At 43.7% G+C, this 72089-nt stretch overlaps 2 protein-coding genes and 1 non-coding gene across 4 annotated transcripts in view; 1 reads left to right on the forward strand and 2 right to left on the reverse strand.

The window, feature by feature from the left end:
* Nucleotides 1–14817: 14817 nt before the first annotated feature.
* Nucleotides 14818–50254, reverse strand: Bloc1s5 (biogenesis of lysosomal organelles complex 1 subunit 5). Its single transcript, XM_055595117.1, has 5 exons — nucleotides 50116–50254; nucleotides 46283–46365; nucleotides 30191–30320; nucleotides 24415–24473; nucleotides 14818–16186 (listed from the first exon to the last, which is right to left on the reverse strand). Exons 1-5 carry the CDS (start codon nucleotides 50225–50227, stop codon nucleotides 16007–16009), a joined length of 564 nt encoding a protein of 187 aa, XP_055451092.1. The 5' UTR covers nucleotides 50228–50254; the 3' UTR covers nucleotides 14818–16006.
* Nucleotides 41396–41498, forward strand: LOC129667589 (U6 spliceosomal RNA). The gene has a single exon (XR_008718771.1). It is a non-coding gene; the product is annotated as a U6 spliceosomal RNA (small nuclear RNA).
* A 9852-nt stretch (nucleotides 50255–60106) lies between the features above and the next one.
* Nucleotides 60107–72089, reverse strand: part of Eef1e1 (eukaryotic translation elongation factor 1 epsilon 1) — a 14113-nt gene continuing 2130 nt past the window's right edge. Inside the window, exons 2-4 of one of the 2 annotated variants that reach the window (XM_055595119.1) lie at nucleotides 70880–71080; nucleotides 69844–69939; nucleotides 60107–61694 (exon numbers count right to left, since the gene is read on the reverse strand). In XM_055595119.1, the coding sequence (XP_055451094.1) occupies nucleotides 61653–61694; nucleotides 69844–69939; nucleotides 70880–71080 (339 nt within the window). In that variant the 3' untranslated portion in view covers nucleotides 60107–61652. Of the gene's footprint in view, nucleotides 61695–61722; nucleotides 62349–69843; nucleotides 69940–70879; nucleotides 71081–72089 lie in introns of those variants that run through there. The other variant, XM_055595118.1, reaches the window with a different exon arrangement.

Raw genomic sequence — 72089 nt, forward strand, 5'->3', positions numbered from 1 at the left:
AGGTTCTGTGGATGTTTCTCTTTTCATCTCTGCCCAGTTGCAGTGCACTCATTTTTTATACCCTGCTTCTTCCATGAAGGCTTCTGGGAGAAAACAAAGACCCATTTTAACCCAGAGATTTCTTCTCTTACAAAAGCCTAAAGTTCAAAGTGTAGTTTTCAATTAGTTTCTAGCTATTTAAGTTTTAGCCCCTCACAGTATTTTCAATTTAAGGATCTCACAGGGATGCAGCCATATTTTATATCCAACTTGTACTGGCTGTTATTTAGAAAAGCACATGGAAATATCTAAACAAATGCTGACTGGCTTAGAAAGAAAGGCCCCTGGATGCAACTGAAATTAGCTGTTGCTTTAGAAAAAAATCCATTCCGTTTTAACACTGTTTATAAGTAGATATGTTTAAATTTAAATAGTAAATCTATTTACTCAGAAAGAATATGAAGTAAGAGTGAGGAGAAAAGTCATTTGTCTTTCTGCCTGTGTGCAGCCTAGAATGTTCCTTGTGTTGAAGGCCAGCAAACTCTTGGTATTTACATTTAAAACTATACTATTATATCCTGGATGTCTGCATTACCAAGAAAATAACATATATACTAGAAAATATGTGTTTACTTGGATCTATGTGGTAGCTTGTTAAAAAGCTTTAATCAAGTGTGAAGGCACATGCCTTTAATCTTGGCATTTATTTTAAGGCCAGGCTGATCTTTAGAGGGAGTTCTAGCTGAGACTACATAGCAGGACTCTGCCTCAAAAATTAAATTAAAATTTTAAACCAATTAGCCAACCAACCAGCCAACAAACAAACCAATAGAACAGAAAGATGGAAGTGTTGACTGTTCATAGCTGGTCCCTTCTGGGGCAATTGATAGAGCCCAGAGAGGCAGCTATAATTTATAGAATTTATAGAATTGGCAAACCAATCCCAGGAGTGAGCTAAGATACAAAAGCCAAAACTGATTCCACTGATATAAGCTAAAAAAATGAATACATGCTTCATTCTTAAGTTTTCAAGGCCAGGCTAAATGGAGAGCTATCTTAAAGGAAAAACAAAACAAACCTTAAGACAACTGCTGTTAGCATTCCACCACTATAATAAAATACACGATATCATTACTTTATAAAGAGCAAATGTCCTTGGGCTGTTTCAAGACCAACTGCTATGGCAAAGGTGTCCGTCAAGGAGCAAAAGAGACAAAGTGGAGGTGAGCAGAATCCCACAATCCCCTTACAGGGCATACACCCAGTGTCCTAAAAGCCTCAGGCCAGTCCCTATCTCCCGAAGGCTCCATCACTTCCCGGTAGTACCAACCCTGGGGACCAAGCTTTCAGCACCTGGGGATATGGAGGACGCACATACAAACCATGAAATTACTTCCACAACTTAAACACAACGGATTGATTTCTGACACAGACAAAGAGAAGCCTTTTCAAATGACTTTACACTGTGCGTCTACATTCTCTATCAGAGGAAAATGTCGGAGCGGTTTATTCCAATGCATCAGGTCGCTGACGGAACTCCCAGGGAGGGAACTTTACGGGCACAGTACCAACAGTTGAGACGGTCTTCCTCTGAGGAAACCCTGACTCCCCGTCCCTCAGTAATGCCACGGTGTCTTGGTTGTCTACCTTCTGTTTAGGATCTTCTGTGACACATGCACACCTTATTATGCTTGAGCTCTTATGCTAGGGGGTGGAGGATGTACCAATACAAAGCCAAACCTTCAGATAAAGCTTAAACAGCTATCTCCTGGAGGTTTCCGGAGAGCTTTAGAGCTGGCCCTGCACAGAACCCGAGGACTGTCCCCAGCCTTTTCTAAAGAGATCAGGAAGGAAACTTTCTGCATGCCTGGTGAAATAGTCACTAGGCCTGCTTGCCTTCCGATGAGAACTCCAGAGGCCAATGGATTACCATTCGCTGTCTCAGTTTTGCTTTGCCGTGGCACCATAGCTGTGGTGGTTGTGCTTTGGCTGTGTATTAAGTTACTCTCTCGTTGCTGTGACAAAAGCCCGGACATAGGTGACTTGGGACAGAACGGTTGACTTTGGGTCGCAGCTGTAGGGTACAGTCATCAACAGTAGGACAGTGACGGTGACAGGAGCTTGAAGGGGCAGCGGGCACCCATGCAACCACGTCAGGGGTCAGAGAGAGAGAGATGAAGGCTGCCGCTCAGTTCGTTTTCTCTTTTATTATCCAATTTACCCCTTGGAATGGCGCCAGGTACATTGAGGGAGGCCATTTCTATCTCAGCGAACTCGGTCCAGAAGCCCTCACAGGTATGTCTGCAGATCCCGCCTCCTCACAGTGATTCTAAATCCCACCAGGTTGACAGGGCTTGGAGATTGTGAGGGGTCGCAAAGGAGGCAGCTCTCGGGCATATAATTCAATCCACGCTCAAAGTAAAGGAAGGCAAAAAGTTGAAAAACCGTCTCACACTGCTATAAAACTTGTTTACTAGAGATACCTATTCTTCATTGAAAAGCATTTTTTTTTTTTAAATAGAAAATCTGGAGTGTTTTAAACCGAAGGACTGAAAGAAAAGGAAAACAGCCATAGAATAAATACAATCCAATAAACTGTAGGTCATCTCTGGATGGTTCCCAAAGACGGACAGAAAGCAACCCCAGACCCCCATCTTAAGAATCCCAAAAGGCAGCCACCCAACCCAATCAGAGACCCTTTCCATCATGCCAAGCAGGTAGTGACCGGGGCTCTGGTTGCTGGATCCCGGTCAAGGAGACTGGAATCCATGCCTTCATTCATAACACTGTCCCGTGGAATTATTTTTTCCGGATTCCTGGGGAAGTTAAAGTATTTGAGGAGAATATCAGGAACTGTTGTTTCAGCCTGTTTTCTGAGCAGATAATTGCCTTCCAACTCCATTACTTCGGGAAGTGATGTGTGCAGCATTGTTCCTGATGGGGGAGGTGGGTGTTTCAGCCAGACGCACCAAGCACATTGAAACAAAACAAAGCCAGGAGTGAGGGGTAAGTCACCACACTGAACTCAGACTTCTGAATCTGGTTTGCAGATAAGACAGCCCCAGACAACCTGACCACATACCAACCTCATTATTTTGAAAGGGTGTAAGCAGAACTTGTTTCGGGAATGAGAAATTTCACTAAAATTATCAAATGTGCTCATGAGAACGTTTGGTAAGAGGAGTGCTATCAAAATGGCTTCAGCAGAAACTTTCTTGGAAGGCCAGACTCCTCTCTCTTTTGGGTCTGAATCAAAGGCAGCCTGGGAACTAGAAGCAAAACACATTTTGTCCTGAGAAATACCTTTGATCCTATGGAATATATTAGCTGATCTTCCTGAGATGTGACATCATTTGTGGCACCAGCTGTGTGGGTGTGCCATCTAAGGATTTAGAAAACTCGTCTCTCTTTGGCTTTAATGTGTATTTTAAGGCTGCAGAAAGCAGTGTAATCCAACTAAGTGCTCCAAAGGGAGCTGTTACAGACTTGAGCTTAAGAAGCTTAAACTTCTTATGGCTGTGACCTATCAGCCTTTCAACAGTTATTACAAAGTCGTTTCCTGATGGGCACCGGGAACCGATGATAGCGATGGTAAAGTTGTTATTGAGCAAACACTGAGTATCATGCCTACGTTGTCAGCTCCTTCTAAACTTGTCATACCTATTGTCTCACCTGATCTTCAAATGTGTGATGTGCCTATCGGTGCTTTCGACAATTCAAGTGTACAAATGAGGAAACTGAGGCACAGAGAGGCTACCTGACTTGTCCGTGGTCACCCCCACCAACACGGAACAACGCTGAGATTTGGGCTCCCACTCCCGTGATTTCCTCTGCCATGTCGCCTCTCATGGTTCTCCAACAGTTTTGTCTTAACTCAGTTATAATACGATAGTCAAATATTCTCCTAGCAAAGGCCATTAACTGTTATGTTGAGAAATGAGAAATACTGTTTTGTTTTTTTTTTGTTGTTGTTGTTCCCTAGAGGCTAACTTTTAAGAGAATCAGTTCAGTTATATTCCGACTCAACATGCAGCTGCTGTGTGGCAGTTCTGTTTTCCCTCAAGCAGTAGGCTTAGTGTTGTCTGGCAAGTGATCTATCTGCTTCACTCTTGAAAAGGTCGCTTTTAAGTGTCTATGCCTAAAACTATCACTCAACAGTTTATCTTTAAATGTTCTAATGCATTATCTTTCAAAGACTTAAAAAAAAAAAAACATTAGCAAATGTAGTCAGGCTACTGAGAAATACTTCAATTCTTTTGTATTACACTTAAGAACAACAGAGGTGAAGATGTGTAGGTAAAAGGAAAGCCGGGCTTCGGGACATTCTAGCCATCCATTTACCCCCCAATCTATTCACCTGCCTATGGATTCCACCCACCTGCAGCCAGAGTTTTGGTGTCTTCAAAAACCCAGGTAGGTTTTTTGTTTTAATCCCAGGTGTGGGATAGGAGGCTGCTTCAGATTGTCCACAGCAGCAGACTATTTGCCTCGTGCAGGCTCTGGCAGGGCTGACGAAAGCCCCAAGAGAAGAGGTGTGGCTGTTCCTCCTGCTGGTTCCTGCTCCTGCTGGTTTGTCAGGTGGTCAGGACAAAAGACACAAGAAGAAGAAATTGGAGTATCCTGGAGAGACGAACATGAGACTTGGCCACGAGGAATGCTATGTCTCTAATCAGCAGGAAGTGGCCTATGAAGGTCTATGCCCCCTTTCCCTCCAATCTTTCTCCTACCTAGTGTTGGGGGTTGGAAGGAATGTTGAGGCATAAAACAACAACAACAATAAAGTAGATTTAAAAAAAAAAAAAAGACAACTCCCGTCCATCTACCTAGCTACTCCTGTGTTCACCCATCCATCAGTCTTCCCATCCTATCTGGGGAGGTAGCATTAGTGAAGAGAGCCAAGGAAAGCGAGAGACGGACTCTTGACAGAACTTAGGGGAAAGACCTAGGAGGCAAGTGCTTCTCTAGTGCAAACAAGAATGTTGGAAGGTCAAAAAGCCAGCATGGCTAAATGAAGCTAAGTGTGCTCGGGTTGAGACAAGAATGAAACAGCCAGATGTCGTGGAGTGGGGTATGTTACTGGAATGTTTTCAGAAAGCAAACGGCGCCCATTGCAAGATCTATGCTGCTGTGTAAAACTGGGCAGAGGAAGACAAGCAAAAAGTAAGGTCAAGAGCTGATGTCCTGGAATCGGGGGTGGGGGTGGGGGAGCTGGTAAAGTGGATGCCAGTGCCAACCGATCTAACACATGGGTTGGATGTGAAGGATGAATAAACAACCAAGAGAGATTCCCAGAATGCTACTGGGAAGTGTCGCTGGGGGACTGCTTTCCACCTGGAAGCATTATGTGGCAGAGTGCAGCAAAAGCGAACTAAGGTCCAGTTTGGACACGTGTAACAGCAAACAATTGTAGCAAATGCAGCTGCCTGCTGTTAGCACTTGAGTTATGTGCACACTACTGAGGCTGTGTCTGTCTAGACTAGAAAGAGCTATTTCCAGTAATTTTCTAAAAAAGAAAAGAAAAAAAATCTGCGTAGAGGCTGCAATTTCTTCCATCAGTCAGGCATCTGAGTCCACAGAGTAAGCTTCGTGAGACAATGGCTTTAGGAGCCCCATTACACAGTATCAGGATAAACACAGATTATTGCAGTTGGAAACGATGCAAAGGGGGCTGCTTAAAGTCCACATATAAATTTAGTGATGAGGCTTGGCTGAAGGGGCTTCTGACTCTGCTGTGGGGTACTCACCAGAGAAGATGGCTCGGACATGGGTTTAAGCCAATAGAAAGACGTTATTAGCTGGCTGGCAACTACACTGGGCTTTGGGAATCCCAGTGCAGTCCTGAGACTTTCTCAGGGTGAGCTTTTAAGGACAAAAACCATATTCTGGGTTGGCATCCTTCAGTTAACAAGAACAGTTAGCTAGAAGCAGAAGTACAGAAGCTAAAAAGCAAGGTTAGTACATTTTGAGACTTTCCCTGAACTATGGACTTTGATGAATTAGGCCTTTGTTTTAATTTTTGGCAGGTGGGGCTGTCTACATGCTGAGTTTTACAGCCTAAATGGCACTTCCATCATGGAGTCAGTTGTGCTAGGGTCTAGGGGCCTAAGTCTGGGTCCGTTACAACTCTACACTGGGTACTTCTTCCCCTTCCAATCTCATCTGCCATTTTTCAACATTAAATAAGTTTATAAATTGTTTGATTTTCCCAGTAGTGTTTCCAGCCGTGTGTATGTGTGTGTGTGTGGTATATGCAGAAACCAATATTTAATCATCCCTTTCTCCCTAGGAGTAAAAGAATGCCTAGAGTAAGTCGATCCATAAACGCTTACTGGATTTCATGACCATCTTTTCATGATCCAGAGCCTCATGAATTCACTCTTTCCCTTCAGTGAAAATGATTCCCTACTCACAGTTCACAAAGGCAGTTCTACACAGAGTTCACTTATTTTAACCATATTTGACCCTGGTCATCGGAATGTTGCATGCTTTTGTTTCCTATTTGTTACTATATGGGCACAATTCAACTGCAAACTCCTTAATGACAGCATACAGTTCTTGCCTAGGTTTGGTTTAGAGCTTAATACTGACGCAGCTCAATGCTCTAGCAAAGACTGTGGATCAAAGTCGACTTTGGCTTCCATATGCGAAAGGAATAAAACAATAACAACAAGCTTCCTAACTCCTATTTTCATACTATACCAATTATATTTCTATGCCCCTAAATGATGCTTCGGGCACTGCAATTCTTCCTTAATTTGAAAGAAAGCACTGAGTTTCTTGAGTCTGCGTAAGTCATTATGTCATTAGGGATAATGTTCTCAGTTCAATTTTGGTTACACAAACTGGAGCTTTGTAATATGTGTTCTTTATTAACTTTAACATAAAGTCCAGAAAATTAACAGGTTTTTTTTATCTTTATCCCCCCCCCCAACAAAACTCTGACATCATCAAACTACATAATAAAAGATACAAAGAAAATCTGGAAAAAAATACTCCTAACTATCCAGGTTATATATTAGTTCCTACCTTTTTCTATCTTTATTCAGCTATGTGAATATAAATTTATTATTTTAATATGTTTTTTTGTCAATAGAGGAGGGAATAAAAATCCTTTCTCACAGTGACACCTGCTGGTTTTAGTGTATAAATTTTGGGTTCTAAGTGACAGACATTCTTTGGTGTCAAACTGCTTAGAGGCTGAGCTTGTACACACCCACGACTCCAGCAATCGGAAGACAGAGCAGACAGTCAAGGTTATCCTTAGCTGTGTAGCAAGTGTGAGCCAGTTTGGGATACACGAGACTTTGCCCCAAATAAAACTAAACAACACCAATAGACATACTAAGGCAAGTGGCAGTGGGGACTGACATGGCCACAGGCTTCAGTCTACACAAAAAACTACAAGCAACAAAGGAATGTTGACTTGTCCAGGGAAGAATACACCAACTGGTCATCGAATACCAGGTTGGTTTTAATTATTTAGGAATCACACATACACACACACACACACACCAATAATTAATGAAAAACACATCATAAATTTGAAAGAGAGAAGGAATACATGGCAGGAAGGAAAGGGAAAAGAGAAATGATATAACTTTCAAAAAGTAAAAAAAAAATTACTTACATTTGAAAAAAATAAACCTTTAAACAACATCTAAACATTGTCTTCTATTTTAATAATTTATCTGATGTGCATTGAATTTTTAAAACTTTAATATACCATATCTGATGGCAGGGATGATTTCTAAATTTTACAACGATCTCACTCTAACTACACGAACCGTCGTCTTTTAAAGCACACACATCTAGGTTGGAGAGATGGCTCAGTGGCACTGACTGCTCTTCCAGAAGACACAGGTTCAATTCCCAGCACCCACATGGCAGCTCACAGCTGTCTGCAGCTCCAGTTGCAGAGGATCTGGCAGCCTCACACAGACATGCAGTTCAGTGGTAGAGTACTTGCCTAGCACGCAGAAGGCTCTGGGTTAGATTTCCCAGCACCCCAACAAAAACAAAAATGAAATCAATGCTAGCAAAATGAGCAAGTCATTAAGTCAGATCCATGTGTCAGTCACGAGTCGGGCCCACGTGGCGCGAGCGGAAGCTCAGTCTAGACAGCCTCACATGCCGGCTTCCTTTAAACGAAATTTCAGTTCTACATGGTGATAACACGTTCCATGCTTGGCAACCACTCCTGCCTGATCTCACCGAACGCTTTTTGTTAAACCACGAGGGAGAGGGAGGCAAGGAAGGACGCAAAGCACAGATCCCAGTTCACTTCGCTTTAACTTGTTTACGTTTTCACGTACTTGGTGTATGTGTGTGGGTTCGCACGTGCTACCGGGCACACAGGGAGGTCAGAGGACAGCCTGGGAAAACTGGGGGCTCTCCTTCCATCACGTGGTAAGGAGCGGCGCCAAGCACCTTCACCCACTGAGCCATCTCTCTAGCCCCACTCCCTCCAATTCTAAAAGACAACAGTGTTCTTGCTGGCTGCGGAGGGGACCTGCTGGCCACGGGGAGCAGCCATTCCAATGAAGATCTCTCCGCACGCTCTCGCCTTCTTGTCAGTAAACATGGCGCCATCTGATCAAGGGACTGTCTGCACTTGATGGCTGAATCGTGCATAGGTCTTTACCAACTGTAGCACTCACTCGTCTCTTAACTGAGGCAATACTCAATGCCAATGTTTTTAATATATGCATGAATACTATAGAATGACTACACTGGGCATTAGAGATGCCATCTTTAATATTGTAGAATGTTGCAGAAAAACCAGGCCTCACACATATTTCATGAAAACTATATAATTATGAAGAAAAAACTGGGATCTACCTGTAAAAGAGATTTTTTACGATATAACTTAGATTTTTTTCATTTTAAATTTATTTTTTAAAGCATAAAATAGTCTACCTGACATGGTATTTGTTTTTCAAACAGAAGAAGGTAAGTTGCTTTTTCTTAAAAACAAACAAACAAACAAACAAAAAAACCTGACTAATGTTTCCTTGTTATGAGGCTGAAATATGAAATTATATATAAGGCATTGAAAAGTCATTGAAACTATTGTACAAATTAATTCCTGTGTCTCCTTACTGTGGGTTGTTTTTGACCATTTCATAGGCGGCCTGAGCCTTGAGTTTTAGTGAGGACAGAACATAGCGTACAGTGTACCTATGGAATTACTGCCCGACAAAAACGACACAAATGAGTGTCTGCTTTGACTTCCTCAGAACATGGAGCTGAAACCTGGAATTGTGAGCTGACGTGAATGCTTTCTCCCCTAACTTGATTTTTGTGCTTCATCACACCAGCCGAATAAAACTAGAACATAAGGGGTTAAGACTGACCGACTGAAAGGTACATATTAGCTGCTAATTTCAGGGCCTGAAGCTGGAGTTTGGGTCGTACAATCCTTGCCTAGCACCAGTGTAACCATGGGCTCCCAGTATCACGTACGTGGAGTATGGTGGCATATACCGACAACCTTGGCACTTGGAGGTGAAGGCAAAAGGAGCAGAAGTTTGAGGCCACCCTCAGCTACACTATCAGTTCCAGGCCAGCCCGGGCTGTATGAGACCTTGTCTCAAAACAAAAAACCCCAAACCAACCAATCAACCAAACCAAAACAAAAGGCTCATACATTGTGGATGAGTTAACGTACTTTTCTGGTATACTCAGGTATAGATTGACCCCTTTCCCCTCCATGTCTATGGCAGTAGCCTGGGGCATTTTCACCAACCACAACAAAGCCCTAAAAATTGAAGGAATCTAACTAAGATTAAGTATTCACGTAAATTATTCAGGTTTAAAAAGCGGTTTTAAAAGTCACATTATTTATTTAGTGTGCGTGTGTGTGTGTGTGTGTGTGTGTGTGTGTGTGTGTCAGTGTGTGCGCAGGTCAGAGGACAGCTTTCAGTTGGTTCTCTTCCACTACTGTTTGGTTCCTGGGGACTGAACTCAGCTCAATAGCCTTGGCGCCCTGCTGCTAAGCCATTTCACCCACCCATTATGGAGACTTAGAATAAGGCTATTGTATTCAGTTTGACTTTCATTAGCTTATGAATAGTTAAAAAATACAGCATAAATAGATACAATCAAATCTATTCATGGATAAGAAGCAAAATAATAGAAAATACTTGGCACAAATATCAAAAGAAATGAACATATTCTTTTTGTAGGAACTTTTAATGCGGCAAAATTACTGCATACTTCCTCAGCAGTTTCCATATATAGAGATCTCTCTGGCTATGGAATACCCCCAAAATGCTACAAGAAATGATTTAAACTGTATTCTTTATTCATAGCTGAGTTCATAGGAAATTAATGAAAACAACTGAAACTGGTTCGAGAGACACCACAATGCTACAGGGTGACTCAGCTCTGGTAACGGAGCTGCCCTAAAGTGCACCCAGCCCTTCTGGCTAGAAGAGTCTGGGTTTCAAGCAGGCTTGTTTATGAGAACGAGAGCGACAAAAATAAAAGACAGGGATGGTGTCAATGTACTCTGCTTGCCACAGGGTGGATGGCTCAACCACAGGAAACGACTCTTCTCACAGATCTGGCGGCAAGATGTCCAAGATGGAGTGGCTCAAACACATGTGACTACATCCCTCTTCCCGGCTATCAGATAGCCAGGCTCTCTTCTTTTGATACCCCCTGTAACTTTTTCCCTGCGCTCATGGGGTTAGAAAAAGCAAAAACAAGAACATATGCTCTGGTGTCTCTTCCTCTTCTTATGTAGACTTTAAGTCTTTTTCTTTTTCTTTCCTTTTGCTACAAAATGATATAACTTTCATGCCAGAGCTAATGTAAGGGCAGCTGCAGAGGCTCAACTCTCCCACCTCTATGCCTGTAATCCTCGGGCATCAATCGATCAGGCAGTGAGAGGCATCACATCTTGTTCCTTTATAGGACAGGTGAGAACTTACAGCTTGGGATACGCACAGGGGTGAGGGGGTAGTGCCATTACTTACCCTCAAGGCTCTCCCTTGCACAATCAGCAAAGCTCTGTTGGGACCTTCATGAACAGTTATGGCATGGGAGGAAGGTGATCATGGTTCTAGACTATGGAACGAGGTGTCTTGAAAAGAGGAGTTTGTGTGTAGGGGACTCAGATAATTAGGGCTGGGATATTGTTACTAATTTTATGTCAGCTTGACACAGCTAACCATTTTGAAAAAAAGAACCTCAATTGAGAAAATGCCCACATCATACCAGCCTGTAGAAAAGTCTGTAGGGCATCTTCTTGGTTGATGATTGATGTGGGAGGAATTTCAACCAGCAACATGACTCATCTGACAAGGGATTACATCCAGAGACATTCTAGGTCTATTTGATCTCGCTGGAATGCAAACACACTCTGGATTATAGTATGATCTGGCTCACCCTTAGTACATACCTTTAATCCCAAACAATGAAGGTAAAGTTAGTTTACAGAAGAAAGCACCCATGTTTCAACGTGATGTCTAATTGAGGAGCAGACAAAGTGACAAATCAGAGAAAGGTTTGGCAGAATGAGCCAAAGATAGAATACACCCAACTCTCATGAGAACGAGACAGGAAGAACAGGCCACTTAAGAGCAGCAGAAAGAGAGGGAGAGTTTTTACCGAGAGTTGATTATCGGGACAATTTTATAAAGACAGGTTGCAGAAAGAACAAACTAGACACAGGTGAAGACAGAACAAGAGAGAGAATGAGAAGGAGCCAGAAGATTAAAACATATTGCTGGAATTAGTTTTGAGGCCAAGCAGAGCAATACAGTCAGAAGCTGAGAGAAGCCAGTTTGAATCAGTCAGTTTAGAGAGGAGTTTAGGCCAGAACAGCTGAGTCAAACCAGTCAGTAAGAATTTAGAAAGAGGTACAGCGGCCTGGAAATGGGTCTCATCTAGTCCCCTCATCTGAGAAAGAAAAACAACATTTACACGGATCCATCTCCATGTGGGTGTTACCACCTCTGGGCAAGTGGTCCTGGATAGTGTAAGAAAGCAGGCTGAGCTAGTCATGAAGAACAAGCCAGTCAACAGCATTCTCCATGATCTCTACATCAGCTTCTGCCTCCAGATCCATGGCCTGTTTGACTTCCTGCTCTAACTTCCTTCAGTGCGACTGTGAGCTGAAAGTTTTAAGATGGAATAAACCTTTTCTTCCCCAGGTTGTCTTTGGTCATTTTTGTCACAGCAAGAGGAACCTAACTAAAACTGATATTCCTACTGATAGGAAGCCCTGGAGGACTCCCGACTTACTAGGGTAATTCTGATAATTACTGAGATTAAAGACACTACTGTAGGTCCAGGAAATGTATTTGAGAGTATCCTGCCAGGCGACAGAGAGGTCATGCAGGCCCAGGAAATGGGTGCAGGGGTGGCTTCACCTCTTGTGCGCTGGGCCTGCCAAGGTTCTGAAGGCATTTTTAGCACATCAGTCACCTGACCTCCTGAGAAGGTTCAATGAGGTCCAATCAAAGTGGGAATGTGTCTCAGCGGTGGTGACAGAGAGAGCAGCAGGACAAAGGCCTGAGCAGCAGGCTGAGGATGGCCATGCCCATCCTGTGGAAGAGGCCATTTCTGGGGGTACTGATATAGATGTGGATGATGACCAGGAAGATGGTGGCCAGTGAGCGCCCCAGAAACATTCCAACGGTGATGATGGAGTCCTGATGCACCCAGACCCGGATACCCCCAGATGCAGTCACACTGGGATTACAGCTCCAGCTGCAGAGTTTCAGGGAAGACGTGAGTTTGTCCCTAACAGGGAACCCAAAAACATATTCGATAGAAGACAGGAAGACATCGAAACCTGTGCGCTTCTTCACTCACATACAGGCGTAAGGGGGAGTCCTAGGCAGTCTTGTCATCACAATACGTGAGTTTAGGACAGAGATTCAAGCCCAACACAGTGAGGGTGGGAGACTGACCAGAGGGAAAAATGGCTTTGAAATGGTCCAGAGTTTGCAGTATTACGGGGAGAGATCGGTGGTGCCGGGAAAGTCTGACTATCACGAAGGGGAAGAATCTTGAGAGTAGCCTGGGAGGACAAAGACATGCTGACCAAAGGGACAGCTGTCATTTCAGAAACAACCGGGGAAACAGGGAGGGAACAAATAACCATTGCCCTGCAGCTGCGCCCCGTCAGCTTTCCATGGGAATCAAACACAGCTGTGCGTGAGTGGCTGCAGACTGTGTACAAAACCGCTCTGGGGTCAAACAAGATAGGGCTCAAGTTCTAGATTTCTAAGTTGAGGGAGGAAATGAGGCACTGTCCAGAAGCTCTCGTGTCTAACAGGGGGAGGACAGGAAGTTTAGCTTTTGTCTACTAATTCGTGTTATATTTTCTGGTGAGCATGAAAGATTAAAAATTGAGTGTTTGATTTTGAAACTGGTATAAGAGAGGTACATGGAAAAAGAGGTCTGTGAGAGAGTTAGATAGGGAGACCAAAACACTCAAGATAAAATAAGGTGAGTCTGAGTTTGGTCCCCAGAAACCCAAATGGCACAAGACAGACCTGACTCCATAGTTATCCTCTGATGGCCACACATGTGTGGAGGCCTGTCCTCCCCTAATGAACAGATAAACAAATGTCAAACAGTTTAAAATGATACAAGTCAATGCCAATATATTAGTAGTCTTAAGCGGTGTGAATGGATTATACTTTCTAGCTAAAGATGACTAGAAAAATAACCCACTTTAGTTTTGAAACACATCTGGTGGGGCTGAACGTAGCTATCAACAAACCCCAAAACACATGAAACAAAAATTAATAGTTTTAGAGATAAAATAGTAAAGCCAGTAGAAAAGGAACATAGAACACACTGTAGAATCCAAAAGATCACAGAAGAAGACGGGACAGAAACCTGCCCAGAGCAGGTCTGCCCTAGCGAACCCAGACGGAAGTGCCTATTCTCTAAGCACTGTGAGACAGGTGTGAAATCTGACCATGTCTGTACTACAACACAAGCCCTGATGAATCTGAACAATTCAATCTTCTATGGTCCTATTCTCTGACTAGAGGTCAACCATAGGAGGGCTCAATAATAAAAGCAAAATTTAAAACCATATATGTTAAAAGAAAACCTCACATGTCAGGGAGAAATCAATTAAAACCAGAAAATACACTCAAATCAACATTTTCTAATGGTTTAAAATTAGGTCATTTGATCACTGTAATCTTGTGAGCCACACATAACCCACAGTATCTGTGTTCAATACAGCACAAATGGAAATTATGCAACTGAAATCTGTTATAGAAAAATATGTAACAAAAATGATTTGGAAAGGAGGGGAAAATGACAACAGGAAGGCAAACCAACTGACTCTTGTAGAAACTGAGCTACAAAAAACTTCATACGGTAACAGGTAAAGCTTCAAAACTCTATCCTGGTCTACACTCCTTAGAAAGGTATATGCTATATACAAATTTAGGAGGTACAGGATCTGTTATCTGTGTGTGGCTCAGATGAAGAACCAGAAGTCTTTGCTGTGCTGTGTGTGCGGTGACAACCGCACACATGCCCATGGCCACAGAGAATTCTGATTTGGTGACAGCAGCTATTAATGGTGTGGTGGTCACTAACAGCATGCCAAAAAGTGCCTATGATACAAAGAGGATTTTTACTTGCGGCCCCCTCCCTTCCCTTTTCACGGGTGGGATATTTTTGGCAGTGTTCTTTTCCATCCACCGAGAGAGAATTAAGAAAATTCCAGCATGCTTCTGTGTCAGCAAGGGCGCCTCAGTCCGGGACCACAGGATGATTGATGAACCTGTCAGGCCCACGGTAGCAGACGCAGAAAGTTGGCAGAAGTTCAGTGTTACTGAAAGAAATCTCAAATACTTATTTCATCTCCTCTATTAGCTTTAATCACATTTCAACATGAGCCAAGAATGAAGCTTTCACAGGCGGCCATACATTCGCACAGGCCAGCACTGTCAGTTTCCTGCTGTGAGAACACTGAGATAACAGAGGGGAGTTAGGAATTTTCCTGCTTGCCTTTCTTTACTGGAGAGCAACACAAAACACTACAAAGACTCATCTGCGCCTCGCATCCACTGGCTACACATCTCCTCAAATGACTGCATGACCTTCTGTTTAGTTTACAGCAAATTCAACTCTGTGTGCTTCCTCCTTAGGTGAGGTGCGGGCGTGCAGAAGATCACAGTGGTGACGAGCAGTGGCGTTCCATCCAGCACACCTGCTGGAGATCAGCTGTTAATACGAAGAGGTTTACCTCTAACACAGACCGTGTGCTGTGTGGACGAGCATTTCTGGCCCACCCAGAGCCCATCTTCCATAGTCTGGGCTGGGGGAACTTCTGGCAGATTCTGCTGACTACTTACTGAGCAGGAGAAGCATGAGCAGACCTCAATCTTTGGAGCTCTTGCCCACGGTGAAATGGATACAAAAGCAAGGCAAGTACTATGGGCAAGATAATGGTTCTTGGAGCGGAAAAAGTCAAAATACAGTTTGGTGAGATTTTTCTCCTAAGCATAGTTTAGAAGATGAAAATATTAAGCACTACAAGGCCATCAATCATGTATGTCTTGTCACCCAGTGAAACACATGGCATTGCACTGCCAAATTTGGTGTTTCCAAGCAAGCTGTTCAAAGCCCACTGTGGCATCTCTGTCACAGAAGAGGCTATCCTGACCCTTCCCCAGGGATGCTGGGCTGGGCAGCTATCACACCTGTCATTTAATCCACAATGACAAACCATTTACCCTTGGTGAAAATGAAGTGGACTCTTGCAGAAATCTACATGCACAGCTCTCTAAGCTAATCACTGAAAAGAAGAACAAATGTGATTAGCAATAAAGTTGTCCCATTTCCCCTCCTCTTCTTCAAATGACCACATTGAGGCACATAAGCACTCTTCTTCCACTGCACATCTGTCTGGCTGCAGCAGTTTCTCTTCAGACCTAAGAGTGCCACTGAGTGTATTGCTAACCTGAAGGAGAGGCTACGCGGTGTGGGGGGATTTGGGGGAAGCCAGTGCTTTCTCATCCATCTGTCTCTGCAGATCAAATTCTTAAAAGGTGGAAAACTTCGCCAAGTCTTTCTCCATCTCGGCATATTGGTCCTTGAGCCTCTCCATGGCCCTCCTGTGCTCGTCATCCACCTGCGCTCTCCGCTCTGGCTGTCCTTTCATGAATTCCTCCCATTGGAGCAGGCGCTGCTTCTCACTAGCTGTCAAGTGCTCATTAATCACCTGAGAAAAGAAAACACGAAAGCCACATGGCGTCTTCCAGACACATGTAGAACCACACAGAGAACTTTATCAACTGACAGTCACTATGACAACCAGCAGATAGTCACAGAGCTCAAAGTTTCAACATCCACTAGAGCATTATACATGAGGCCTGCAACCCCGCTTGGGAGGTGAAGACTGTGAGTTCAAGACCAGCCTGGGGTACAGAGTGACCTTGCCTCAAAAACAAACAAACAAACGTATGCTGTCCGAACCATGTAAAACTTTCCTTACTGTAAATGAACATGGATACTCACGTTTCTACAATTTCTAAAATGTTCAGCGTCCTATGGTGCTAGTGACTGGAACTGGCACTGGGGAATGAGCTCAGAGTCCAGAGCTCACTGGGCAAGTGCTCTGCCACCAGCTGCCTTCAGGGGTCCAGTCTCATTAAATAACAATTTTTTTTCACCCTTTTCTTTCTCTCAAAGTTCTGATTAATTATATATTGTTTTAATCAAGTCTAAAAATCTATACTGAAAAGTCACTGTAAGAAGTTAAAATAACTAGCAGTTGCTGGAGAACTTAAGACATTTTCTGGTTCAGTCTAGTTTTTAAAGTGATATCACCATCTTATGTCAAATATCTAAGTTATTTTCAAGATGGCTTTTTAACATTTCTACACCAATAAAGGTTTGCTTTCTTTTGAGTACAAAAAATTACAGATAAAATACTACAGAAAGAAAAGGATTTGGATTCAGACTAAGTTCTATGAAACAAGCTCCAGAACCTATGACAAATAGAGAGAATATGTAAAGTCCTTCTAAATCCCTGTATACCAATTCCAGAAAGCCCAAGAGAGTTCCAAAATAAGATAGGTTATTACTGCTGCTTGTAGTTATTTCCCAAAGACTGAAGGTAAAGCTGAATTGCCACGTACTTCAGATACAGACTTGGAAGGTTTGAGCTGAATCTGACCTCCTTCCTGAGGTCTCCCAGAGGTCGTATGCAAGCTGTCGAACGAGGAAAGCATCTGACGGCTGTGGACCGCAGCCCTGACCAGCGCGGCAAGACAACCCCACAGGCGCAGCGGCGGGACTAACCCGGGCCGTAACCAGTAGCTGTCCAAGTGAGCTCCAGCTACAGGTCACTGCTCTCCTGATCAAAGAAGCTTTCCTGCAGCAAGACCCACAGCTCGGCAAAACGAAGACGACAACTGACCATGGGGTGCCCAACCCCAATTAAGCCCTCTACAGCCCAACTGCTACACCGAAGACTCAGAGAACATCTCAGAAAAGGACATGGAAAGCCTGAACAAGCCAAAGGACCAGAGAGTCTGCTGTGAGACTGTGCCTCCTAGAAATGACTAGGAAGCTACGCCCATGACATCTCAACAATACGGCTACCTAAAAAAAAAAAAAGACCTGAACAGGATAATACCAGTCAACATGCTGACAGGAAAGGGGAAACATCTCATCATGCTCTAACCCTAGACAGTGAACTGCAGGCAACTAATGATTGCTAAGAGCATTAGAATTAAGTCTTTCCCAGGATGAGCCCTGTGATTGGTGTTCAATACCCCTGAAATCAACACTAAATAGACCTAGCAGGTTGTATTTATTTATTTACATGTTTATTCACACACACACATATGTGCATCAGCATATTTATCAGAAAAAGAAGCCATGAATTTGAGAGGGAGGGAGGGGGCTGGAGGGAGGAAAAAGAAAAGAGGAAATAGCGTAATTATAGCTTAATTAAAAATGTTGAAAGGAGGCCAGAGAACACAGTGTAAACGGAACGCTAACGCAGAAACTAGGGAAACGTGAGCTGTTTCTAGCGAGGGGGCATATGCTCTCAGCACCCAAGAAATTCACCCCAAAACTACCTGCTCGGTGTAGCCTCCCAATTCTAAACGTCCCTCTTGTAGCCTCATACTATCCCATTTTACAGACAAATAAATGAAGGCTTAAGCACACACCTGTAGCTCTCGTTGTCCCTCACCTAACAGCTGGGCTGCTGTTTAGCCTTTCCTACCATGGGTGACAGCAGGTCTCTGGAAAGGCAGTTTTACACAGGCTGCTAAGCACTCCTTTTACAAGAGAGAAAAAGGCTCTGGCTACAGGTTTTCTGCCAAGTTTGTCAACATTTTCAAGAACCAAGAGTTTTCAAGTAAGAATTAAAATGACTGTGAAGATGCGGTTTTGTTAAACGTTCCCCTGAAATATGCTGCACAGAACACTGGGATGTGAGTAGCCAGTGGAGAGGTGGGAAGGAAGGGCTACTCAAGGGTTCCAGCGTCCAGTGCATTTGTGAAACAATTTAAACAACCATTTTAATGGCACATTATTGTTTTAAGTTGTTAGTCTTTCAGGCTGGAATTCTCCAAAAACTGAATAAAACATAAAAAGTTTGTTAAATTACTTTGAAGAAAAATTTGAAAACAAGACAAAAACCACAAAAACTCTGAGGGTCTAAGGGAAAGCCACATGCTAAGGAGAAAAAAATATAAACACTTCATGAAATGGCACCTTGTTCAACTTTATTTATTTACTTATTGTGTGCCACCTTGTCAGCCCTAATCTTTCTGTTTAATAAATACAGGGACTATTAGCACACGCTCAGATGTCAGCTTTCTCCTTTCTTTGTTAATGAAAAACCGTAATGGCTTAGCTGGTCTTTTGATTTGTTCCATGAGGCAGCTGCTGCCTAGGCTGCCCTCCCTAGCCAACAACAGCCAGTCAGTGCAGCTCAGTGGAGAGAATGGAAGGCAGCACAGGAGCCTTGTCTCGAATTTAGGACCATGGGCCACCAGCTGCATGACACTGATCACGTTAAAGAACTGAAGAAAACCATGTTCGTGAACAAGGCTCATGAAGACTGGAGGCAATGCCTGTTAAGCTCCTAGCTCAGTGCCTGGGTACTTACCAAAAGGTAAATATTACTATCCAAGTCACAGGAAGCTTCTAGAAAGCATACCACACCACTGTTTTCCCCTGCCAGTTCAGTGTTTGTTACTTCATTTTAATGTAAGTTTTTAGCAATGGGGTTTTGAAACAATTCAAACAACACAGCTATCTCAGGTAAAGTCACAGCCCTCCCACCTGTGTGTTCAACTCATTCTACCTGATGTACAGATCTGCAACTCTACCACTCAGAGGTGGCGGCAGAAGGATCAAAAGGTTCAAGGTCATCAGCTGCTACACATCAAGTTTGAGGCAACGCCCAACTAAGTTCAAGGCCCATCTGAGTATACCTATATGACCTATCTGGAGGAGTTTAATTCCTACACTGTTAGCCACACGGCTGTTAAAAAGATTCTCAGTAAAGCCAGCATCAAAGATCAGCACTCTAATTCTTAAAAAAAAAAAAAAAAAAAGTGTGTGTGCGCTCATGGGTGCGTGCGTGTGGGTGTGGGTGTGGGTGTGAAGTCAGTGTCCTCGGAGGCCAAAGGCTGATCCCTGGAGCTGGATTTATAGGAGGTTGTGAGCGGGGCACTGTCGGGGTATGTTTCTCTCTTTTCAAATTTATTCATTTATTTATTTATTTTTACTTATGTGTGTGTGTGTGTGTGTGCCTGTGTAAGGGTTCCCTTGGAGACAGAAAGAGGCATTGGGTCCCCTGGATCCAACAAGGAGGCGTGAGCTGCCTGAAGGGAGTGCTGACCTAAATTCTGGTCCTCTGGAAGCCAAGCAGGGATTCTTAACCACTAGGCCTTCTCAAAAGGAGTATGTTTTCTTAAGCAATAATCCATCTCTTCAACCCCAAGTATTTCTATTTTGCAGGTTCAGAATATTGTATACTAAATATATAAATATTTATATATATATAAATATATAAAAAATATATATATTATGTATATACATATATATAAACACATACATACATACAAAGATACAAGGAGCATTTTGCTATCAGGCCAAGCATTCCTTGAACTCAAAGGCAGTTGACCATTAAGTTGAAAGCTGACAACTCCCAACCCAAATGAAGATCTGTGGCTTTCCTACCAAGTCACTCTACTTTCCTCTGCTTAATCTCCTGCTTTCAGTATGTTAGTTACGTCTCATGTACTGACAATGCTCTTAGTGAATGAAACTGAGCTAACTGGAAAGCTCATCAACTGAAGCTTGGCTGAGGTTATGACTTATAAAGCTGAAGGAAAAAAGAAGCTATGTGGTCTATCTACAAATATTGCTGTTTTCAGAAGATCCTGGGCATAAGTGTCCAATATCAAACACACTGTGTTTGCCAGCTAACAAGAAGAAAGGGCTCATCAATGAGATGGGAAGAAATGCTATCAGCACAGAAGGAGAAGGAGCAAACACTCCAACATGAGACCCCCTGGATTCTGGTCTACACAGAATTTGCCTCATTATCTTCTGCTAAGAGAAATACTATGCTTATCATAATATAAACTTTTAAATAATATTCAATTCTACAGAAAATTAACCTGAAATATACAATACTTCAAAAAGATATATATATATATATGTGTGTGTGTGTGTGTGTGTGTATGTATGTATGTATGTATGTATGTATATATATGTTATGGTTGCTTCTCAAAAAAATAGACATAGAATAACCATGTGACTCATCAATTCCATTCTGAGATATTTGCCCAAAAGAATTAAAGGAAAGGCCATGACTAGATATTTGTAAACCATGTCAATGGCAGTATTATTTGGGACAGTCATGGGTGAGTGAGTCAGCTATACAGATTTATAAAGTGTAGTATGTGTGAGTATGTACATATATACACACAAATGTAGTACATGAATATTTATTATATACATACATGACTGCGTGCCTATTCAGCCTTAAAAATGACAAATTCTGTAGCATACCACCATGTGAATGAGTCCTGAAAACCGAATTCTGAAGAAATAAGCCATCCTGGGCTAGAGAGATAGCTCAGGTAGTAGTGTGCTTACCTGGCTGTAATCTCCAGCACCACTACAAACCAAAACAACAAGAACCGAGCAGAGGAGACTGGAGATACAGGTCTGTAATTTTACCACTCCCAGGTGGAGGCAGAAGGGTCAAGAGGTTCAAGGTCATCGTCTGCTACACATCAAGTGAGGCCATGCCCAACCATATAGTGAGTTCAAGGCCCATCTGAGTATACTCATATGACCTATCTGGAGGAGTGCAATTCCGACAGACAGAAAGTCGAATGCTGGATGCCAGGATGGGGGTGGAGGATGAGTCAGTGTTAACGAGTACTGAGTTTCATGGCTTAGAAAATTAGTTAATGTGCTTCAATTATGCAGCCAAGGTCAGTGGCTATAATAACATTTCTATCTACTTGGTCAAATGAGCGAATTAAGTTACAACAGGAAGAGTAAGGTTAATAATAAACTGGCTTTTACTAGTATCACATTAGAGACATTTAAGTGGAAAATGACCCTGAAACTAAGCACATCTAGACCCACGTCTGTGAACGAGGCCTGCACACACAAGAGAAACACTTTTGCGCGTTACTACTCTAAGCCAGAAGTTCTCTTCATCTTGAAGAGATGTTTGGCATGGGAACACAGGATGGGAGAGATGTTACTGGCAGCTGGCAGACAGAAGCCAGTGCCAAGGACAGCCCCATGGAGACCCCATTACACATCTGGTCTACAGTGCCAGCGGCACCCAGGCTGGGGAACTCTACCAGGGGAAACTCTCAACAGGGCAACTGAGATTGGGAAGGTCTTGGGGAAGCCAACATGATGGGCAATGCCTGTAATCCTGGCCTCTGGGGGCCGAGGCTAGCCTGAGGGGCCCCGTGACGTCAGGACGATTCTGAACATCTGTTAGTAACACACATAAGGACAATGACTTCCGTAAGAAGTGTCCGTACAAAAACTATTACAAGTCTTTTTCCTAGAGCCATATGTGCTCATGTTACTGCACTTTCCAGTTTTGCTTAGAACAACAGTCACATTCAAACTCTATCACCAAGGCTCTGTGTGACGCCACTGCTCTCAGGACAGCGTCATAAAGGAAGCTGGCTGAACTTGTTGTCTGTAGTCAAGAAGAGATAGAAGCCCTCCCTCACAGTCCATTCCCTGTCACTGGGATGGCTGGACATGACTGCCAAGTATATGTGTGTGCATGGAGCCAAGTCTACCCCCTGGCCGCTGTCCCTGGCTGCCTCACCTCTCCATGGCCCGTTTTTTAAGAGCAAGTAGACTTCACAAGCCACTGTATTTTCAGTTCACTGTTCTGTTAGTACCCAGAACACAACTCTGTGTTAGGGTAGTTCTTAAGACACATTGAACAACTGCTGAATGGGCATATATTGTTCTCTTGAATGTGCTTTTAGATATCAATTGTGGGAAATGGGATTTGGACAAATGATGCTTATCAATTTACTTCCCACAGAATTCCACAAATTGTCTTAACATAAAAGAATTACTGATTAATGTTAACAGCCTATTTTATTCCATTACTACTCCCATCTTTCTTTGTTCAGGGTGCCTTTCAAATATATAAAATGTGGCCAAAAGGATAACCCAAGGCAACGAATAATATTAGGCAGTAAAGTGCAAATAAGGATCATTTTTCATCTGTACATACTTGCTGTACAAGGAACTAAGTTTTACCTTTGTGACAAATGTGTGTGTATGTTTGTGTGTTTATATGTGTGCGTGTGTATGTATATGTGTGCATGTATGTATCTGTAGTGTGTGTATGAATGTGTTATATGTATTGCATGTGAATATGTATGTATGTTATGTGTGTGACGTGTGTGTGTGCGTGCATCTACTAAAACGTCAGCCCTGTCTAACTTTCAGGAGGAGGTAAAGTGGCAGCAAAACCAAACAAACAACTTTAAGAACCTGTAGCACACACTTCCAATGCTCTGGTACTCAGGCAAGTATAAAACTAAAAAATTTAGGGCTTAGACTAAAGGTTTATCCCTGTAAGAATGTAAGGAATTCTCATTTAATGGCTGGTCTGTGAAAATGCACCTCTTTCACAACTTCAAGGTTGTTTATTTATTAAGCTATCTGAAGAGAAAAAAACCCAGAGTAGTTCCTGGGTTTTTTTGCAAGGTCTACTGGCTCTATACTTAGCCTTGGTGAAATGGCATTTCAGTATATTCAAAAACACTAATTTTTTTTAAAGATTTATTTATTTACTATGTATACAGATCTCATTCTAGATGGTTGTGAGCCATCACGTGGTTGCTGGGAATTGAACTCATGACCTCTGGAAGAACAGTCGGTGCTTTTAACCTCTGAGCCATCTCTCCAGCCCCCCAAAACACTCATTTTTAAAGTCAGTCATGGAGAATAAGTATAAATCACAGAACTTGGGAACTAGAAGCAGGAAGACCAGGAGTTCAAGGCTATCCTTTGCTACAGAACAAGCACAAGGCCAGCTTGAGCTATGTCAGATTCTGTCTCAAAAAACAAAGCAAAATGTGTAGCCAGCATTCTACCAGATACTGTTTCTCACAAACAGAAATGCTCTTGTGCCCCAGTGACAAAGTGTGCAACACAGGAGTCAAGATCCTCCACACTCACCCAGAGCTGTCATTTAGATCCAAACCAGCTGGTCACTGCTTTCTCCTATCTTTGCTGATGTCCTCTCCTTACCCTCTCACAGCCGCCTTCTACCCACCAGCAACTGAACTCTTCTTGGCAACTGGGGTTAGGCATGGGCAGTCACAGCTTCCTAACCACACCTTTTGCTAAGATCACATGAGGCTCCTGTAACTTGGCCCTGGTGCACACTTTGGCCTCTTTTTCTTAGTATTCATGGGTTTAAGACTCCAGAACTTTGGCTGCCTTAACCTTAGCAAACAAGAAAGTATTTAGCCCTGGTGACAGTTGGTAAAGCACACGACTGAAACGTATCTGCTCTCCATGCTGGCGTGTCCACTCCAGTCCCTGCCGTCGGTTCACTCAGCACTGTGCTGGCATTCCTCTGTAGGTGTTATGTGCATGAGTGCTCTGCCTGCATCAGCACATGCATGCAGCGCCTGAGGAGGCCAGAAGAGGGCACTGGATCCCTTGGGGCTGGAGTAACTGCCAGTTGGAGCCACCATGTGGTTGGTAGGAGTTGAACCCGGGTCAGCTGGAAGAGCAGCCAGTGCTCTTAACTGCTGAGTCATCTCTCCAGCCCCATCTTTCACTCTTTTAGTCAGTGTATCATAGAAAATGAGTCCAGAGACTTTCAGACTAAAAGTAACTGCTAATAGTATAATAACAGATGCCAAGAATTATGTATCCCTTTGCTCAGGTCACCTACTTTACCTTTTTCCGTTCCTGTTCTCTCTGTTGGAGTCTGCCGATGGAGTTATTAGCTGCTTGCACTGAAATAAAACAGACAGTGGGATTTCAATAGTGGCCTCTGCTCAGAAAGACACCTATTTGGATTCTTTAGATCTCAATGGAATATATTAAACATAGATATTAACTGCTAGTTGGAGGGGGTGGCTAGAGGAAAAGTACATTTTGTCAACACATTCAGGGCAGTAGAGCTAGAAAAACCACCACTTTTGAGCTCTGAGCTGTAACTCAAAGGCATAGAAACACTAAGCCCTGACAAGTCGGCAACAGCCACCTAAACTGATACTCTCTGAAAAGGGAGAACGCCAGATGAACTTACAGTCCTGTTCAGATCAATTAAGCCTATGGTCTGAGCCTCTCGGCCACTCCCTGTCTCTCTCTCTCTCATGCTGCTGTTCTCTCACAGGCAAGGCTTGACCCCTCGATGGCCTCCACAGCTTTCCATCACTCTTTTTGCCTCTGCTCCTGCCTTCTAACTCATCCTGGTGGTGCCTCAACATTTACTTCTCCCCAGCTTGAAAATTCACCAAATCATTTCCAAGCACACTCCCACCGCAGGACTTCTGCACTTCCTGATCCCCTGGAACAATTTTCTGTCAATTTTCCTACAAGTGTCCAACCCAGTGTCATACTCATTTTACAAATGAGGAACTAACAACAGGACTTCAGGATGGATATGACCACTCACGAGAAAGCAGAGTAAACAGGCCTGCTAAGAGATTACATATATGAATAAGAATCATGTAACAGGGCTGGAGACATGGCTACACAAGTGTGAGGACCTAATTTGGATTTCTAACTGCTGCTCCTGCAAGCCCAACACTGAGGGCAGAGACAGTCTAGCCAAAACTCCAAGACTCAGGTTCAACGACAGACTCACAACAGCCTGGTCTACAGAGTGGGCTCCAGACCAGCCTCTGCCACAGCAAAGACCTTATCTCAAAAGCAAAAACAAAGAGCAGCTCTTCACCCACGCTCAGCATCGAGTAATGGTGTGCTGAGTGCCCTGTTCCCTCCGCCGCCCTCACACAGCGCTTTCTCCTCCTGTCCCTGTTTTCACTGTGACTCTCCTTCAGCAGAGGCACACCCCTACAGGAACACCTGCTCTTATAGCTGCTGAAGCTGGAAGCCATCTAACTGTCTGTCTTCCTTCCCCTGCGAGGGCTGGCCCAACCAGGTCCACACTAGAGCAGGGACAGTGATTTCTCTCTGAGAAATCTGTGAAGCCTCCACTTCCTGGATGCAGTCAGCACATCTCATTTTCAGAAGCTGCGTCCTCAGGACTGTTAACAAACTTTCCTGGATCTCAGAAGATATCTATGGACTGAGCATTAGCTTCCCAATCACTTTTTTTTCTCCTTAACGAAAGCATGAAAACCAAACAAGAGGAGCTGATTAGATCTGCCTTCTTCCTGTGGCAGTATGACATCATCAGTTATAATCATGGTGCTATCGTTTCCTGCCTGTCTTTTTTCCTTCCTGGCTCTGTGAGCAGGTCTTAAAAGTCTGTTTTTCTGTCTTCAGGTCCTCTGCATTTTTGGATCTCCCTGAGTGCAATTTGGAAGAAGAGCTGAAGAAGGACCAGGTTACTTTTGCTGCCACCTGTCACAGCACCCCACCCCAGGTTATAATTACATCATTTCTCCCTCCCCTTTTCCCCTTCAGGGCTGAGCATTTGGTATTGAATGACCAACTGACGTGCTCTTCTCTGGGAAGACTATTTCTCCTGCTCTCAGCATTCCTTAGCTGCCTGTAGATTTGCGCTGAGGCCTTGTGGGCCTTTCCCAGTCCACCTTGGCATGTCTGCTGATGTCATCCATGTTCAGCTCATGTTTAAGCTGTCGTGTAGATGACACTTTATGGGTGTAGCTTCTGACATCGACAGGCAACAGTCTCATAGCAAATGCCCTGAGCCCCTGGCTCTTACGGGCTCTTCCCCCCCTTCTTCTTCAGTGTTCCCTGGGCCTTAGCTTTGGAGTGTTACGTAGATGAACCCATTGGGACTGGGCTCTATAATGTGCGTTTAGCTGGCTGTGGTCGTCTGTGGTGGTCTGTCTATTGTAAAATGAGGTTTCTTGGATTAGGCTTGAAGACTCCACTCATCTGTGAGTTATTATAGCCTTTAAAAACTTCCTTCAGACGCACATGACAAGTCTACACTTTGGTTCCTCTACAGAACTGTCTCCATGTTTGGAAAAAACATCTACCCATCTTCAGAATTTGATTCCCTGTGAAGTTACCCACATTTCAGCCACGAAGCTGCATAACAGAAAACTTTTCTTTCTTAATTTCATTTTGCAGGCACGTGCACTCCAACAGGTCAAAGGACAACTCTGAATTTTATTCTCTTACTCTACTATATGGGTTCCAGGGATTGAACTCAGGTTGTCAGGCTTAGCAGCAAGGGCCTTTCCCACACGGAACCATCTCACAAACTCAGAAAAGGCTTTTCTGAACTTGAAATTTGTCTCTCTAAAAACTAAAATAAACAAATAAAGTCACCTGACTACTCTAAACATTCCCTTCCTCAATGGTCAGTGAGACCAAGAGAAGGCCGATTCTATAGAGGCTACCCCTCACTTCCTATCACCTTCCGGCTCTACCCTTCAGCAGGAAGCACTCTCTTCTGCTAGCTGTTCCGGGAGGTTGTACTGACTTGTGAAAAATAACAGTCACTTACCAAATGCCCCCACCTGAGACAGGGTCTCAAGTCGCCAAGGTTATCCTCACATTCACCAAGGATGGTTTTAAGCTCCTGATGCTCTTGGCTTAATCAGCTGCCTCAGTGCTATGCTAATGGGCAAGTATATATGCTACATCGGGCAAATGTCTTGTAATTTTTCCAAAAGGTTACTGAAGAGTAACTATGTAGCCTGGCAGAGTTACTATGCTGCACTTAGCTAGCAATGTCTTGATTTGCTTCACAGAAAAGAGAAACAAATTCTATCTTTCTATGTGGAAGCTTCTACACATGCAGCAATAACCTCTCAGACTAGTATTAGAGCAGATGAGAGCTGTGCTCTCAGCCCTTGATTTGAAGCAGGTAAATAGAGAGCAGCAAGAAAGTGCTAAACACTGACCGGCTCAAGTACAGTGGAGGAAAGTCCCTGAGCAAATGATCTCTGTTTCAGTGGAGAGGACGGGGCAATGTGCAGATACGTATTTAGCATGTCAGCTGGTGACAGAGGGATGGGTTAAAATGCAAGGCAGAGAGTGCAGGAATGCCAAAAGGAAGGGTATGAGGAATGTCTCAGAGGCCAAGAAAGGTCTTACAATTGATGCCTGAGCAGGTACTCACAGGAGACTTGAGAGAAGAACGTTCTAGGGGAAGCTGCAAGTGCAAAGGCCCTATAATGGGGGTGTGCTTGGGACATCAAAGTGAGAGTGAGGAGGTCAGTGTGGCCGGGACACAATGAGGGAAAAAGTGGCAGGATATGCAGTCAGAGTAGGGGAACAATGTCGAGGCTCCCAGGGTATGAGAGAATTTTGGTTTTTAATCTACAGAAGCAGAAAAGATTCTGACTTACATCCTATGTGGAGACCAGCCTACAGGGAAGAAAGAGAAGAATAAAATATGAGTCCTGAAGTTACTAGAAGAATCTACAAGAGGGGTGACGGTGGTGCACGCCAGGGTGGGAGCAGCCAGTGGGAAGTGGGCAGGATGTTCCTGTTACACTCTCAAAGCAGAGCCGGTTTGATGTTTGCTGTGGACGAGCTGCCCCATCTGAAATGCTCAGACATGTAAGAGTGCAGGGCATCTAGATACAGACTCTGGGGTTCTCGGGGGTGGGAAGAGGGGTGCAGACCAGGATGAAAACAAATACGACATTAACTAGTATATGGATGATATTTAAAGCTGTGATTCTATGAGGTCAGCCATAAAATAAAACATGAGGTGAGTGAGAGCAGAAAGAAAGGCAAGATAGAGGAAGGAGAGAAAACAGTGAAAAGGGTGAAGATGAATAGGGGGAGGAATTGAAAAGTGTGTCAGGGAAAGCCTTCCCTGCTGTTGACGTGCTTTGTAAATTTGTATACTTTGTCAACCTTAAGGCAGGAAAGTAGCCAGGCCTGAGTAGCTCCAGTAGCCAGGCCCTGCTCCCCAAATGTTACTAATTGCGGCCCTAACAGTCATTTTCTCCCCAGGAAAGAGAGCGCCTGTACCCTGCCCTACAAGAAAAATCCCACCAATCCCTGAACAGGAAAACCCACCAATCCCTAAGCTCCCCCAAGCTCAGGACTTTAAGATGCTTTAATCTATAGAACCACGACTGCGAGTGAGAAAAAAACAGAATATATGAGACAACAATACAAGGCATCTATTCTTTAAAAGCAAAGACAGAGAAAAGCAACAGCACTCCCATTGTTTCCTTGCCATGCTAAAGAATGCTGTTTTGGTAAGAGACCAAATGCGACAACAAAACACAGATGAAAGGGAAAATGAGACTGTACAGCTAAAGAAACACTGAGCTCAGCAGTGTCATCATAGATGCAAAGGAAGAGGAAAAGGAGAGGGTCCAGATGTGGTGCACACAGGGTGCACCCCGAACTCAAGGCTGGACTAGGAGGTGTGCCATTATCTTCAGAGCAGCTTAGGCTATATAGCTGGGCCTTGTCTCTAAAACACAACCAAACCAACCCAAAATGAACACAACCAAACCAAACCAAAATGAGTCATGTAAGCAAGTACTGGCAAAGTTATCACTGTGGAGCAGAAAGCAAACACTGCCAAGCTGCACAAAGCTGAACTCCATAGTGAGAGGGCAGGCAGAGAGAGGGATGTGGTCAAGGTCCCATTCCAGACATCCTTCAGCTGTAACCGGCCAGCTCTCCTGGAGAGGCATTCACTAATGCTGCCAACAGCTGAGACAATGCAATAACAGGGGGAAGAATGTGGGTGCATCTTCTGGAGCATTTATCTCATTAGCCTCCTTAGTACAAGCTTCTCGTAACTACTGCCTGACCTGTAAAAGCACTTGTCGTCAGCTATTGCCTTTGGGCTTACCTTATTTTTTGTTCTGTCAAAATGTAAATGAAATTGTAAAAATGATGGATCCCATTCCTAGTCTCCCAGCATAGGTCCCCTCACCTTCTCCTTCCGTCTCTAATCACCCAACTGTCAGAGTACACATGCTGCTCTAAGACTCCACTCCAGCAGGGGGCCTCTTTCCTACTTCCCGCACAGGCTGGCTTTGCCCCCTCCTCACCAGCTGACTCCAGCTGACTTCGGTCATCAGTGATTCTCCCTCCGCGGGCAAGCTGCAAGTTCTTAGTGCAGACATCGAGGAGAGGCCTTGACGGCCTGATATTTTAGCACCACACAGAAACAACATGTTTCTTTCATGTTAAAGTCTAATATTGAAGAACATCGACAAATATTCTTTAGTCAGCTGCCTCTTCTCATTAAAAAGTAACGCTTAGTGAGAAACTGATAAAATGTAAACACTTATAAAGGGCATTTGAAAAAGAAACATTTCCAGGTCATCATATATTTTCTTATAGATAAAATTGAAAAATTTTTAAAGGCAAAAAGTATCAATTTTCTCCCATCCCAAAGAGCTCACCTTGTGAGATGCTTGCACACGCATCTTAATTTGAATACTGACGCCAGTGACACGAGTGACCAACTACACGCGACAGCCACTGTGTGTGGCTGGCTTCCCTCTGGTGAGCCCCACTCAGGAGAACACACGTGGGTATGGGATCATGTAACGCAAAGGCTGCAGGACAGCGCTAGACTTACATCTCTGCAGGGCCTCCGCCAGGCCGTCCTGCATGGTCTCTTTGCACTTGGGAAGCATGTGTTCATTTGTTTCCTGGATCATATTCTTCAAGTTCTCAAGAACTCGCAATTCTCGAAGACCACGTTTTTCCTATTAAGAAAAAGTAAATGACTAGTATCTCCAGTGTTAGCAATGACTGTCGTTCCAAGAGGACAGGACTGTGACGCTATTACATTATTATTACTGGACACACATGCCTTCTTTTAATTCTCTGGCAGAAGAGGTCAAAATGTGGAGGCACTTTTATGACGAGACATTCCAAAAGTTGCAGTGGGAGTAATATTTTTATAGTGGTGTCAGGAACGGACAGGAAAAATACTAGAGAAGCAACAAAGGCACTTACACGGCCACATATTTCATTAGAAACAGACTCTGCTCTGACTTTAACATCCACCATTCTTACTGTCATGATGCTTCCATTACTGTGTGCTACAGATTGCATGATTGCCTTTTTCCTCTTCAAAATAAAAATGACGATCAAAGTAGTGATATACAGACACTTCAACATACAGAAAAATGAGCAGTGAAGGCCTGGTGTCTCTAGAAAGGCCTGTGTTGCCCTGCAAGGCTGGGCACGAGCCCAGGAAGCAGGTCTCTACACTGCTATGACTCTACCTGTGAGTAGAATGCAGCCCAGTGAGCCTAAGGTGTTTGTACTAGAATGTGGCTAATGCCAGTGTCCGTTTCTGTAGGTATGTGCTATCTCGGCTCATGCAAGGCAGAGCTGTCTGTGCAAGCAGCTAGGGTACCACTTGGCTGCTCTGCTCAAGCAGTTTGGGTCATCTATGGTTTCCACGCTTTGTCATAGTTGTTGCTGTGGAGTCCTCCTCTCCCAGGAGCGAGGGCTTTTAGACGCTCCTCTCTAGCTTCCCAAGTGGCATTTCCCACTGTCCCCCTGCTCTCTGTGCTTGGAGCCCTCTGCGGTGACGGCACAGCACCCTCCCCGCCACAGCCCGGCGCCAAGCCCTGTGGGTTTCAATCAGTCACTGAGCCTGGGTGATCTCTACATCTCAGCGAAAGGGACGTTTAAGCACCTTGACCGTGACCGTCCAACTCGAGTGTGGGCCAGACTCCGTGACTGGCTTCCAAAGAACAGCGCAGGGAAGTGAAGCACTTCACTCCCCCGTGGAGGAAGCTGCAAATGCTCCTGCAGGCCAGCAAAGCAGCGCTCATGCGCAGTGAAATACCCTCTGCCGGCACACAGGAGCAGCACGAGCCGAGGCTACAACTCTGAGTTTTCTTTGCCTGTAAACTCAATCTAACCACAAGAAAAACATCAGAGAAACTCAGGTGGGGAGGCTCTAGTACTTTAGACCTGTTCACGTCAAGAAGGCCAAGGGAAGACTGAGCAACTGTCACAAGTAAAGCGGCAGCAGGGACAAAATTAAATGCAAGATGATACCATGGAGTAAATCCTGGAACGTGAGGTGTTATCATGGAAAAACTGGTATAATCCAAACAAACTCTAGTGTTTTATTAAGAGCAATTTGTCAGCATTGTTTCTTAGTTTTTATAAATGTGGCAAGATAAGACATTAAGAATGAGAAAATGGGTTAAGGATACATGAGAATACTGTAGTATCTTTGAAATTTTTCTATAAATCTAAAATTAATATAAAACAAAATGTTAATTAAAAAGGAAGGCTGCTAAGCTTGGCTGTAAGAAAATAACGAGTTAGTTCTACTGCTGAAGCTTTTGTTGGGTTCTGAGCAATCTTTATGAAGCGGCTGTGCCTAGTTTCATATATTTTACACATTTTTCTATAATGAAAAATGTAAAACTCAGGCAAAAGTTGAGAGAGAACATAATGTCCCTCGTCATCACCAAGGCACAGCAAAGCTTAGCTCAGACTGACTTGTTTCCTCCCAGAGGGCATTGTGAAGCACAGCCTAGACAGTATACCATGTGATTGTACACATTTCAACACGCGCCTTTATAGCAGACTCTTCCTTAGAGTAAAAGATACAGAGCTGGAGACATGGTTCGTCGGGGAGAGCACTGGCTGCTCTTCCAGGGACCCAGGTTCAGTTTCCAGCACCCATGAGGTGTTTCACAACAGTCTGTAACGGCAGTGCCAGGGTTCCCAGCAGCCCCTGCCAATCTCTGCGGACACCTATGTATCATGTACCTGATGCACACAGATGGATGCAGGTACACACAGAAGTAAAATCAATACTCTTAAAAAGTAAAATTAAAAATACAGTAAGAGTCTCTCTCATACACATGCAAAGTCAACACCGCTCTTTAAGAGCATTACATAGAGGTGTGTTCACAGTTCCTCAAATATCCTGTAAACGTTCTTTTCACCCGTGCTCTCTTTCAATCAAAATATAACTAAGAGCCATTCGCTAGAGCTGGCTAATGTTTTCATCTACGGACTTCTCCTCTATCGCAGTTTTCCTTCGCAAGTCACTGAAATAGCGAGTCATCTGTTCTGCACAGTTTCCCACAGTCTGTTTTAATGAATGACTCTCCGTGGTATAATTTAGCATCTTTGACTGTCTCTCCCCTTTCCTGTAAGTCAGCAGTTAGAATGAACTGTGCAATCAGCTTGCATGAAGTTTTCAGAAGCGGATGTCCACTCGCAACAGGATGGGGTGCTATTTCATTTTCACTTATTAACAAGGATACTTCTGAAAGTGAAGACTGCCTTTTGTCAGCAATTTGATTACTCTGAGCAACAGTCATATAATAGCAAAGAAAACACTCACACCCCCTTCCCTTACTTGCTAATTTAAAAAATAATGAGCCGGGTGGTGGTGGTACACGCCTTTAGCACGAGGGAGGCAGAGACAGGCAGATCTTTGAGCTCAAAGCCAGCCTGGTCTATAGAGTGATTCCAGGACAGCCAGGGCGACACACAGAGAAACCCTGTCTGAAAAAAGAAAAAATAATTGAGTTGGAGTGGGCATGGTAGCATCACAGTACTTAGGAGGTAGAGGCAGAGGATTCTGTTCAAAGGCACCCTCAGCTGCCCTTGCGGGCCAGCCTAGGCTGTGAGACACTATCTCAGCAGTCCTGGAGTAGCAACTGTAGTAAGTCAGTTCCCTGGCATCCAAGGGCAATAGGAGACTTTGCACACACCCCATAGGTTACACAAACCTGCAGTTTCTCAGTCATTACACACTCCATTGGTGCTTGGGCTTTCCAAACGAGCTTATACAGTGCCCAGTCTTTTTTTTTTTTTTTTAAACAGAGTGTGGTGGCTTCAGCTTTCTTGATCAGGGTCTTCATTTTGGTATGACCTTATGCCCACATTCTACCTGGACTTCTCTCTTGGCTTGGAACTGACTCTAAGACCACAAACATTACGAGACAAAATTTAGAGGAGGGAGGCAGCTCACAGATACAGGGTGGGCCACTAAGTCTAACCTCAGGGGACAAGGCAGGATATAGTCTTGTTTGTTTTTTGAGACTGGGTTTACCTCTGTAGCCCAGGCTAGGCCAGAATTCATCAAGAATGGGTTGGACCTGAATTTTGGATTCTCTTGTTTCTACCTCCCAAGTGCTGAGTTCACAGGTACGAGCTACCATGATTGACTGGCTTAGGAAATTACTGTTTTCATATAAAGTTACATGTTAAGGTTATACTGACCAAATTCAAATTACCTCCATCTATTCTTTCTTTCCAGTTTCTTCAATTACTTAGTTCTCAATATGACTACTAAAAACTAAAACGTTTTCAAAGGATTTTTTGTTCTGAGGGGGTATTACACTACCAATGCACAGTCAGATCACTGTTTGTTTGTCTAAGACAAGGCCTTACTATGTAGCCCAGGCTGGACCTCACAATCCTCCTGCGTGTGGTTCCTGAATGCCAGGACCTCAGACAGCATCTCCCCACCAGCCACGCCACTGTACTCAGTATTACTTGTAACGATGTCTAACATGAGCCCACTCAGAGATGCAGATGAACCTCTTTCTATGTGCCTTGATTTTAGGGACTGCGCTTTGAAATTCAGTATTGTTTCAGGCTATAAAAACGATTTACATGTATTTCAAAGTTACATTTGTAAGACAACATGTATTCAGAGAAATCTAGCTTCCCTCCCTATCCGTGTTTACACTTTCCTGTTAGGTAGTTTTAAAATATTTAGCCACTGGTTTAAGTATAAGGAGACACACATCTGGATGCACAGGTATGTCTATACTCATCTGTTTATGACACACACGAAGACGGCTGAGTTCATACAAACAGTTTTAAATTCTGTTTTCAAACAGAATGGGATACAGAGATGTGTTTCATCATTCATAAATATCAGTCATCAGCACAGGGCTAGAGAGATGCTCAGTGGTTGAGAGTGCTTGCTGTTGTTGCAGAGGACAGAGTTCAGTTGCCAGCACCCACACTGGGCAGTTCACAACCCGCCCATAGTTCCAGCTCCAGGACACTCGATGCCCTATCTGGCCTCTGCAGGAACTGTAAACATCTGTCCAGACACACACATACATGTAATTAAAAATAAAATCTTTACCAAAATTCAAAAGCGCACATGAAATGTATACAGCTCTCTGCGTGGTCTACTGACCCCCTTTTCTGGTGCTTTCTGACTGATTCAGATGCTGTCAAATTATGAGGGGTTTAACTCCTGATAAACCCATACAAGACTGAACACATAAGTAAAATTGTATTTACTCCTCCAAACTCATCAAACAACCTCTCTTGGCGACACAACGCACTGCAGTTTGGACTGTTCCCTCAAACAGTCTCGCAGCTGACCTGGAGGTATGGCTTCCTCAGCTACCCACACAGCAAGAGAGAACTGGGCCTCAGGTCACCAGTCCTGAGTGTGCACTGCCTCCACACTTTTTCAAGTGCAAACAAGGCTAGGCTACAAACTGTGTTTTTAAATGTATGTGTGCTTGTAAGAATACAGGAGTGTGGCCAGCTCTAGAGACTAGAGGAGCACACTGGATGCCCTGGAGCTGGAGTTAGGGATGGCTGAGGGCCACCTGATGCGGGTGCTGGGAGCCAGAAGCTCAGTGTGTGCTCCTAACTACTGAGCCATCTCTCCAGCCCAGGAAACTAACTGCATTTTAAAGCTGGTAGTCTGGTTCTCATGGCTGATGCTGCTAGTATTTTGATTAACATCCTGAGAAGAGAACACCTCCTCACCTAATGTTTATTTGATCCTACCACAAGGCACATCAGTGTTAGGTGATAATCTTGGTTGTTTTTTTCTGTAGTCTTTCTTTTTCTCTCAAAATGGATTTGAAGCTGTATCCCCTCGTTTTCAACAAATTCTCTTGAGGCAATCACTGAGAGAGGATAGTCTACTTTTCACAGGCCTCATCTATCTCCCTCCAAATTCTCATATCCCACATTCTCTGTCCCAACATAGGCATTATACATTTTTTTCTCCACCTCACTTTACCCTTATCTCTGTTTTATCTGTTTGAGGTAAGGTCTTCTGTAGCCTTGGCTTCAAACTCTGTGTGTAGCTGGAGCTGGCCCAAAACTCTTGACCCTCCTGTTTCTACCTCCCAGTGCGGAGATCACAGGCCCGCACTACCCCATCCAGCTACATTGTTTAGTGTTAATTCTATGACTAAACATGTGAAAAAAAATTCTACACAGAAAAAAACCTGTCTCAAAAACCACCACCACCATCATCATAGCCAGGCATGGTGGCGGCTATCTTTAACCCCAGCACTCGGGAGGCAGAGGCAGGCAGATCTCTGAGTTAGAGGCCAGCCTTGTCTATAAAGCCAGTTCCAGGATGGCTAAGGTTACAGAGAAACCCTGTCTCAAAACAACAACAACAAAAACCAAAAGTAATAAAAACTATACATTCATACACACACACACACACATACACACAAACATTTTCATTTATTTACTGGTGGGGCAACACATGCCATGGGATGTATGTGGCGGGGTATGCATACACACGTGCATCTGTGTGTCCAGAACACAACTTGAGGGAGTCAGTTCTCTCCTTCCACCACCCGGGTTCCAGGGATCAAACTTGGCTCCTCAGCCTTGGCAGCAAGCACCTGTATCCACTGTGACATCTTCTGGCTCCACTGAGCACATATTAATGCTCAATCTCTGATAGAAAAGTAACTCTGCCATGCATTCTGATGTGCACGGCTTTGTGATGAAAGGCCAGCTGAACAACATCCCCGGAGCCCTGCACAGCCCTGTGTCTGTCATCTCTACAGCAAGGTGCAGATGGGCTAGATACAAGGTCCACTGTCAACGCTCCTTTGTTTTAGCATAACACAGACAAATCTGCTAACAGTGGATTTTCTTCCCTTTACAAAGTGCCTATTCATTTAGCCTGTATGCCCAGAGGATTTTTTTCCCCCATTTCAGAAATGGTCTCAAGCATTGGCTGCTCTGGGTTAATCTTCCCAGAAAGCAGTATGTACTTCAACATGAGTCCACTAACAATCTCAGGAAAGTGTTCCTGAATCCCTTTGTTCTCTCTGGTGTGTTGATTCTTTTCCTGGGCTTGTCACAGTCTTGAGTCATTGGTACCATCATCAACACACATTTCTTCCTTCAAGTCCCTCTCTTGTCAATGTTAAATCTTTCAGCCTTGTTTTACGACTATCTATTTTGTCCATTCACTCCTGGGCTCTTTGTTTAATTCTCACTTCAAAAATAATTTTTAAAAGTTTATTTTCCCTAGCTAGCATGGTGGTGTACGCCTTTAATCCCAGCACTTTGGAGGCAGAGAGTTGGACTCCTAATTTGAGGCCAGCCTGGTCTATAAAGAAAAGTTTCAGGACAGCTAGAACTACACAGAGAAACCATGTCTTGAAAACAAAACAAACAAAAAACCAACTAAACAAAAAAAATTCATTTTTCCAAATTATTTCACCTCAGTTTTTTTATTATTTCATTTTACCCAATCATTCAGACAGTTTCTCTGACTCTTAGACTTTTTCTGTAACTTTTCTGCCCTAAGCTTGGGAAAACAGCAGGCAATGATCTCTACCCATCCTGTGTCATCTTTTCTTCTGTAAGGACTATTTTCTGCTCTGCATCCACTCGGTTGGATTCTAAGCGGAGTTTACATTCCTCTTTCGTTCAGGAGGGATGAGAACAGCTTCCGACTTCAGGGCTGGAACTCCCTTTGTTCCTGTCTTCAGCTCTATAGCTCCTCCACACTTAGCTTAGCCTTAGCCTAAGTGCTCACTCTGTGGAGGTGGAGCCTGTGGTTCCATCTGCTGGGCTCTGCTGTTCAAATGGCCTATCAGGATTTCCAAACAGGTCTGATGGGGATTTTGAGGGGCTTGGAGAGTGTAGCAAGACCCTCTGCTATGCCTCCAATTCCTCTGGCATTTCTGGTATCACAGGAGCTTTTAGGCTATGGATGACTTGGCCATTTGCTATGCTGGAGCTATCTTGCCATTTAGGTTTATTATTGTTCTTGCTTGTATTTGCTGACCAAGTTTCGCTGCATGTTTTCACAGACAAGATTTGAGGAAGAAAAATCTAAGCTGCAGAGAACAGGACAGGAGCCTACCACAGAGGGCCTCTGAAAGACTCTACCCAGCAGGGTATTAAAGCAGATGCTGACACTCATAGCCAAACTTTGGGCAGAGTGCAGGGAATTTTATAAAAGAATGGGGAGACAGAAAGACCTGGAGGGGACAGAAGCTCCACAAGAAGAGCAACAGAAGCACAAAAATCTTGGTCCAGGGGTCTTTTCTGAGACTCATACTCCAACCAGGTACCATACATGGAGATAACGTAGAACCCCTGCACAGATGTAGCCCATGGCAGCTCAGTGTCAAAGTGGGTTTCCTAGTAAGGGGAACAGGGGCTGTCTCTGACATGAACTCAGTGGCTGGCTCTTTTATCACCTCCCCGAGAGGTGCCTTACCAAGTTTTGGCAGCCTTACCAAGTCACAGAGGAAGACAATGCAGCCAGTCCTGATGCGACCTGATAGGCCAGGGTCAGAGAGAAGGGGAGGAGGACCCCTCCTATAAGTGGACTGGGGAAGGGGCATGGGAGGAGAAGAGGGAGGGGGCTACAACTGGGATACAAAGTGAATAAATTTTAAAAAACCAATGCCATTAATGCTGCTGTTTCCAGATAGCATTGGAACTGGGAAGAATAAAGTTTAGGGGAAATAGTTCAGTCCTTATAGTAAATCAACATTTTTATTGTCAGGCAGAGGAATATGCTCTCAATGCAGAAGCAAAGGTATCTAAGGTAAAAGAGCAGAGCTCTGTAGACAGGACACAGGCTCTTCTCACTCCATGGAAGATCTGGATTGGGGAGGAGATAGTTAAACAACTGACTGTCAATCACTCTGTAGCAAACCAGTTGTTGTTATTTATTTTTGCTTCTTTCTGGGTTGGCGCTCACTGTCTTTTTTTCTTTCTTGTTTTTGAAGACAGGGTTTCACAGGCTGGCCTCAAACTCACTAAGGAGCCGAGGATGACTTTAGACTCCTCGTCCTTCTGTGTCCATCTCTGAAGGGCTAAAATTATAAGCGTGCCGCCACCACATCTGGTGACATTGTTGCTGTTGTAAGAACAAGTCTCATGCCAGCCAGGAGAGCCCTCAATCTGCTTTGCAGCTGACAATGGCCTTGAACATCTGATCCTCCCGCCTCCACCTGCTGAGTGCTGAGATTATGCCAGCTTTCTGCAGTCCTGGGGACCAAGTACACGCTAGGCAAGCAGCCTAGTGATGAGCTATATTCCTAGCTCTATCAAGTGAATCAGCAGTCACGCCTCTCAGCCCATTAATGATAGAAATTAGCTTATTAATGAGGCCTGTGGAAGCGACTGCCTTTTACACAGTGTTGTAAATGGTCTCTTCGCTGAGAGTTCCTACCTGATAAGTACTTGTTTTTCAACTTGCGGACTACTATCTACATCAGTCACAAAAGGAAAAAGCTATAGTGTGCACTGAAAGTTGCATCTTATTTCCAGGGTAAAAATTCTTGGAATAAGATACCAATAAGATACTGATGTGTGACCTCCCATGAGACTGTCTCTACTTTCATTCCTTAATTCCTCGAGTTGAAATTAATAAGAAGTGCTTATGTAACATGCTTAAGACAATGCCCAGCAGTGAGTACTTGCAATGAGGCTGCCTGCTTCCTGCCTGCCCTCTCTTTTACCACAAAGTGCAGACATAATGACTGAGGCTCCAAAGCCACTTTTAAGTGTAAGGGCAATGCTCTAAGGACACAGAGGCTGGAAGCAGCTGACATCACGGAGCCACCATGGCAGCCCTGGACTTTCCAAACCTGTCACAGGACTATGCAAGGAAAAAAAAATAGGCCCTTGTTGAGGCCTGTTTCCCATGGATCTGTTACTAGTAACTAAACATATTCCTACTGATAGGCCTGGGCGTTTGGTAAGTATTCTGTAAAGCACTGAAGGGCATATGCCAAGTACTTCCTAATACCACACCGGATTACCTACCCTGTAGGACCCTCACGAACCTGTTTCTCTACCCCCGCCCTCCCTCTTCCTCCCTCCCTTTTCTCTCAGAAAGACTACGATGTCTCATCTACAGCTAGCAACACAAGGACTCAGAGAGCAATGCCTCTCCCCAGCAAACTGGCATGCTGCCCCTCACTGCAAGTGTGGAGTGCAAACGTGCCCTGACGGAGGCTGCTTGCCTTCCCAAGCTTTGCCCGTCATGTTCAATGGCATTCAGGGAGAAACTTAAAAACCTGGGAGAAAGGCCGTCAACTGCTCCCTTACACCAAAGAAAACAGAGCGTGTCACGGTCTAGCAGTACCTGAGGAAGTTTGAGAAATGCTGCCACCGTGTGGCACTTTCCCCTCTTTTGGAGAGAAAATTTTACTGAGAAAAAAAGCATTAGGTGTTACTAAAGTGATTCCACCTGAGGAGTGGATCCACCAGAGCAGCCGGCAGGCGGGCTCTGCTGTGTCTCTCCTCACTGAGAAGGTACCCCAGGGGAGGACCACTGAGCATGCTTATGGTGTCTGATGCAAACGCTGGAAATGGAGCTGGACTCTCCAGTCTCTGGACTGCTTTCAGCCTTTCTTTCCTTTTTTTTCAGATTTATTTGTATTTCGTATGCATGAGTGCATACCTGTATGTTGTTAGCATGTGTACCACGTGCATGCCTGGTACTCAAAAGAGACCAGGAGAGAGTACTGGGTCCCGTGGAACTGGAGTTACAGGTAACTGTGAGCAACCATCTGGGTGCTGGAACCTGAAATGGGTCCTCTGCAAGGGCAGTCAGACCTTTCAACCGCTACGTCACCCCTCCAGCCCCCAGCCTTTTCCTTCTAATCTGTGGAACAGTAGACAGAGAGGGGGCAGATTCTGACACTCAAGAAAGTTTCTGTGCTACCCTAAGTCCTTGGAAGAAGCAGCCTGGGAGGTCCTTGTTTTAATAGAACAGAAAGAGCAAATCAAACACAGCCAAGACTCAATTTCTGGGTCCTTTAAAGAACCTTTTTAAGTGACTTATTTCCTGGAGATGGGTCACCATGTGTTTGTGTCTGTTTTATTTCCTAACATGTGACTTACACAAATGCTCAATATATTTTGTTTAACTCTCTCTATATATGGTCATGTCTATCGTGTGTGTACACATACACGTAGAAGTCAGAGACCAAGTTACAGGAAGCAGTTCTCTCTTTTACCATGTGGGTGTGGGGACTGAACTCAAGTTGGCAGGCTTGGCAGCAGGTCCTTACCTGCAGAGCCATCTCACCAGGCCTCTGGTAAATATTCCAAAGGAAGGCTTATTCAAGCTGGTCAAGGTGGCACATGCTTTTAATCCCAGCATTCATGAGGCATGAGGATGTCTGTGAGTTCTAGGCCAGCCTGGTCTAGACAGTGGGGTATACAGTGAGCCCACAAAAACCAAAAGAGAGGACAGGGGGAGGGGAAGAGGGGGAGAGAAGGTGGGGAGCATATGCTTACACCTTTGTCTAGGCAATCCCTATTTTATCCAGAGTTATTACAAACTGAACCCAGGATTGGGTGGTGGCTCAGCTGTTAAGAGCACTCATTGCTTTTACAAAGAACTCAGGTTCTGTTCTCAGCACCTTCACGATTCTTCACAATCATCCCTAACTCCAGTTCTAGGGAACTTGGCACCCTCTTCTGACATCTGTGGCACCAGGCATGCACATGGGCCATATACATATGTGAAGTCAAATGCTCATACAGATAAAGGCAAAATAAAGAAACCAAAACCGACCCCAGTGCTCACTTTGGCAGATTACACTAAAGTCAGAATGATACATAGAAAATGAGCATGGCCCCTACGCAGAGATGACGTACAAATGTGTGAAGCCTTCCTAGTTCTTTGGCCCACACTGAAGAAAAGAAAATACTGAACTCAAACCCATTTGAATTACTGAAAAGTTTAAAACTGTAAAATCAAACAAACCTGAACCATAAAATTAGTACATTTTTATATGCTCTAATTGCTATCTTTCAACAATGGCATAGACATTTTTATCAACTCCCACAGTTCAAGATTTTTAAAATGAAGTCTCATTCAACATTCATAAAATCTCACATTCTGCAATATATATTACTGTTGTCCTTTTTAGTGATGAGGAAAGCAAAGCAAGCAATCATAGTTACTAAGAAAGCGGGCCAGGACTTGAACCCAGGTACCAATGACAGAACACTATGTTCTTCCTACCCATCTACACTGCCTCCCTGACAAGATCTTGGAAGGCTTAATAATGTCCTCTTAGTCACATGTCCACTCTTCCTTGACAACTATCTTATATTCCAGTCAAAAGAGGCACTGACGTCTTCAGTAGGAAGCCATTTTGAACACAGAATAATAAAAAACATAGAAGTAAAATTTCTTTTCAGAAATCAGTTTCATTTGCATAGTTCTTTCACAGAAAACATTTACATTACCTCAGGAATACCAGCACGGGCACAGCAGCAGGCACTCAATCTTAGGGATGACGTGCCAAATGCCTAACTAGTTCACTGATTTCCATCTTTGGGCTCAATCTTCATGAAGTAAGAAGCTGGTTAACAGAAACCACCTTAATTTTAAAATTCTACAATTATCTCAGTAAGTTATGCCCTTTGCAGTATATTTATAAATACTGTGTTATATCAAATAAAACTAACAAAAAGGCCAGTAAAGGGATGCAGTTTCACAATTGTCTCTGCCAGATACTGTTGCAGATGTTTGGGATAAAAAAGAGAATATGATAGGTCTGAGTCGACATTGGTGATGAAGGCCAGCAAGGCAAATGACAAGAGCACACCAGGCTGGCCAGCCGAGGTCTAAATGGCTGCCAACCCTGCTCCCCTAGTGCACACACATCTACCAGCTAAATCAACCCTACTGTGCTACCAGGAAGAAGTAAGGTTTTAGACCTGAATACTAGGGATGTATTAGGGTCTCCAAGCAGGTGACTGCTCGTTATCTGTGGAGGCCTGACTTTTAAGGGGAGTGTGGAGCAGATGGATCTCTTCGTGCAGAGATTTAGAGCATAATGAGAAATTCTGAGTGAGAGAGACTCTCCAATCCCAGTTTCGAAGATAGAAGAAGCTATGTGGCAAGGACTCCAGGTAGCTTCTGTGTGCTGAACAGAACTACAATCGTGTGGGTCTGGAAGAGGACCCAGAGCCACAAAGGAGATTGCAGCATGGCCAGCACCCTGGCTTTGGCTTCCTGAGTTGAGGTCTGGGCCATCCCACATGCAGACTTCTGACTACAGAACTTGAATACATGGGCCTTGTTTCACGCTACTGAATGTGCGGTGACTGTTACATGGTAAGAGGAAGAGTAGCACAGAGAACAATGTGACAGAATACTTCGGTGGTTGTTTTGCAGTAAAGGTCAGTGGTGATAATTCAACCTGCAATCCAAATAGAAGAGTGAGGCATTCAAAAAACAGAGGGAAGAAAGGTCTTAGAAGGATGGAATTACAGAGATGAGGAGGGCTGGAGCACTGTGGGCACAGAGCTGTGCAGCAGTCTGTGGCCACCTGAGATTCTGAGGTATGGCCAAGAAGACGGATTTAGCAAGTGGGTAGAGGAGCTGTGGGCAGGGATCCCACAACGACTATATGAGCTACGCAGTGTGTGATACTGGTCTACAGAAATAATGTTGAGTACAGAGCGCTTAGGGAGAATCTATTGACGGTAGGTGTCCAGGAAGGGCTGATGGAGGGCAGGAGAGAGGCAGGGCCACTCAGGAGATGAGTGAGAGGGTTTAAGAAGTGGTTTGAAAAGCTGGGGGCTCACCTGTCATCCCAGCACTTGAGGAGACAGAGGCAGGCAGATCTCTGTGAGTTCGAGGCCAGCCTGGTCTACAATGTGAGTACAAGACATCCAAGACTACAGAGAAAAACCATGTCTCAAAACAAACAAACAAACAAACAAACAAACAAACAAACAAACAAAGTGATTTAGAGGTGAACTTGATGACCATGTAGTTGCTGGAGTGAAGGAAAAGGAACCCACTCTAACTCCACATTTAAGAATAACTAAATCAGAGAACACTACAGTCAGGATGGCTAAAGGTGATCCTGAGGAACCAAAGTACAAAATGTCTGTTGCTCAAGTTTCACTCTGTTGCTGTGAGGACGCACACCATCGAAGACAACGGAGAGAGTGAAAGCTTTATTTGGCTAGCCCTTCCAGCTCACCGTACATCACTGAGGCAAGGCAGGGCAGGGACTCAAGGCAAGAACCTGAAGTGGAAGCCACAGAGGAACACTACTTGGCTTGTGCATCTGTGGCTCATGCCTCGCTACCTTGTATACGGCCCGGATCCACCTGCTCAGGCAGTGGTGCTGCCCACAGCTGACAACAAGACAATCCCCACGAACATGCCAGAGGCCAGTCTGATCTGGACAACTCTTCGGCTGAGACTCCCTTCTCAGGTGACTTCAGGCTGTACCAAGTTGACCGTTAAAGCTAATGAGAGTACCTTCTTTGGGCAGACATGAAGAGAACACAAAAAGGAAAACTCAGAGGTCCCTGTCAATTTTGCAGTTTTCCAAACAGCGCTGTAGGAGGTGGACTACAATGTCCAGCAAAGAGGATGCACACTTACGAAACGGCAAAGGTGGATAAAGCACACTGTGGCTGGGAATGAAGGACTGGAGAGTAGCTGAGGGAGGAAAGAGGAAAGAGGACGCTGATGCCCCACAACCATGGCCCACATTTCCTTATTCTGCTCAGAATTCCATCCTACCATCAAACCCACAAACCCTGGCACCTCCACTGAACACGCGGCAGAACGTCTGAGGGAGCTGGGGGATAACTGAAGAACAGTGAAGGGCAGTCACACATCACCAAGGCCACAAAGCGGAAGAGAGAGGAGGACACTGCTAACTCTCATTCTAAAGGGAAGTTTGATGGTGCCAAGGGTCCTGCTAAAGTTGCCCAGAAAAACGTAGCAGAGGGCGATTAAGAGGAGAAAGAAAGTGCATTTTAAAACACATACACACACACCCCCACCACCACCACCAAAAACCATTTCTGTCTTCTTATGAATCCCTTAGAATGGGAAAACATGAACTATTTGAGGTGTGTCTATTACCCACGTTAGGTTTTACAAAATTTATCATAATCATATTGTAGTGTCTCAAAGTGTCAGTGGATTATTTGAGTGTCCACAGCACCCTAAAACTATTGAAGTTATACATACCTCCTAACATTTTTATTTTCTTTTGCTTTTATTTTTGTTTTAAATTATGTACGTGTTTGTGTCTGCGTATATAAATTCAGTGACTGAGGAGAGCAAAAGGGGTGTTGGAGCTGGAGTTACAGGTGGCTGTGAGCTGCCTGACATGGGTGCTAGGAATTGAAATCAAGTCCTCCCTAAGAACAGCAAGTGCTTTTAACTGCTGAGCCATCTCCCCGGCTCCTCCAAATATTCTTAAAATAAGGAGGCACTCCTGTGTTCCCCTCACTCTGTGCACTTGACTGTTGGTGAGAAAGCACCTGAAGATGTTTCTGTTATTTCTGTGAGGAGATATTAATTATATGGTTACAGGATAGAAATTCAGAGCTGTACATATCTACAATTTGTAAAGAAAACAAAGCAACTAAGACAAACTCTTGATGCTCCTTGTTTATAATGGAAGCTGTGGGGAAGATGACTTTTGGAGGAGCCATAGCCCATGGAATGTACTGGATGGGTCTGCTGATACTGTGGTGGGCATCCTTTTAGCTTCAGGATGTCTTGTTATTGTATACAATGGCACAGTACTCTGCTGACATTATTAGCTGTGAGAAAGGGAAAAGGCAGCTACTAAGCTGGCAGAGGAAGTGTTTAGATTTTTTAGTTAAGTGAAGTAGGTTTTAAACTTTTTAAACAAGCTGTAGGTTTATCATCCTCAGCAAAGTGAAAAACTGCTGTATCTAAGCACATTCTGTCCTCAAAGATGCTTTGTAAGACTGTTATTTTCTGTATGTTTAGAATTTGAAAAGCTTTTGAAGTTAAACAAATGTATCACATTTTTTGAAAAGAGTAACTAAGGCCAGGCACAATGCCACAGGCCTTTAATTCTAGCATTCAGGAGACAGAGGCAGGCAGATTTCTAAAAGCTCAAGGCCAGCCTTCTCTACATAGGGAGTTCAGCCAGGACTTAAGGATAACTAAGGCCTCATCCCATACGGAACATTTAATATTTTAAATATATTCATGCAACACAAAGGATTCATAGCAAGTTTGTAAGGATTGGTAATGATTTTTATATAACATGTAAAGAACATTCTTTGGGTAAGTTTTCTGTGTCCTATACTATTCTAAACATAAACCAAAGATGCTGAAAACTGCTAACAGTTCTAAAGGTTAGGGTTAGGGTTAGGGTTAAAAGTTCTTTTGTTTTTTCCACTCTATCCAATTTTATAGGGGGAAAATGTTTGCAATTGACAAACTCTAAATAGTCTAGGGTAGTACCAGAATGTGGCCTGTAATCTCCTGTTGTCTGCTCTTGCAGTTAGCACGTACTTCTATCTTTTCATACTTTTTAACTACATATATTCTAAGAAGTCATAAAATAAAGTCAGGTTTTAAACCTCAGGAATTACCCTTCTGTATAGCAAGTCATTTACAATTAGGGCAATGCTTTTAACAAAACAAGTTTTAGATACTTACTTCAAATTCTTTTACAAAGTAACGAATTTCACCTTGGGTTACTGGTCTGTGATCCAGAAGCCTTGAATGAATTTCTCCAAGATCTAGAAAGATAAAGTAGAATCGAGGATTACTCACATTCACTGGTCCAATCTCTTGCCTGTTTTACTCTTCCCCTTCTCTATGAACAGGTGAAGATAGGTTAAAATCCAGTCCAGAGCATGGATTAGGAGGGAGCCCCACCCCCACCTTCAGTGTGTTTTAATTGATAGAATGTCTTCTGAGAGCCACCTAATGATACCTAACAGAACTGAAGATACATATCCTTAGCAATTCCATGATGAGATATATATCCTAGAAAAAAAAAAAATCTTATACAAATGAACATGAATGTATAGATGTTTGCTTGGTATATATGTACTACCAGAAGAACAATTAAAAGGGAAATTCTCTAAACCATCACACGATGGGGTATTATGAACAGGGAGTAAAAATGTACAGACCAGACTGACACCTAGTAACAGGGATAAATCTCACAAATAGAACGTTGAATAAAAGCAAGCTTCAGAAGGAATAAACCTGTTTACATAAACTTTAAAGATATGTAAAATGAGATTTTCTCTAGAACACACCAAATTCAGGATGGAGGGTGACATCAGAGAGAAGAGGGTGATGAAAGCTAAGTGGAGCACGGTACATGGTGGAGCTTTTTCTACTGGAGCTTGAACTTGGGGCCTTGCACATTCTAAGCCAGTGCTCTACCACGGAGCTATATTCTCAGTTGCTCCAGCGGACCTGTGATTTATCAGTGAGGGTGGGCGGCGAATGTTGCTTTTAAGCATCATTACTTTATGCTAGATCTTAAAAATCAATAGCTATGAAAGAATTCTGAATTTTAGCCATTTGGGTAAGTGGGTCTATCATTCTTCTTAGCAATAACTAGTTTAAGATATAAACCCCAAAATAGCTAGAGAAATTAAATGCCCAAATTAAATTATGTATATCCTATATTCATGTGCTGGTAATTGTTTATATATATATATATATATATATATATATCAGATTCCAATTCTGTTTTTATAAGTTTTATTAGGATATATCTTGTGAATATGCTAAAAGAACAATATAAGCAGAAGGGCAATTTCTGGTTAAATCTCTCAGTAGGTTATTATCCACATCACTTCTGTAAGAAGGTATCTGGAGTTTAATGAAGAATGTTCTATTGAGACACATGGTATACAACAGAGTATGCAGAGTTCTTTATTCAGATCTTGGAGCTCTAGTGTATGAAGAGTTATGGATGCCTGGGTGAGACCAAGAGTATGCAGGATTTCATGGACTTTGTGCAGAGAATCTAGTCGCAAGAGAGAGTATCTATTTGCAGCCTGAGAACACAAGAGTCTTTGAAGCATAATGGACAACAGGATACATACAGTTTGGCTCCAAAAAAGTCCATCTAAGGTTCTCTATTCCAAAGCAGCTGCAGCTTATTTTTTAAAAACATCATGCTACCTCAGGCATCCTGATGCAGCTCCCAGTTGCCATGACATGAAACCCTACAATCCAACTATTCACTTCCCCTCATGCCCATCTTCCTCTACAATTTCTGAGCCCTCGTTCTTCCCTGACACTGTCCTTGATTCTCACTAGCTTCCTGCTAGGTTTCAGAACACCCACATGCTGTGTTCTTGAAGCATCAGGGACATCCACTTTGGTAATATCGTGCACAACAAAGTCCCCAAGTCACTCCTTCCCCGGTGAGTCTCTCCTAGAGCGAGCTGCTCACGATATTTACACAGCACACATGTGCGACCGTCTCTTTCCACCCGACTGAGCAGTTAAGGCTCGCTGGTGTGCAGACATCTGCTTCTGCAGCCTGATGATACAGCACGGGCCCACTTAAAACTGCAGATAATTCAGTTCTACACAGAAGTAGATTATCAGTCACTTCTAAAACCTCAACTGTGGGAAATCATGAGGGGGGCCACACCATGAACTACACATTAACACAGAAATTAAAACATTACCTAGTGATAGTAAAACAAACAAGTCCATTGTAATATTTTGGAGTGTTTAAGAGTCCAAATATTAAATATAAATTCTAGTTTAACCATATACATGTAAAATACAGATTTCTATAGAAATCCAACTCTAGCCAGGTTAGTTTACTGTTTGGTATACAAAAAAAATGTTACTGATACATATAATCTTCAGATCTCTACATGTTTATAACCTAATGTGAAAGTTAGACAAATACCTTCTCACAAAGACACAAAGAAGTGCTTTGATGATGGAAGATCCTTGAGGCTACGAGATGAAAAGAAACAGTGCTGCAGCTCTCTCAGTACCCAATAAAGGGAGGACTGTGTATTTGGGTCCTGAGTGTGAAAGCGAGAACCAGTCTCAAAATAAGTGATACAGAAAAAAGGGTTTGGTGATGAAGCCTCTGGTGGTATGGTGCTTGTCTAGCATGTGGGAGGCCTTGGGGAAAAGGTAACAACAAAACAGCACTAGTTCAAAATTTAAAACTTTTGCTGCAAAAAACACAATCAACACAAGGAAAGGCAACCAGGCGAGTGGGAGAAAATCTCTGCAAACTTTTGCTCACAGGGACTATGGATACAGACAGAACAGCATGCATAGCCGACTTCCAAGAATATATCACAATTATAACTAAGTAACAGAATCAACTAAAATGAGCAAAGGACTTAAAATGGACATTTTTTCTAAAAACGGGTAGTCAACAAGTACATAAGAAAACCAAATATTGTAGGAAATGCAAATCAAAACAGGGGACATTATCTCATACCCATTAGAGTGACCGGTATCAAAGTGGGGGTGGGGGAAAGGAAATGGTGTAGCAAACACAGAGCCCGTCAATTCCTCAAAAAGTCTGAAGACTCTTCATATGGCCCAGGGATCCACTTCTGGAGATATATCCCCCAAGAACTGAACACAGCACAGAGCCTTTCAAAGATGTTTGTACATTCGTGTTTGCAGCAGCATTATTTCCAATAGCAAAAGATGGAGCTGCCCAAGTCCACAGGGGCAATGGAGCAGTTAAATTCACAGACAGATCCGTTTTAGTCCGAGAGGCGGTATAGGGATTATAGTTAAAACGCACAAAGTTTTGTATGATGAAAAAAATCTGCGGATGAAAAACAATTGTGGTACCCCAACAACAGTCACAAAACAACTAAATTCTTCTCTACGCCTGCGAACAGAAATACTTCTAACTTAGTCTTAAAACACACGCAATACTACCTGACCCAAAATTAAACTTTAAGAGACAGCATGAAACAGTTTAAACAGTTACAGCCAGCTCAGCGGGGGCTGCCCACAGATCGGGTCGGACTGAAATGGGAACCGCACCTATTCCCGAGGCAGCGCAGGGCTACAGCTCAAAGTTGGTGGGGTGGGCGGGGTTAGCAGTGGCGAATGCATTGGAGGCTTCTCCGCGGGAAAACAGGGACTTCTGAGGTTCAGCAATTAAACCTCGTTGAGTTACGGCAACAATTCAGACCGCAGCCTTCTAAGGCTCGGAGGAGACAGGTCAGATCGGTGCTGGGCGAAGTGTTTCAGGACGTTTTCCCAAGTGTCGTCCTTTCTTCCTGGCATGACCCAGGCGCAGAGGGGACAGAGAGAGAGAGAGAAGATGAAGGACCGAAGTCACCTTATAGGCGACAGCGTGGGCGCCCTTCGCCCACTGCATTTAAGTGGGTCCTGCGGGCTGGGACCTCGGTTTGGGGCGGAGAGAGACAGGCCAGGCGGCGGGGAAGCCGGGGAGCACCGGGTGGGGCGGGCCCAGCACGCTCCCCCACCTCGCACGGAGGACCACGCCCTTCACTCCGTACCCTTGATAATGAGGTGCGTCGCACCCGCGGTGCCCAGCGAGTCCCGCTTCTTGCTGCGGCCGCCCTGAGCGGCCTCGCACGCTACAGGGTTCTCCGTCCTTCCGCCACTCATCCCGACCAGCTCCGCCCACCCGCGGCCTCCGCGGCGCAGGCGCAAACCCGGACCGCGCGGCGTGTTGCGTCATCACAAGGCGTCGGAGACGTTGGGTGCCCGGAAGGCGCTCGGAGCGTAGCCGATGCCGCCATGTTGGATTAGGGCAGATGGTCTGAGTAGGGAAGGTAGCTGAAAATTGCAGCTTTTTCTGTTATTCCTTCCTACGCCTGCAGGAAATAACTAATTCACTGTGGTTGGGGCAGGGAGCGGAGTGCAGAAAAATAACATTAGTAGTAGTATATATGTATTTTCTACATTGTAGTGGCCACCGCTACTTTATAAAGCATTTTAACATGAATTGACACATTGGGTCGTCATAGCAACCTGAATAGACAGATATGAAGGACCATGGTTAGAGGTTAAGTAACTCTTTGTTATGGTTTGGTTTGGTTTGGGGTTTTGTTTTGTTTTGGGGGATGGTCTCTCTAAATTAGATTCACCCTGCATTCTGGGCCAGTCTGAACTGAGGATCCTCCTGCCTCAGTCTCCTGTTACCTGGAATTACAGCCCTTTGCCTCCGTGCTTTATTTTCATGAGGTTCAATTGTGATCATGCGAAGAAGAAGAAAAAACCAGTCTGCTGTTGTTTTCCTGTTTACATAATTTTAGCCATTTGTTATATGGACTAAAAAATCTGTATAACTATGAAAAGAATTGACTGCTTGAATTGATGGAAAAAGAAGAGACAAGCACCCAGTTACCATGCACCTAATTCCTGACATCTGATAAATTATGTAATGTTCATGCCCCCAATCTCAACACATGGAAAAAGAATTCCAGCTCATGAGACCCTGTCTCAAAAGTAAGCAAGCAAACAACCAACAATAAAAATAATACAAAGCAATCTCTATAATGCCTGGCACGTAATAAGTAAACCTCAAAAATATCTTATGACAAAAACCTCTTAGAGTCTCATGTGGCTCAGATTGGACATGGACTTGCTGGGTATTTAACGGTGTCCTTGAATTCCTGATTCTACCATCCCTGTCTGCCAAGTACTGGGATTGCAGTGTGTACCATCACTCCTGGTCTGCTTTTAGGACGTTGTATATTCTACTTCAATTCTTCTACTTGACCTTTCTTTTTTAAAAAAAATTATGTATTTACTATGTATATACAGTGTTCTGGCTACATCTATGCTTGCACACTGAGAGGGCACCAGATCTCATTATAAATGGTTAGGAGCCACCATGTGGTTTCTGGGAATTGAACTCTGGACTGCTGGAGCAACAGACAGTACTCTTATCCTCTGAGCCACCTCTCCAGCCCTCCTCCCCCACTTAACCTTTCTGCATCACCACCACTAGACTGTCTTCTAACATGTTGAAATATATAAAACTCCATGGCATCCCTTAGATTTCCTAAGCCTGTCATTAATCTAATCAAGGATTAGAATCCCAGTTACAGAATCCCCATGGAAAACCAAGAGGGGTGATATTCCAGTATCTTGAAAGAAATGATGTATTTGTACAGAACTAGCACATATCTTCTTGTAGTATTTACATCACCTGCAGATTGCTTATTATACCTTATACAATGCAACCTGTTACACTGATATAGGAAAGTTTTGGAGTGCTTTTGAGAACAGCAAACTCCCTTGGTTTTTGGGTGAACTTTTAACTCATGAGATGCTCATGGTAACAGAAAACTTCCACTGAGTCAGTCACCTCAAGGTTCTTTCCCCTCAAATTCAAAGAATGAAATTCACGGACCACAGAAAGTGATTTTCAGAGATAATTTTTATTATAGGTTCAGAGGAGAGACAAGGGGGAAGAAAAGAGGAAGGAGATGGAGAAGGAAAGTTGGAGAGGGCCAGGGAGGAGGGAGGAGAGAGGAAGAGTTCATAGCTCCTGTATAAGGAGGGTCCCGAAAAATTTGGGTAACACTGAGCTGTCAGTTTGGGTTTTTTTTTTGAAAGCATTATATAGTAGAAATGGAGATGAAACATGGGATGAGCTTGGGTTGGTCAGTCCAGCTGGCCCAACTGAGATGCTCTGGTGTCTCTGTTTGAGTCCTCACAGCTTCCAGGAAAGGGGCAGAGACAGCAAAGAACCAGGAACCAGAGTTCCCTTCCTACATTCTTGCCCTCCAGCAGGGACATTTTTAGAAGCACTGCTTTGGAATCCCTGCCCTGTTCACCACTTGCTATCTCCTGTTCTCATCAATACTCTATTATTTCTGGAATAACAAGGATAATACTCAGTACAGATTGCAGTCATTATAGGCTTAATTATATGATACATGGCAACAACAACGTGACTTTTAAAAAATACTTTCTCATCTGGTGGTGGTGGCGGTGTCAGTGGCAACGGGGGTGGGCGGTGGGGTGAGGTGGGGGCACTGTCTAGGGGCATGCCTTTAATCCCAGTACTCAGGAGGCAGAGGCAGATGGATCTCTGTGAAATGGAGGGCAGCCTGGTTCTCAGGGTGATTCCAGGACAGCCAGGGCTACACACAGAGAAACCCTGTCTGGAACTCCCCCCCCCCCGCGCCTCCAAAAAGAATTACTTTCTCTGTGTGAGTAAATCTGTGGATGCAGAATATAATGAAGGCTAAGTTATGAAAATCCCTATGTCTAGATGAGACCAAAGGTCAGATCAGCCCCAGCACTTCCTGCCTTCTCTGTAGAAACATGCCACATGATGTATTGTGAGGGCTAAAGTTGTGTTTTAAGTTTAAATTACTGTACTCAAGAGATCTGTAAAACAAAAAAGGCCTTTAACCTATAAGCCTCACTTGCCCAGGGACAGATAACTTCTTGGAATCCTGGGAGCTGTTATTCAAACAAGCTTACTTGCCCAAACTCCACAGGACATGCTTGAGCACACATACATGGGAGGTACATAGGCAGGAAGTCCATCAGTAAATATGTTTATCCCTGATTTGATGAAAGTGCAAAGTACACAGCCTTGTGGATTCTGCCTTTATAAGCCTTTGATTAATTTAATTCGCTGCCATTCCTTGGGAATCATTGGTATGGACCTGACCAGGGTCAATCGTCCTGGCTTTTATTTAATAAAGCTAGCTTCAAATTTGTCTCAGAGTTTTTGGTAGTGGTCCTATTCTCACCCATGAGGTTTATTAGCACCCCCCGTCAGGAGGTGGATTTGTTTTCGTTCACCTTGAATTTGAGCTGGCCCTGTGGCTTGCTTCGACCAGCAGAACACACTGTACTCATAAATGTACCCCCAGGGGATCCACCAGCATTCTGCTTTCATTTTCTTGCCAAGATACTCAGGCTGTCCTGCTGGAGAGCGGCCATTGTGTGTAGAAGCCTGTTAATTTAGACACATGTAGAGAGAGGCTGCAAGGGTGAAAACTGAGGCAGTCCAACAGTCCCCACTCCCGCCCCAGGGGTGTGAGAGAGACCTTTCCAGCCAGCCAGCCAAATGTAGTCACATAATCTGTGTGCAGTGTCAGAAACTGCCAGATCAGTTGAGGAGGGGGGAATCTGTTATTTTAAACAATGTGTATGTGGAGTGTGTGTGTGCAACTGAGAAAGAGGAAGGGAGAGAAGGAGAGAGCGAGAGAGAGAGGATGACATTCTTAAGTAGTCAACAGAAGAGCCTAGGTCTAAGTGGTGGTCTGACTAGATTTCAATATAGTAAAGCCAGGGGCAGGGAGGCCTTCCTGCTCTGCCATTTCCCCACATTTCTTGTTAGCCTTCCCTCTCTTTATTCCCTCTGCCTCTTCAATCCACCAACTAAGTTGAATGGTAAAGAATCTGGCTAGGGGTCTGGAGAGATGTCTCAGGAGTTAAGAGCACTAACTACTTCTCTGGAGGATCTGGTTTCAATCCCCAGCACCTATATGGTGGCTCACAGCTGTCCCAAGGGATCTGACTCCCTCCCTCTTCTACCTTCCTTGGGCACCAAGCCTGAATGCAGTACATAGAAACTCCATGCAGGCAAGTGCCCATAGACATAAATTTTAATTAAAAAAAAAATTGCCTGGTGTTTCTCTTTCTTTTCTGGAAGCTAATCCCATAAATCTCTAAACTTTCCAGGTGATGGGAGTGTCTTTGTTATTCACAGACCTCAGGACCGATCTGAATGCTAGCAAGGAGACTGAAGGTGGGTTTATAGGTCAACTGAAAGGATTGGCCCCAGGGTTAGAAGGCTGGGGCTTTGACCCTCATGTGCTGCTCCACTCCTGAAGAAGGGAAGTAAGCTTAACTACATGGCCAATTATTTGATCACCTGTGCCTTTGCAAAGACACCCCAGTAAAATCCCTGGGAACTGGAGCTCAGGTGGACTTCCTGTCTGGCAATCATATGTCCATGTGCCAGGAGGAAGATGCTTTGCTGAGGATGCCTGAGTTACAATTTTGGGAGTCTTCCAAACTTCCTCATGGGCCTCTTCCTTCGGCTGCTAATCCAGTGCAATTTTGTAATAAAACTCAGCGTAAATGTAGCATGTTCCTGAGATACAGAGTTATTTTAGAAAATTAGCAAATCCATGGGTGGCTTAGGAACCCTGGAGCTTGTGGCTCCGATCTAACATATGAGGAATTTGTGGAGGGCTATGCTTTCCACTTCTGAAGTGTGTGCTAAGTCTGGATAGCCAGTGTCTGAACTGCATCACCACTGAACAAATGTTCACACAGCACTTGATACGTGCCATGAATTGAGGTAAACACCCAATAAATATGTATTGAACACCCGCTGTGTCCTCCATGCAGTACAATAAGAGCTGAAATAGAGTGGTGGCCAAGGCAGATCCCACCTCTTTCTTCCCTCATGGACCACTCAGTCTACCAGCGGAGACAAGAAGAACAGACTGCTTTCCTGCAATGCTGACCGTCGAGTCTCACCCGAGCCTGACCTGTGAGCGTCAGGTCAGACTTTATTATGCCGTAGAATTGACCTGCTCTCCATATGCGTCTGCGCTTTCCGCTTTGCAGAAACGTTTAGTCTGAGGACGCAGGCGGGCAGATCACATCACAGCAGAGAGTAGAGTCAGCAAGCCGCGAAGGGAGCGAGGCCACATACACTCTTTCTTCAAAAGTGAACCTCTGTGACCAGCTTCCCTCAGCCAGATTCCCCCCTGGCTAAAGTTCCCAAAAGAACATCACCAACCGAGGACCAAGTGTCCAATACAGGAGTGTGGGGGACACGTGTCACATAAAAACCACAGCGGAGGACCCTTATCACTCCTCTGAAGGGACTTTATTGTCTTTCTTGTCTCTGGATCAGCGGTGTGCTTTCTAGTAATACTTTTGAAAATGTCAAAATTACTTTTTATTTAGCTATATTCCTCTGTGCTTGTACACTCACGCAAGGGAAGAGATGGGAGGATCTTCGGTCTCGGGGTTTAGAGCCTATAAATTTGTATGTATTAACTTATCCTGAAGTTTAGGAAGCACATATGGCATGCTCAGTGTGAAGGCCAGCGTGGTGCGAAGCGGCGTGCTGCGAACGAGGGTCACCAGGGTTCTTGGCGGCAGCAATCCCAGAGATCTCATGCTGAACCCTGTCTGTCCTGGGTCCCAGCGGTTCCCCCGAGAGAAGCCTCTGGTGACCCAGCGGAAGCTCCCACGAGCGAACACAGCTGCGAAGTCATCCAAGAAGTCACCTCGGTCACGCTGGAAAATGTAAAACCTGGCCCAGCCACACGGAGAGGAAGGCTTGAGTTCTGGGCGGCCTACCTCCAAGTCTGGCGATCCTCTGGCCTGGACTAGTGTATCCAGGACACGGGACAGTTATCACGCCAGCGTGACCATGATGGACACGTTCCCAGGCCCTACTCCTCTAGATCCTGTCGATTGAAAACCTGGGACACCGTTCGAAGAAGCTGCAGGTGGTTTCTGAGCCAGACTCAGAGAGCCACCGTGGAGGGCCAAGGCTGTTCCTCGTTCCCTGGTCACGGGGGTTGATGAGTGTTTTCGTTTTCTGTGGCTGCTCCACCGTTTCAGTCCCCTGAAGTCAGCCCGAGGTTGAGAATATAAAATTGGAGGCCCCACGGACAAATAACTCATGCTTTAAATTAAGTACGATGTTTGCATTTCTAGTTAGGATTAATTTCTTACCATTGCCTGTGAGGATTTGAATGCCCCCATGAGCTCAGGTATTTGAATACTTTGTCCCCAGTTGGGAATGACATTTGGGAAAGTTATGGGATGTTAACGAGGTATCTCACTGATTTGGGCGGTGTGTGTGTGTGTGTGTGTGTGTGTGTGTGTGTGTGTGTGTGGTGTTTACAGCCTCACTCCACTTCCTACTTTCTGCTTCCTGAATGCAGATATAAAGTGACGAGCCAGCTTCCTGTTCCTGTGTTCATGCCATGCCTTTCCCACCAGGAAGACTCTTTTCCCCTGAAACCATAAGCTTATAAAATAAAGTCTTGGTCATGATAACTTTTTTTATTATAAGCAAAAGAAAAACAACTAATAATGTCTAATTTTTAATTTGGACTTTAATAAAGGATGTACATGTATTAAAGAAAAATCCCTGGTCCGCATGGTACTGTGTGCCATTCGGGCTTGGAGCTGAGCTTCACCCGCTCCTTTAATTGGGGCGAACCAAGGGTATTTAAACCTCTAGGGAGTGGGTAGAGTCTTTTGGGGTGAATACACATCATTGGCATGGCTAAGGTGCTGGGAATACTTTGACAACAGAGGGGTTCCAGGAGCTTGCTGGACACGACCTTACAAGGAGAGGGGACGTTTAACCTGGCTGTGACTATGTGACCTCCTCTGCTGGCAAAGGTGGGAGGGCACAAGACTACATGCACTGGGGCATGAAGGCCCAGGGTAGGGGAGGGAGCAGTCCTCACTCCCTCTGCTCTCCAGACATTTCCAGGGTAGGACTCAACTTGACCCACTCCTGCTCTGGGCGGGGTCCCCCTGTTTCCACAGTACCCCAGCCCCACCGTACTGCTATAGTTCAGGTTTTGGAATGTCCCTCAAATGCCTCAATAAGGACTCCAGACTTCAGCTCAGTGCTACTGTGAGGTGGTGGAGCCTCTAGAAGATGGGGCCTTAGGGAGGGTCATCAAGTCATTGGTGGTATGTGCTTGAAGTAAATTTTGGGACTTACTTTCCCTTTTTTCCCCTCCTGAGTCTTCCCCACCCCACCCTCTGGCTATGAGGAGAGCAGCTTGACTCACATGCTCTCAGCCTTGCTATGTTGCCTCACCCCAGGTGCTAAAGCAAAGGGAGCAAAGGGCCCAAGCGACTGTGGACCAGAATTCCCAAAGCTGTGAAGCACCGTCAGTCTATCTTCTGAGCTAATGATCCTGCGCTTTTGTCGTGTGTGATGGAAAGCTACATATGCAGTACCTGAAGCTCCAGGCATCCACTAGACGTCTCAGAGCACGTCTTCTGTGGATAAGGGACACTGTTATAGTGATTTGTTTAATCCAGCAGATGGGGCTCAAATGCAGAAAACAGCAACTGGAGAGGCCAGTCTGCAAACTAAAAGCCTCTAAGGATCTTTAAGACGTGGCCTGTAGGTGCTATAGCAGGGCAGGAGAAATGGGGCCATACAGATAACTTACACCACAGGAACAGCGCAGTTCAGAGACTGCACCAAACGAGCTTTGGAATTCGTAATCTGGGGGCTGGAAGTTTCTCATCTTGGTCAAAGCAAGCCTGGGGCCTTATTATTTAAAGCTATGCCTTGTCAAATTAGTTGTATGGCTACTGTAGCTCAAACTTAATGTGGACAGACAGGCCTGCCAGGCACAGATTTCTCAAGCAGATGATGTGAGGGAGAATAAATTTTATCCATGGCGAGACTGCAAGGACAGATGACACTCAGCAGGAACGGCAGGCCAAATCTGCACGATCCATAATATAACCGGCAAGCCCTAGGGACCTGGCCTTGTGGAAGTGGAAGCGACAGCACGAAGGAGCTATCAAATGAACTCATTGAGCTGGAAAAGGTTTAGGGCTTCTATCCCTCACAAGGGAACAAACACCTTAAAAATAAAAATGTTCCTAAAGGAAGTACAGTCACAGAAGTAGAGCCCCTTGAGACATGACAGCAAAAAACGGCCAACCCCATAGATTCTCCTGACTTCCCATCGGCCTTCTTTTGGCCTCCCTCTCCTCAGTGAAAGATGAGCTTTGCTAAATTATGGAATGGTAGGAATTAGTTTTATTCACCAGCGGCATTGGGAATAGAGCCTGCAGGAATCTGGGCTCCACAGCAAGTAATCGTTACTGCAAGGAACACATTCTCCATCTCATCTGCGAAACGCTGTGTGTAACCCTAGAGCTGGGCATTATGGTGTTATCAATCCACCCAAGACACGGTACAGGGGGATGTGGGGGCCCCCGTGTCTCTAAGACTCTGCCCAGCAAGAGATATATGACAATAACTTTTCTCCCCATTGCTTTCGCAATAAAATCCACCCAGAGCTCCAGGAAGGGTTAGGAATGTAATTCAGCTTCCATAAATCAAGACAAAAATTAAGATGGCCAGATATGTTGCAGTCTGTTCAGGTGTATAGAGAATTTGGAATTTAGTGCCCTGGTAATGGGTAGTAGCAGATTATCTAATTATGGAAAGAAAGAAGAAACGCTGCTTTCGGGGGGGAGGTAAATGCTTTAATCCATTCACTCACATCTTCACCAAAGCTAGATTAATACTAAAGTTCATGTAACATTTGTCTTTTTTTTTTGAAGTCAAATGTTAAGGAAAAAATATAACTGAATAGGCTACAGTTCAGTGATTCAGTTTTGCACGTTATCTTTTGGAGTGATGTGTGTAGCTGATTACAGAGCAGTTCTGTACTTTCCTAATTGTAGATCTGTTTAAATTTTTATAATTCTATCTTGAAGCTATTGTAGATAGACTTTAAGCAAGGATCTCATAAATTTACTTTTAAGGGGCAATGAGCATGCTGTGCTGGCAGTGGGTGATCCTTTCCATTCATTCTGCTGTTACCTTGCCTTCGACGCTGTTTGGTGCTTGTTTCTGACTCTAACTACAGGTATAAAGAGGTGAAAACAGACAGTAAACAAATGAAAATTCCATATAAAGCAGTCCTACTTTATGAACGATTTTACCTTCTCTGGTTTCAGTTGCCAACTACCAAGTGTAGTCCAAAACTATCACGTTACATTGTGACTAGTTCAGAGCACCGGGATGAAATTCTGCCCTAAACCCAATTACCTTCGTCCAGTGTATCCACACTGTATACTCTACCCACCCATTAGTCACTCAGTCATCCTGGTTGCCAGATTAATTTATGGCAGAAATGTATTATTGTAATTGTTCAATCATTTGTCTTTTACCTTATCTAATTTATAATTTTCACCAAACACATGAATATATAGGAATATATAGTATATATATGAATTTGGTAATATCTGTAGCTTCAGTTATGAGCTGTGCTTCATTCCCATTATCTGCCTGCAGATAGATGGTAGGGGACATTGCATGTCAAACCCTTACTGAAATCCATTAACTGGATGAGGTATTTAGCAGGGAAGTCAGCTCATAATAAATGAATTTCACGTAACTGTGTCTATGAACAAATGGTCTTTTTTGGTATTGCTTCCTTCTTTTAAACTAGTATTTAGTCTAATGAACGGATAAATCAGGGACTCCTGACAGAAGAACAATGCAGTTCTTGATCTGATTCAGAAGACTGAACGTGGAATAGAGACAGGAATAGAGAACGTGGAATAGAGACTCATCAGGACAGGAGCATCTGTGAACAATACGGTGGATAGGCTGTCACCAACCTGGAAAGGTCATACAGTCCTCATTTATTCCATTATGGTCTGAGGTGTTGTTTATGACAGAGTCTGCCCTCCTTGCTTTGGAAGCTAGCATGAGTTAACATGAAGTTCCCAGGACGGGGCCCAGAACACAGTAGACAGTAACAGTCAATACTTAGTATTTTATTTCCAGAGAATGGTGGGGTCAGGCAGCCCCCAAAAAGAATGCTTTGTGTGCCCTGCCTCAGGGCCTGTTCACAGGTAAGACAGGCTGTAGATTCTCTGAGGGCAAGAATGTATTGTATGGTATGCCCAAGTCTTGAAGCCTATCAATGGCAAGAGCTGAACACACACTTGGGGCAATCACTGAATGGTCAGTCAAGCAGGTTTTGGGGCATTATAGAGAGAAATGGTGGGAAGGAGGCATTTACTTTTCGAAAAGGAACAGCATACATTTGAGTGGCCACATTTTGGGTGCATCTCACAGACACGGCAGAAGCAAGTTATAGACAATAGTATGGTCTCTCGCTCAGCATCTTGAAGGAAGCAAGGACCGACTGTAATGCCATTCACTGTGTGAATGTTTTCCCCCCCCACATTTATATGATGTGCTGCTGCTTTTTGTCTTCTCTCAGATGGATTCACACACTGAGTAGCCTGGCATCTTAGGTATGGTGGGTGGGAAGAGGCTGGCTGTAGTTTTTATGATTATCATTGGTAGTGAGGCAAGATTAGTGCTCTTTACCTCTGCTTCAAGAGACGGATTTCACCAGATGCATTGACTTAGCCAGCGTCACATCACTGACAGAGGCTGAGAGCAGTCTGTCCAATTCTCATTTATTAAGCTACTTTACTGAGCTATATAATGGGTGTGTACCCATTTCATTTGGTCTTTAAAATTTTAAATACATTTATTTTACCGAACACTTACACTTTGGAACCAAGGTGTCTCCCAAAGTGCAAGGGCTGAAAACTTGGTTTCTATTGTAGTAATGTTTAGAAGTGGGGCTTTTGGTGGGAGGTGGTGACACACACCTGTAATCTCAGCACTCAGGAGACAGAGGCAGGCAGATCTCTGAGTGTGGGGTCGGCCTGGTTTACAAAGTGAGTTCAGGACGGCCTGGGCTGTTATACAGGGAAACCCTGTCTTGAAAGACCAAAAACAAAGTGGGGATTTTGCTTTGCTTAAAATCATATGCTTAATGATAAAAACAGGACTCAGAGCGCTCAATATTCACAAATTTTTAGCTCTTTCCCTGGAACTTTGAATCATACCACCTAAAATTCTCTCCCTTCTGTCTCTCCTGGCAATGGGGACCGAACACAGGACCTTGTGCATGCTGGGCATGTACTCCATTATTGATTTACACTCCAGCTCTTCAATGTTTTAGTCTCCCTGTACAGTCTAGGCTGGCCTTAGGTCTGTGGCTCTTTCTCACTTAGCCACACAAACATGAAAGGCCATGCTATGCCTGGCTCCACTTCTCTTAATTGGAAAGACAAGCTCTTTAACTGTCAATGACCTATTATACCAGTGAGAGCTACAGCATGAACGGAGCCCTGGCTAACAGCGTCTCTGCTATGCTCAGTGCTGTGATGCAGACTGAGGGCTTGCGGGCTCTCGCTGAAACAATGAGATGGCGAAGTCCAGTTTAGTCACTCCATCTTTCAATATGCCTAACAAGAGAAAGTCTTTAGCTTTAGAGGAATGCATTTAATTCCCTCCAGCAGTTAGCTTCACCTCAGTAAACAGTGCCTACAGGAAAGAAACAGACAAACAAAAGTTGATTTTTAAAACCACATTTACTAGCGCACATAAATATTTTGAGAACAAATATATCCATCTTCCCTTTCTGAATCCTCAGCATAATTTACCATGTTTTAACAAACTACTATAAATATCTAAGAGGAAAATGAATCTTAAAAACATGAAAGAGGTAAATAGACAGATGGGAACCACTGACAGAGTGACTTTTTAAAAGATTGAGCCACTGATTTGCAACTTTTATTAAAGTCAATTTCACCTAAAAAACCGAGATAATTTGTAATCTGACTGTGATTTTTTGGGCTAACAGTTGAATTTTTACATTAAAAAATTGCAAAGCTTCAACCGAGGGACAAATGAAACACTCAGACTCGGGCTTACACTTTAAAAATTCCACCAACATTAGCAAAGAAACAATGACGTCATATTAATTCACATTAGTACCATGGTCCAAAATATGCTTTCTATCACACTTCTAATCTGGCTGCTGCACAGCAGGGGCTTCTAGCGGGAGTTAGCATACAGTCTGTTCTTGATGAAGACAACAGTAGACAGATGCTGCCTGATGTCTGGGTAGTGCTGAATGTGACAAAACCAGCGAGACACATTAAGGTATTTCTCCTTTTCTTGAACTGTCAGGTCAACCTAGGTAGAGATCAAAAACACAGCATATACTATTCACCGTATATAAGCAGAGCTGTCAACACTGGGAGGTGACTGACAGAAACTGAAAAACACCTAATTACCCAGTCTTCAAAGCCAACGTATTTACACAGAAGTGAAAGCTGCAGACAGTTGTGACAGCAATACATTTGTTGACTATTTTAAGGTTCAGTTCAAAACCAGATGTACTTTCTAGGAAAATAGCAAGCTTTCCATACATATAAACATTGACATTATTATCAGATAGCATTATAGGTGGTTGTGAGCCACCATGTAGTTGCTGGGAATTGAACTCAGGACCTTTGGAAGAACAGGAAATACTCTTAACTGCTGAGCTATCTGTCCAGCTGCAACCTGGTTAGTTTTAAGCGCTTATAGTTTAATACTATAGGTGGAGTTTGATTTTTCTCTAAGACAAATTTCGGAATTAGGTTGTTCAGTAAAACAGAAGCAACACGGAAGAACTGGAAGCATTACCCCGGTGTGGGTAGGATAGCCCCTTCCCTTCTGCTTAATTCAACATTTACTGAAAGGACATGTGAGCCTCTATCTCACGAAGAAAACAAAAATACAAACAGCCTGGGCCCCACCAGTCTACACCCAATCAGAGGCCTGCAGGCCTTTTAGCCATATGATGTCCTGAGGCTGTGTGCAGGTGTGCCAAGTCACAGGCCCTAGCAGAGTGAAGGACAAACTAGTGTGCAGTAACTTACAAAACACAAAGCAATGTTAACAATGACAGAGTAAACTGCCTCTTGCTTGACATTTTGTCAGCTCAGTTTACTTGAATCATCCAGTCTCACTGCTGTCACACGTGAGCTGCACACACGGAACAAATCCTAACACCGCACTGAGCACTGACCCTGTTTCAAGAGGAGTGGGTCTGTGACTAGTTATCACAAAGACCTCGCCATCACTGTTGGTCTCCATTAAAGGAAGAAGTCATCACATCCCTAAGCATTAGTCAAGACGACTGAGCAAGAAATCATTTTTAGTGTAAAGACTAATTTTTATTACAAGAGTTCATGTTTTCACACATTCCTGATTTTTAGGTTGGAAATAAAGGAACATGAGATACATTTACACAGCAGAGAATGAAGTACTCACTTGTGGGATTTAGTTTGTAATCACTAAATACTTTGTAAATGGATTTTTTTTTCTGACTCTACCAATATATTATAAGTATCTCCAAAGACTTCAAGAGAAAATTGTGTTTTCGTTTGCACTTTTTTTGTTCTTTGGTTGGTGCTAAGGATTGAATATGGGGCCTTGACAGATGCCACTAAGACCCCTAAATGCAAGGTTTTAAGAAAGTTTAGGATAGGGATGAGGATGCAGCTCAGGGGCAAAACACACTCCTGTCTAGGTGGCCTTAAGGTTCCCTCCCAATACTGACTGCAAAACAAAAGAATAAATAGTAACCTGAGAATTTTAGGGCGATTTCATTACAACAAACCTCTACTTAGCCATTTCATGGGACATTATTTTTCAGGATGAACTAAAATACACAGTAATACATTCATTCCCAAGCACTAAGGTCTTTGTCTTTAGTTTGTGCACTGAGATTTTTAAACCAGGTCAAAAGAAATATGTGTATTTCATATTTATATTGTGAAACATTATTTGTTGCTATCAGGCCTATTATTTAAAACAATAGCTGATGACATAAACCAAAATAAATATTCTCCAATATACAAACTTCACAGCTGGAGTCTCTAAGAACTACAGTCCAAACTCAGGATGAAGTAATTTTTATTCTAATAGCTTCTAAATCTTCTAATCGTCTCTTTTTTCTTTTCCTTTCTTTATTTTGTTTTTGCTTTTTTGAGAAAGGGTTTTTCTGTGTAGACCAGACTGGCCTCTGCCTCCCTGAATGCTGGGATTACAAGGCATGTGCCACCATGCCTGGCTTAATCTCCTGATATTTTCAAATTTAACCCAACAAATTTTGGATAGATGATCTATTGCATAGTATTCTCAGTTGTACTCTCACTTGAGAGTAAGCTAACTTACTCTCCTGTTAGAAACACACAGGCGTCCTGAATGGGTCAGAGCATCACTTTAGTGCCTTTCCTGTTGGTTAGGCCTTGGAATTTAAATCTCTGAGTCTGAGAAAATGACTGGCCTTAGCATATTACTCTGTTATTTATTTTTGGTAAACATTTTGCACATAAAATTGTCAACAAACTAAGGAAGAGATTTTTCTCTTTACCAAAGTCACTATTTTAAAAAATGGTTCTGAGGTGATCCTTGGGCTATTTCATTTGTATAACACTGGCTTTCCAACATTTCCTCCTAGTAATTATATTTTATTTTATTTTTCCGAGGAGGAACACAGTGCAAATGCTGCTTCCTGCTTCCACTGGTCTAGATACCAGTGACTCTGGTGGTGCCAGCTCTTTCTCCTACTTACTCATTTTTGTTTATATTGGAACTCGGTGATTACTTTGAACCTTAAAGCCAAACAGATAACATTCTGATGTGCTTATTTTCCACAAAGATATGTAGGAAACACTGAAGTCCGCTCCCTGCAGCCTGGTGTTACTGCTGGCTTTACCCTTTCACTGGCCCCAGGCTGTTCCCGGACAGTCGAGATGGTAAGGACTGTCTCACAGCCATTTCTTTCCCTTTCCTTCTCAAAGAATCCATATTCCACTGGTGCTCCAGGCTCAGCACAAATGCATTTCAGCTCAGAACAATCTTACACGCCAGCCACAGCATTCACAAAGGATTCTAACAATCTCAAGGTATCTGCTCATAAGGGACCATTTCTCAGGGGAATCACTGAAGAAAGCAATCGGTCACTAGTGCTGGAACACAGTAATGGGAACTATTGAAAAAGTGCACTATAACATGCCAAGAAGGGTTAAGTCAGACCCGACCTCAGAACTTCTCAACCATACATGTAACTCTGGGCTTCCAATAGGAACAATCTAAGAGGTGATTTGATGACCCAAAGGTTCCTCGACCATTGAAGGCTTTGTTTCATACACTGTGCTGATTACAGAGTAAGGATTTAACAACATAAGAGAGTAAGTTAAGGAATGAGGGCTTGGGTAAGCAGTGATATACTGCTAAAGTAACCAGAGCCTGAGAAGCTGATACATACAAGCAGGCGGCAAGGAAGACTTAGCATTTCTCAGTACGCATACTCATAGCCAGCAGTCTCCTTTCTCACACTGTGTGCACTCAGAGCCAAGTAACATATCACCTAACACCAGGGTGCAACCCTATTACCTCAAGGGTTCAGTTTGAGGCCTATTCCTTAAGAAGGGTTTTCTGCCTGTGAATACCTTGCCTGCCCCTCAGCTGGGAGCGGACACACACCTTGACTTGTATAAACAGTCAGAGATTTAGTAATAATTCTATTCAATGTTGCTTTGAAAATAATAACCATAGTTGGGTGATGGTGTGTATGCCTTTAATTCCAGCATCTAGAAGGCAGAGGCAGGTAGATCTTTGAGTTCTAGGCCAGCCTGGCCTACAAAGTAAGTTCCAAGATAGTCAGGACTACTCAGAGAAACCCTTTCTCGAAAAATAAAATAAATAAATAAAATAAAATGAAAATGATAACCATAATATTTTTAATCACAACACGGTCACAAGTACAAGAAACACATATTCCAGAATAGAAAATGTAAGTAGATACAGATGGGTAAAAAGACTAAGATAGGCCCAATTTCAAAATTCAGAACGGAGGGAAACAGATTAAGTCTCCTGAAAGCCAAAAGCTTTCCAAGATGCCTGACTCATACTCAAGTGACTGTGCACATTACAGAAATGTGACAGTGCTCGATGCTCTGGTAGAGTGACCTTGCCTGTCTAGGATCTGCATGAGCCAGCAGAGGAAAAGGTTTAAGTCCCATACAGTTTACTATCATCTTTGTTTTGAATTACATGGGAGAAATCTTCCCTAAGTATGGCGTCATGCTATAGGAAGCCAGACCCTAGAGCCCTGCAGACAATCACAAGCTTGCTTACAGTTGCCTCACATTTCTCCCAGTTTAAGCTTTCAATATTAAATAACACCAAAACACATGCCATGGTTAAATGTGGGAAGTGACCACCTCGCACCTGGACAAAGCAGCTGCATTGCAGCTGCAGCCTTGCTTAGGTCAGGTCAGGGGGTCCCCCAAGCTGAAACACTGAATGTTTGCCACCAGGAGATGCTTAGCTACTGTAGTAGCAAATCCTCTTTACCTTGGAGGCTTTTTTCATTTTGAAATGAGGTAAGTTGTGCCATGTCATTATTCTAAGTTCAAAAAGCTACTAAGACATATTGAACCTAGAATGGAATAGAAAGAGGCTGCTGTGATTGATGTTTCAGCTCCAATGAAACTTTCCTCATGTATAAATACGTTACTCTAAATATACTGAAGAACACAACCAAAAGCTTCATTTACTGTAGATGCACAACCTAAAACAGGAACACAAAATGGGCACAGAATATTGAAAACTGCTACTCTCACAAGCTTGCTCCCGGATAAGCCACTATGCCAAGAGCCAGGAGGGGACAAACAAATAAGACACCCACTTCACCATTTCCTGGCTTTGCATAGATAAACCATATTCCTTCCAAGATCAGGGGCCATTCACCCACAACATTTCACTGTGCTAACAGATGGATGAAAAGCGTCCTTTTGCAGCTAAACATGCTGCTTTTTGATGAGAAACTCTAAGGCCATTCTACATGTTAGAAACATTTATACCCAATGTAGGAACTTTATAAAACAATGACAAGTTCCTTTGGCTAGTCAAGAAAAAACATATTCTGTACACATCTGTCATGAGTCTTTTTTCCTGCATCAAAAAAACCCTTTAAACAACCAAACTATATTCTGAACAGAAATACTCAGTACCTGGTTCTGTTTTCTCTAATTTGCTACTTTTATGTAAAACAACTTATCTCTTCCATGAGATCAGTAGCTCCTTGAAAATAAAGGTTTATGCTCATTTTATGGCCCTCTCAAATATAGACTAGTGGGCACGTACAGGAGGCTCTTGGTAAATCTAAGTGTATAACAGGGAGACCTGTGCTAAGCTAATCAACTAGGCCACTACAATGTTACATTTATTTGGTGTTATGGAAGACTGACTGTTCCCACTTGGGGAAAAAAAGCCTCCTTTGTCCTGTCTCTCACTGTGTAGTTCTGGCTAACCTTGAACTTGTGGCACCCCTCATGGCTCAAGCCTTCCAAATGCTGGAGTTATGTGTGTATGCCACCTTACCCTGCCTGGGGAGTAACTGTTAATAAAACCAAGTAAATTCAAACTGAGGGGTATGGTGTAAGTGGTGGACTAGCTATATAACAATTCAATAGTTTCTGCAGCAGGCTGGAGCTATCTAATACAGAATAAGTGCTAGAATGTGTACATGTTACACTGTAGTGGCGAGGCGAAGACACGTGAGGTCTGTGCATGCTCAGTGTTGATGACATTTTTTTCAGTATTTCTGCTCCGTGGTTGGCTCGTATGGTAATGTGGAATCCACTACTTCAGAGGGCAGAATCTAACTGCATCACTTCTTACTGTGGTTTCTAAAGGCTTCTCTATACACTACGACACTTAGGAGAGACCTGCCTTTGTCCTTACAAATATACCTACACGTGCATAAATGTATCCTATTTCTTGAACAGTATATAATAATGTTCAAAACATATATTTGGTGTTATGGAAGTCTGACTATATATGGTATGGCAGGAATCATGCGAGACAGATAAATGTCTACATCTATGACTGAAGCAGTTTGTGACAAGAGATTTTCAAACAGCAACTACAGTACAAGCAAAATAAACTCAAGCTGAAGGAAGTCCTGCACAGGTCAAACAGAAACAAAAAGGAGCATTTCAGTATGCTTCAGGAGTCTGAGACAGCCCTAAGCAAGAAGTCAGAGCTGGAGCGAAGACTGTATGAAGAAATAGAACAAGCTGAGAGGAAGGAGCCGCGAGGATCCGAATGCAATAGACAAGATCAATGCAAAGACACGAGCAGGAAAGGCCCAGAAGCCAGCAGGCTTTGGGGTGTTACAGCTTAGGCAGGGAGACAGCGACAAAGCCAGCAAGGGCGCAGGAGTGCTCCCCGGCTGCTGAACTGTACTTGCTGGGATTACAGAGCTGCTCACTTATTGACAGAGAAAAAGCTTGATCTTACGGAAGACTGGCATAGTGGCCACTAAGCTCATCTCATACAGACGCCTTATGTTTATTTCTTTTTATCGACTAGAGAAACTGAAACTGACTGATGATCAGGCAAAATTCACCCAGGATCTGAGGAAGGAAGGGATAGGAGTGAGAGGACCCAGCAAGTGGAAACCCCAGACCCTGAATGGGTGCATGAAGCAGAGAATATAGAAAAATGTTATGAGGTCTTTTCCCACAATGGAAGAAGGGTGCTGCTGGTGCAGGGAGTTGAGAGGTTCTTTAAGGCAGAGAAAAAGATCTAAGAAGGCAAGAACTGAAAACAAACTGCCCAGGTTCAGGACTGTTATATGATACTTGACTGACCTCACCGTGTCTCAGTTATTGGTACCTACCTCACAGGAATATTGCCAGGAGTAATGAGCTGACACTTAGACAGAATAAAGGATAGTGGGAAGAAAACAGGGAGTGTCTAACTGTAAATACATTTTGGACTACTGACGGAAAATGTAGAGACTATCCAAGTACTTAGAGAAGAAACATGAAGGAATGAGAGTTTGGGAGATGCCTCAGAAAGGGCCGGCAGGGAAGGGGAGCTGAGGTGAGAGGCTGGGGAAAATTCCCTCTGAGACTAGAAATGGGAGAGGAGGTGGGTGAGGATTTTTAAGTAGGTGGGCTGAAGGTGAAAGAATTCAATCAATGAGGAGGGGGCTGTGAAGGAGGATGGTTCTATGGCAATAAAGTCAGAGGGGTAGGGATCTAGAGATACTTGGGAGGAAGGAGGCTGACCACTCTGCAAAGCCTAGGGCTAGCAATCTCTACTTAGGTAATTTCAAAAACAGAGCTCTCTCTGTACACGAAATGAAGATATTTAACATGGTGGTAAGTACACGGCATAGCAAGGAAGCTCAAGCTGGCAGTAAGATGCGGCTGAAGTCAAGCAGGATGGGTGACACTTGATGACAAGGAAAGTATTTAAGCAAATTAGTCATCAAATTAGGTTATGATTAGCAACCAAGACACCTGACTCAAGAGCCTGGGTAGGAAGGTGCACAGAAGATGGGGTGCTGGAGGGGATGATGACAGAGTCGGAGGCAAAAAGCTGTGGAGGAAGGCAGAAGCAAGAGCTCAAAACACAGCAGTCAAGAGTAGGAGAGAGAGAGAGCAACTTGGCAAATAGTCTGTGTGGCAAGTTTTGCCTACAGTGTCTTGTTTTAAAATAACTTTCATTTTGTTAACTTGATATGTTGAAATGTAGACATGATTAAAATTCACTACATTAAAAAAAAGTGATTCTGAGTATTACAGAAAAAAAGGTCTAATTCCACATAAATACTCACTATAAAGCGATGAAGCCCGTAGTATAGTAGGATGTCCGCCAGCGTAATGCTATGTCCTGCCAGGTAGACTTTATCTTCAAGATAGGAATTAAGATCCTAGGGGAAAAAGTGTTTATATTTAAGAACAGTGACAGGCAGCTGCTGTGGCATATGACGTAAAACATATAGAAGGCTACTCAAAACGAAAGCACTGAGACTTCATTTCATAAACATAAGTGATCCCAAACTTGGGAGGGTGAGGCAGGAGGACTGGGGGAGAGATGCACTGAGGAGACCCTTTTGGAAGCAAACAAAAAATTGACAATAACGAAGATGCGTTCAAAAATCACCAATTAGATGCCAATCCTCTAAAAGCAGCAAAAGAAAACAAAATGCTAACAGAAGCATCATTCTAGGCACCATCTCTGGCCATGTCAGAGTTAGTGTTTTCTTACCCTGTATAAACCATGCTCACTCTGGCTGGGGAGATGGCTCAGCAGGGAAGTGCCTGCACATAGGCATGAGGACCTGAGGTGAGATCCCCAGTATCCACACAAAAGCTGGGCACAGTGCTATATGCCATAAAACCCTAACCCTGAGGAGGCAGACACAGGTGGATTCCTGGATTGTGTATACATATAAGTATACACACATACATACTTATACACACACACATACCTATAAATACATATAAAATGTTAAACACTTTGCTACACATACATCTATCTAAATGCTTTAATAGAGATAACACACACAACACAAAAACCTGGAAGGCTGAGCTTACAGAATTAAGCATGTTCAGTTTCAAGCCAATCTCCAGAGCTTTTCCATCTTGGAAAAGTAAAGTGCCATCATTAAATGGCTCCTCATCTCCCTTCCCTCCAGGCGCTGGTAACCAGTGACCGCCTAGGTCTCTATGTATGCAGGTGCCTCATGTACATGGAGCAGAGTATGCGGAGTTCTAAGTTCTAGGACTCAGTGTGAAGGGGAATGAGCAGCCTGAGGGGAAGGACCTGTCTCCGGCTCCCGCAGTACAGCCTACAGACAGCCAGGGTACCTTCAGCAGCGTGTGGGTCTCTTCTTTACTGGAGTGTCCGTCTACTCGAGTGACCCTGAACTCTAGCCACTGCTGAACTACTGCCTTTTCTTCTGCAGTGCTCCCCAGCAAGTGTTCCTTCTTGGCTTGCTTGACTAGATGGGTCGCAATGGTACTCAATCCCATTAGACTTGGACCATTGTTTGTTTGTAGAACTGGAATCTTAAAAAGAAAAAGAAATGCTTCAGGAAAATATTAAAAACAGAGACCATCATGACTCTACACTGGATGTGAGCACTAAAATCCTCAATTTGTGGAAATACTCTTATGAAACTGAATTATATATGAATGAAAGTTAGGACAACAGCAGCTATTGGGTTTATAATGTAATAGTATGCTGGGTGACGTGACTGGCATTAACAGTACAAAAGCTGGCTAAATGTTACCAAAGTAATTCAGAACCACAAGTATATAACATCCAAAGACAGAAACCACAATACTTTATTAGTTTCCTTCAAGATCCCCCACACTTGGCCACACGCCAAGTGGTCCACGCCTGTAATCCCAGCAAATTGGGAGGTAAAGGATTATTTATAGTTTCAGGCTAGCCTGGGCTACGCAGGGAGTACCTGTCTCAAAAACAAAAAACAAGACAACAACAGATTATCCTTAACCACAAACCAAATGATACCTGTGCAGCCAAATTAGTTTATACAGGATTATCACGTCTAAATACTGGTTTAGTAAAATAAGTTTATATATTGTTTTTGTGGCGTTGGGGAGGGCCTTGCACTGAGCCACACCCCTCGCCCCATAAAGGTTTACTTGTTACTTAAGCGGAGTCTACAGAGAGACTTCCGGGAGACCATCTGTAGCAGTGGCCTAGCAATCTTGTATCTTGAGCAATCTTCTTAAAGCATCTCTAAAACCACAACGGCCTGAGAGACCTCTCCCAGCAATCAGATGTTTCAGTCAGAGACTCATCACCTCTTCCTGCAGGCAGACTTACTCAGGTCACTCAAAACTACACGGACTGATACTGTGGGAAATGTAACCCTAATTGGTAAATGGACCAATTAGACATGCTCTGAGAATGCTCACAGAGGTCACCTACCACCAACTCTGGAATCCTTACATAAGACAAAGGAAACAGATTTCTTTTCCCCTTTACAGCCGACAAATTCCACAAGACTGAGGACTACTGTCTTTTTTTTTTTTTTTTTTAACTTAA

The sequence above is a fragment of the Psammomys obesus genome, unplaced genomic scaffold, assembly GCF_907164565.1.
Source record: "Psammomys obesus unplaced genomic scaffold, mPsaObe1.curated_primary_1811, whole genome shotgun sequence".
In the NCBI taxonomy this organism is placed as follows: Eukaryota; Metazoa; Chordata; class Mammalia; order Rodentia; family Muridae; genus Psammomys; species Psammomys obesus.

Coding starts and splice junctions, on each gene's coding strand:
- Bloc1s5 (XM_055595117.1), bottom strand. CDS start 50,227: ATGAGTGGCGGAAGGACGGAGAACCCTGTAGCGTGCGAGGCCGCTCAG. Junction 30,321..46,282: donor ACTTTGTAAAAGAATTTGAA/GTAAGTATCTAA, acceptor TTTTCTTAATAG/GAAAAACGTGGTCTTCGAGA. Junction 24,474..30,190: donor GGCGGAGGCCCTGCAGAGAT/GTAAGTCTAGCG, acceptor GTTTTATTTCAG/TGCAAGCAGCTAATAACTCC.